Below are 72,089 nucleotides of genomic sequence, written 5' to 3' on the forward strand. Positions count from 1 at the left end.
CGAAATTGACAGCTTCCGTGTTAAGCAAGAGTGAACTTCTTGCATTTGCAGTTTCCATCGACATAGCGCTTTGCCTCGTCGCCTTTTCAAGCGCAAGTTGAGTATTGGTCCGCGTGTGCAGTAAAAAAAATGCAGGGAAACTTCATCACCTGAAACCCAGGAAAGCCATGCGTTAGCATAAAAGGACCTGTGCAGGCACAATTGACGACCACCGTCACGCGTGACGCGTGCGAACCTTGTGACGTCATCACAATCCGCCAATCGGATTGTGAGCAAACTGCCCACTGTGGCAGGTGGCAGTTAACTTAATTATTGGTCGCGAGAAGTACTTGCTCGGAAAGAGCAAACTGGGTCTCTCAAGCCCCACCGGTGGCTGTGTTGGGAACAGCGCCTGCCGGGGAAGTGGCGCATCACTCCTGGCATATCACCGCTGCGCCAGGAGTGGCAATGAAGACTCCCAGTGATCTAAACAATAATAATAATCAATGTAAAGTAGACAATGATCAACTCGGAATAAATGGGCAGTAACCAATTAAAGTTATCGCGTCATACCCTCAAGGCGTGTCTACAAGAGAAAAAACGACAATAGAAAATGCCAACACATTCATATGATATACCAAGGATCGCCTGAGTTTTGTATTCAATGCCATATTTAGCATGCGAAGAATTTTTTTCGTTCACTTTTCTGCAAGTAACTTGCTGCATAATTTTAACTGACAAAAATACCGATTCGTTCTTTTAACAGCCTACGCTTTTGCAAATTTAGAATCGGGCGACCATACAAGCGCCAACATGCAAGTGTATACGCGTATCGCGGTTTTCTGCCCTGGCTTCACATTTGGCTCTGTCGTTTTGGGTCATTATCTTCAAATGAATCATATACGTGTTCAGTATCTTACCCAACTGCAATAGAGTTGCAAGCTGCGCCAGTTGGAAAACATGCACTATAAAAAAAAACGATACTGCGCTAACAGACGCGGGACAGAAAAGAGAAGGTATACAGATAGGACGCGCCACCCTTTCCACTTCCTTCTCTTTGCGCCGCGTCCGTTAGCACAGTACCGTTTAAGAGCAGTAGATCTTCATGGGAGAAATGCCGAGGGCATCAGCGTGGCCCCGTCACACCTGCGACTTGCAAGCTGAATCTGCTCAATTTATCGACGGTAGTATGAATAAATCTAACAGCACGATTTTGATGTGATTCTAATTCGTCGGTGAGATGTGCTTGATGCGGGTTCAAATGGGTGATGCCTGTTCGAGTTTCGGCCTAAAAAGGGAGTTGGCCGAGTCAAGCCGAAACTCGCAGGAAATCGCTGGCGTACAGTGCCAGCTTAACGAGTTTGACGCGGAACACTACAGGGCTGCTCGTATTCGGTCTCGCACAAACTGCGCCTTGCACTCTGAGGAACCGACTCGTCGGGCTTTGCTTGGTAAGTGCCGCCATGCGGTTTCCAAGAGAAATTGGTACTTCATTCTCGTACTGCTTTGGTGACTAGCACGGATTCAATAATATCGGAATTCGACAAATACCACGCGTGTCTGTTTTCCGCTTCGTTCCGCGCCTTTTATGCTCAGGGTGTGGCAGGCTTCGTTTCTGTTTTGAAGCCCTTCTCAATGGATGCGAGTTCGGCAATAAGTGGCCTTTTAAGTTCCTCAGAACTAGAGAATGCCACTGATTACTTGCCACTTTCAAAGACACCTGGGCTTGATGGCCATTCTGGGTGTTTTTATAAGGCCCTTAAAAACCTCTTGTGCCCCGTTTTATTTCAGATTTTCATCATTAGTCTGAATATCGGCGTCTTGCGACAGGCATTTACAAAAACTCACATTATATTGATACGAAAGCGACCTGATAAATAAAAATTGCAATATGCTTAGGGATTTAGACCCATTAAGGTTTCTAATGTAGACTATAAGATTTTTGCAAAAGTCGTTGCGAGTCGCCTACAGTTTTCAGTGACGACTGCCATTGGACCTTATCGGACATGTTTCTTGAGGGGTCGTTTCATTCAAATTGACTTACATATTGCCCGAACAGTTCTACAGTTTTGTAGCAACTCTCAGAGAGAGATGGCAATGCTTCAAATTGACATTGCGAAGGTCGTTGATTGTGTCCGGCACAATTTTCTGTTCTCACTTTTAGAAAACGTTAATTTGGTTCATTTGTGTACGAAGTAATACGTCTTTCCAAGAATAATTGCTCCACCCGCTTTATTTTGAATGGCTGTCTTTCGCAACCCGTGTCCACCTTTCCGTCTGTCATACAGGGATGTCCACTGTCGCCGCTTCTGTTCGCGCTCTACTTAGAGCCGCTATGGATGAGCACTCTGTAGCCTAGACATGTGAGCTCAAAGTGTAACACATGCCGATGATCTGGCGTTATTCTGAGCAGACAAGCCCAGCCTGGATGAAGCTGTTCGCTTAACTGGGGAGATTGGCAGTTTCGGGTGTCCAGATGGACTGTTCCAAGAGTTGTGGTCTCTGTTTGCGATTGTGGGGATCTACACCAGATGAATATGCTGGCGTGGCATGGACGTATCCGCACCGCTCAAATACCTTCGGGTTCCAAGAAGCGCGTACAGGCGCAGTTAAAACTATTTGAAAGAAATTTTACTGCGCGCTTTCTGAAGTCCGGTTTTCAACAGCTGGTGCAAAGACTTTATATCGATGTTTTTGCCTCTTCCTATCACCATGTACTAAGACTGTCTTCTACAAGCTAGATACAGAAACATTCCCCTTGAAGCCGTTGCTTCAGAAAAAGGCTTTTTTGTCGTTTCTGTGATCTGCCGCTACTTGGGCAATTTAGATTTATTTGATTTATGGGTGTTTAACGTCCCAAAGCCACTTTTGGGAATTTAACATTGAACATTGCTTCCTGCATTGTAAGGATGCAAGTCTGCTCTGTGATCTCATGCAACGGACCTTGAAAAAGTGAAAGGACACAGTAAATGAAGACGAGACACCACCCATGACAAACAACTGAAGTTTATTGCTCTGAGACCTCGGTAAATGTACAGAGAGCATCAAAAATAACAAGAAGAACAAAGCCAGATAGCCAGACATCGGAAGCAGGAATCAAGGACAAAAAGTATGGTGGGGCAGCCAAAAAAGAATGTAAACCAATAGGCCCCTGCCTGTGCCACTACGTATAACAGGCTTAAGGAATCAAGGGCAGCTAGAACCACCCAGCTTCCGTTAAAAACGTTACTCCTTATACAGAAGGGCTATGGAAGGTGTACTGACACAGCAGTATTTTACGCTCGTGATTTTTGCGGCGTCAAGGATCTCTTGCGTGGTTTTGTCACCATACCTGCGCAGCACGCTTGCGTTACTGAACCTAGGCGTGAATTTACAATAGCGACAGTGAACGGCTAAGTGGCCTGAAATCCGCTCTATCACATTGTAGTTGCGTTCTCATAGTCTTTGATTAAGGCACCTGCCCGTTTGGTCTACGTATGCGTTGTCACAAGAAAGGACAATCGAACAGACGACGCCTTCAGCACAACTTACAAAGCACTCGCGATGCTTTTTGGTGCAACCATCTTTCCGTGTCCTCTGTGTGGTTCCGCGCTGTTTTTCATCTTAAACAAATTTGGTTGACTTCTCATAGAATGCGATATCTTACCCGAGTGGAATATGTTACGGGGCCCCTTGACGTGTAGCCGCCGCCGTGGTTCAGTGGTTATGGCACTCGGCTGGTGACCCCAAAGACGCAGGTTAGATTCCGGCCGCGGCGATAGAACTTAGATGGAGTCGAAATTCTAGAGTCCCGTGTACGGTGCTATACGTCAGGGCCCGTTGAAGAACCCCAGGTGGTCGAAATTTCCGGAGCCCTTCACTACGGCGTCCCTCATCGCCTGAGTCGCTTTGGGACGTTAAACCCCCATAAACCATAAATCAGTTGTTTTGACGAAACCTCATTTCTGCCGAAGGTTTGTTCATCTGCGGGAAGTGTAGGAACAGACGGATTTTAAACCGGAGTGGCATTCCCACTTTGCAGCGTGCCCAGACTTACCTCCTCTCTAGTGCTCTGTTGCTCTTTTATTTTTGTAGATGTATTTCGTGCCGTTTACTATAAAAGCTTCCTAAAATTTCATGTAAATACAGCATAATTTCAGTATATTAAATACCATGCTTAAAAGAAAAAAAAACCTCTGTGGCACAACGCATTAGTTGTATTTTAAACGCTTAAAACTGTGGTTGGAATTCGACTTTCACTGGCACTTTTTTGGTTTTTGTTTTACGAGCATTAACTGCGCGTAAATGCTTCACCATTCACCACTGAGGGTGTGTTCTCTTTTAGGTGGCATTCTGAGATATTTTTGAGCAAAAATCACCGTTTGAATCATTCACTGCAAAATCAAATTTTCTCTCGCCTTTTTTCCCTCTTTAGCCAACAATTACCTGCACGTAAATCATATACCATTACCCTCGGGATGCACGTTACCCTTTAGGTTCCATTCTCAGATGTCTTCAAACGAAATCTGTAGTACAAAAACCTTTGACGCGAACCGGGAGGCGAAACTGGAAGTCGGTGCACTGCCCTAATGCGCATGCGTAGGACAAAATGATCGCCATCTCTTAAAATGAAATACACGAACGAGTCAGGGGTAGGAAACTCCAGCTAGTTCCAGGTTTGTGCTGCTTCAGCGCACATGGTGGCCGAAGAAGTGGCATTTAAACATTAATCATGAGCGCAAATGCCGTCCACATGCACGGAGCCCGACAGGCTGTGGCGACGGCTGAATTTGTTGAGGCACCTGGAAACGAAGCTGCTTTCTTTTCGCTGGCGGTGCTTAGAATCCCGCTTAGTCCTGAAGTTTTTTCTTCAGGATAATGTTACCATGAAAACCACAACTCTGGCCGCTATGCCAGCAACAGGCGCTGACGTCTGCGCTGGCTGGACAGTCGTATATATGTTTCCTACCACAGAACGACTTTCCACAGGTTCGTGCACAGGCGCTGAAGTACCCTGCGTGAGCTCAGTACTGTCGCTCTGACAGAGTAGTGACGTCACAGCACGAATAGCAGTAGCGGTTTATTATTGCAGCAATGCAAAAAGGAAGGAAAAGGTGCTGCCAGTCGCGGCAATCGTTATCTGATATCTTAAGCACCGAAGATGCGGCCGGCGGGAATAAAAGGACAGGGAGAGGTAATGTAGACAGCAGGGGCCGCTGAGCGCTGTCGCTTTGTGTGCCAAGCTTTTGCTCAGTTTTATGACGTACTCAAAGGTAGCGTAAATATTGCTTAATTTTTTTCTGTAATGCATTTTACCCAACAGTCACGCCTGGCATGAGCAATGAGTGCATCCTGATCAGGTATCAAAGGCTGTGCTAAGGTAGGTGGGCGGAATGGGACCATAAGAAATAATCGCAAGAGGACTAGATTTATGGTTTATGGTTTATGGGGGTTTAACGTCCGAAAGCGACTCAGGCTATGAGAGACGCCGTAGCAAAGGGCTCCGGAAATTTCGACCACCTGGGGTTTTTTAACGCGCACTGACATCACACAGTACGCAGGCCTCTAGAATTTCGCCTCCATCGAAATTCGACCGTCGCGACCAGGATAGAACCCGCGTCTTTCGGGCTAGCAGCCGAGCAGCATAAACACTTAGCCACCGCGGCGGCCCAGAGGAGTAGTTTTAAAATTCGCAATGTGATTTCTTCCGCGCTTAAGCGAATGATGAATTCGTGTGTAAATGATTATAACAAAGGTTGTACGCGCTCTCGACTTTATACGCTGTTTCCGCTTATAAGGGTGGCCTGTCTGGCACGGCGGACGCATATATTTGTCGCGGAAAAACACTGCATGACAATTTATGGCTTTCTCGCTTTTTCTTAATATGCCCAAGAGTGACAAGACAATGAGTGGCCTGTTGGTATATGCGATCCGCCTTCCATCTTCAGCAGGTGTGCCAAAGGAATGGTTGCATTAAAAAACGCATTATATTATCATCACCATCACTTCTGTCAGGGGTTCATCTAATTACTGCATTGTTCGCATATGACAATTTCAAATAAAAGACAAAAAATAATTTGCCGTAGCGTTCAAGTGTCTAAGCCCGGCAGAAAAGTGCGCTAAAGTAAATCTGTAGTCTTCACCGACATTGCAGGCATTTTCCTATACCGCTCCAACCACGCTAGAACTGAGTGATGATTCTAATGGCGGACTGTTCACCAATAAAGAATATTCCATCCGGTCTACCACGACGTGAACGACCTTTGCTGTGTCACCTGTGGGTTGGTGTTGCTTTCACCAACCATTACTCGTTCTTCATCGGTACGGCTGATTGCCCTGCATGTGCCATCTGTGGGTATGACTAGACTATATCCCACATTCTTTGTGACTGCCCTGCCTATAGCACTGAAAGCAGTCGCTCTGCCGTGCTTTGGAGCGTCTAGATCCACGCCCACTGACAGAAATGAAGTTTCTCGGCCACTGGCCGCGACGATCGTCGGCGCTGAAGGCCTCCAAGGAACTGCTCCGCTTTTTGCGAACTTCTGGCATGCATGATAAGCTGTGACTTTAACCAACGCTGACTTTTCATAGTGACTCTCTTTTCTCTTTCATTTTTTATCCCCTCACCCCTTTTCCCCCGTGTAGGGTAGCAAACCGATTATACTTCCGGTTAACCTCCCTGCCTTTCCTCTTCTACATCCTCTTCCTCCTCCTTATGGCTTCGATCTGTAGAAGACGACGCTGACAATTCACACTGAAATTTCAGATGTGTCTAAGAAAACTGTTAGTCAAGCGTACTTATCGTTATTTTCTAGATTTTTCGTGGCTACGATCGTTCCAATGTTCGTCCGAATCAAATCCAAAAGACCTTCCGTTCAGGGCAGTTTTTCTTTTCACGCCGCAAATCACAAACCGACGCTGGAGTCGGTATCGTTCAAGCTTCTGCAACAAAGAAAATAATGCAACACCGGCGCGACAAAATGTATGACAACTGTGAAGCGAACGTGGTAATAGTACGCTCGCGCAGCATCTCTTGAGTCAAACAGAAGACAACTGCAAACCGCGCTAAGCAGCGCATGACCTTGGCTAGACCAAAAATACAGTGAGTGGATGTCGTAGAGCATAGCAGCATGTAAATCCGTGTATTCTTAACACATACAGCTCTTAAAGGAAACACAGAAGCTGCAAGCGGTGAGTGAGCGTCGCCTTGTTCGTTCTTAACTTGTTCGTGAAGAAAATGCGCGGCGGTCGGGAGATTACTCCAAGGCACGCGGGTTCTTTCGCGCTCGTTTAATTAAAGGCTCCCCTGTAACGCGAGCGCCGACGTTGGCTCGTGAGCTTTACGGACCCAAATATTCGCCGTCGACAGAGGCGCGGCACTTGACACCAGTGACCTCCGGAAGCAGCCAAAGGTGGGACAGGGATGAAGGCTGCCTCGCCGATGTGATTAATGGCGCCTCGCCCAGCCAAGGTGTGGGAGAAGAGTGCGACAGTCTTGGCATTCCCAGGAGCTGGCTGTCGCTTCCCCGCCCTCTGTTTTGTCGCTAGTATGCCCGATTCCACAAGAATCGCGCTTGTTTTTTTTTTCAACAAAAAATAAGAAGTTATCCCTATGAGCCGAAAGCATGTTTGACTGCGGCAGTAGATTTTTTTTGTGGGCTATTGCTTCCTAAAGGTTTTGCTACATGCATTCAATGGAGCGACAAAAATGTGCCTGTAGTGCCAGAGGCCATGTGCGGAAGACGAAACAGTATTCGCCCGGATAATATGACAATTCTATACTTATTCCAGTCGCTTTGAATTCCTGTTACCCCTTCAACTTTAGCTCCAGCGAAGCCGCTATCGCCAGGATCGGTAACCCGTTAAGGGGGATGGTGAGAACAGAATAAAATAAAAGGGGAAGAATAGCTATACTGCTCCAGTTTTCATGAATTATTTTGCAGCGATTCCTTCTTCTATTGATTAGTTTGCCGCTTCATTGCAGAGAGCTGTTTAGAGGACGGACGGGAAATTTTGGAAGGCTTCAAAAATGTTCGGCTTCAGGGCCGCCGCGGTTTCGGAAAGATGTTCGCCTTCTGAATATGCCGAGAATGGGAGCTAAAAGCATTCTGGCTTAAAAACGGCGCCAAGTAACGATTGAGCGTTCCTTACACGATAAATGCTTTGCGATTTCAGCCTCCAATTAACTGATACATTCTAGAGATTCCTCAGCGCTGCGCAGTTTTTATGAAACATAGCCTACGTGGAGGGCTCTTTTTGACTTAGGTCGAGATATTGCAGCAATTCTCTCTGAGTTATATTCCATCGTTTAGTCCCTAGTCCCTGATTAAAGTGGCGCCACAACCCAGCAATCACTGGAGCCTCCAGTCAACGTGGTAGGTTATAACAGTTAAGCAGAATCACCGGTAAAAAAACTCTTTTATTATAACGGCCTTTATACGCATTCGCAAGAAGAGCAGCCTACATCCGTTTCGTTATGCAACGGTTCTCTGCCGAGGTGGGTGTGGGCTGTATGACTATAACTGCACTGTGCTTCAAACTAAATGCCCCTTGAACGACGATTTTTTTTTGTCCTGCCTAAGAATTTTTGTAAGGCGCAAATATTACAGTCATAATCCGCTTACAACGTGCTTTAGGGTAGGACATCCTGCCCTAGTCACGAGAAAAAAATAATTTTGGGAGAAATGTAAGCCAAAGAGGCGACAGCACCGAGAGAAGCCAGTAGATGGCAGGGATTGAACAGTATAAATACAGCTCTCACAGCTACAAATGGTAAACTTCTCTGTTGTATAATGTCATCATAGTCAAGAATTTTAAGTGGCACTTTGAGTAAACTGTCTACTTAAGTTTAAAGTTGAGGAAGAGAAACATTTGCAACGTTCTGCTGCCGTGAAATCTTCGTGTCAGAAGCACTATAGATTGGTGAAAACATAATTCAATTTTGTATCGGATATTCCGATAATGAAATGCAGTACCCCTACCTTTCAACTACGCCTTTGCAGGTTCATGCTATTGATTTTCATTGCTGTATCAAGATATGAACTTTGCCGTCCGTAACCAAGTTTTATTTACTTCAAGCGCTGCTTCAAGCGCGCGCGAGAGAGAGAAAGACACTGCGAGAGTCGACAGAACAAGTATGCAATAAATTTTTTTATGAAAGGCATAATGAAATCTCAACTGATAAAACGGTTCTCTCTTGTGGCCAGAAATACTCGTTATTGTAGTTGGTGGTTATGGTGGTGGTGGTGGTGATGTTGGTAACAACTTTAAGAACATTTTAGGGGCATTTATGCTCCGCCTTAAGGATATTACGCGATAGCGTTAATGATTTAATGCACATATATGTGGAATTGGTCATTCTCAACTTTAGAGTCATTTTCTGGTGGGAGTCCTCATACCATGCCTTGCGCAATTTGCAGCGATTAAGGAATGCGCCACTGCCCTAGGCTGGCAGGTGCTGCCACCGGTAGGTCTTGTGCGACCCAAGTTGCCATTCCCGAGTAACCTCTCCCGATCAGCCATTAATTTAATTGCCACCTGCCAGGGTTGTTAGTTTGATCACAATTCGGTGGGTAGCTTGCGAAGACACCGAAAGATCACGTGACCTAGCTTGCCCACCTAGGTTGCTTCTTTGGGGGTGGCTGCCTGAGCCACCCTACTCACACTATTTATCGCATACAACACCGACAACACAGACACCGGATTTTCTGCATAACGGGACCTGTAACGCTATCGCGTTAGAGAGAGAGAAAGACGAACGGAAAGGCAAAGAGGTTAACTAGGCAACGCCCAGTATGCTACCCTACACGTGGGAAGGGGAACGGAGAGAGAAATAGAAAAGATAGAAAGAGGAGAGAGCAAAGGGAGATCACTTTTCTGCGTGTCCGTTGGCCATTACTTGCAGGGTACACAGGGCACACACTTTTAGTTCACAACATTGCACTCTGTCCTGAGTCCTTTAAGAGCTTGAAAAGTGCCTTCAAAGCTGTCCTCAGCGATGAATGTTTACTCCAAGAGCCCAGAATCTCAGCTTCCGTAAGGGGCCGAGGATCTAAGCGGCGGAGTGTTGCAGCCAGGTAGGAACGCTCACGCTGAAACCGAGGGCAGTCACAAAGTAGGTGTTCTATTGTTTCGTCGCACCAGCAGTTCTCACACGCGGCAGAGTCTGCCATTGCAATTAAGGGGGAGTAGGCATTTCTAAACGCCACTCCCAGCCACAGGCGACACAACAGCGTAGCATCGCAGCGGGAGAGGTCGGATGGAGGGCTGAGTTGAAGTAAGGAGTCGAAGCGGTGCAGACGGCGTGCGAAGTTTCCAGAAGAAGACCATGACGCTAAAATCTCATTTCGGCCAAGCATTCGCAGATGTCCTGCTGCGTTGGCTCTTGTCAACAGTATCTGGACAATGTTGGCGCTGTCGTGAGCCGATCGAGCTGCCTCGTCAGCTGCGTCATTTCCGACAATGCCACACTGTCCCGGTATCCACTGGAAGACGATGTCATGACCCTCTTCCTGTGCCTGGTTTTGAAGATGTCTTAATTCAGCTACGAGTTGATCGTGATCGCCATGGCGTAAAGCAGAATTAAGACATTGTAGGGCTGCTGTTGAGTCGCAGAACACAGCCAATTTGGGGGGTGTTTGTGCACCGATGTATTGCACAGCGGCACGAAGAGCGGCCAATTCTGACCCGGTGGAGGTTGTGCGATGCGAAATTTGCTGGTTAATACTGGACTGTCTCGCAGGAATGACCACGGCGTAGGTTGAACTTGTACGTGAGATCGAACCGTCTGTATACACATGAGTGCGCTCACTATATGCGGCGTGGAGTAAGTAGAGTGTCAACTGTTTAATGGCCGGCGTCGATAAGTTCAATTTTCTCGTTATGCCCGGAATTGGAAGGCGCACGCATGGCTCCCGCAGAAACCACAGCGCAGAGGAAGGCCGTGCTGCCGGGTGAACTGCGATGGGATGGACGACTGGTGGGCTGATGTGACCTTTGAAACCACTGCGTGTGGTCTTTGATTGGCCACTGACACAAGGTGGTGCTGTGGAATCCTTGTTAGATGCCGTATGTGGATCCACAGAGTTTCAAGGGTTATATACGTCGAGAGTGGGTAGTCCTGGGCGATTGCAATGGTAGCAACTGTTGATGCGCTGCGAGAGAGACCCAGGCATGTGCGAAGTGCCTGACCTTTTATAGCTTGCAGGGCACGCAAATTCGTCTTGCATGTGCTTGAAAGCACTGGTGCGCTATACCACAAATATCCCAAAAAAGAGTGCTCTGTAGACTTGCAGCATTGATAGAATCAACAATCCCCATGATTTTCCGCCAAGAAATCGAGCAGATGTGCGATAGAGATTAGCTTTTTCTTTACAAAGCTGCAATGCGGGCTCCATGATAAATTTCGGTCATTTATAATTCTTAAAAAACGAGTAGAAACACGATAGGCAATGGCATGGCCGTCAATAGTTAGCGGATAACGAGTCATACTTTTGCGCGTAAATGCCACTATAGCGCACTTCCCGGCTGGCACGCTCAGACCTTGCTCTCTGAAATAGGAGGAAGTTATAGTTGCTGCCCTCTGAAGTCTTGCTCGCACCTGGAGACGCGTCCGAAATAATATCGCCTTAAAAATAATAAAAGGTCCTCAAGAGTGGGCTCCTCCTTGTCCAAGAGTCTGGCCTGACTTCACGGAGAGCACTGTCCAACTGACCATGTTTGGTCAGGTAGTTGAGCAACTCGCAGAGCGGCTCCCAATGAGGAGGGGGATAGGTTGAGCATGGGGGAAATTCTAGGGGGGGGGGGGGGGGGGCATTCCCACAGGTAGTGTACGAGGGTGGCCTTGGCGCCCAACATGTTGAGCAGAGTGGGAGGATTAAGGTATGATGGTAGCGGTAAAGGAAGTAGGGTGAAATGCTGCAGTTTGTCTGCAGTTGCTGCGAGTCCGCACTGTAGTTTGAACCTTTAGTGTACGGATAGGTGGTGGAAGGAGGAAGCGGCTGTTTTTGTAATGAGTGGTAATTTGGTGGTATGTGAGTGTGAGTAGAGCCCTCAAGGTTTCCCGCGTGGGTTTGGGTGTCCGATCTTCCGGGGCCCACCAGAGGGATGGTTATCGGGCCAGCGCATGAACGCGCTCATTACCGAGGATCGAGGCATGGCCAGGAACCCGCTGGAGTAGTATCTCTTGTGTAAGCACGTGTCCTCATGCGAGATTGCATCGAGCGGCTGGTGTGATATTTATTTGCTGATATTGACAGTGCGCAGCTTGGGAGTCGGTTCAGATTTCCGTGATGTCTAGATCTTGTGCAGCGCGTATGATTGCCATGGCGATGTCCACGCCCTCGGCCTCCATAGGGTTGTTGGCGTGGAGTGTGGCTGTGGGCCCAATGCTGCCACCGTTGTAGGCGGCGACAGCGGCATAATAGCCTGGTACGGTGTGTCGAGCCGCGTCCACGTAGACGATGCGTAGCTCTTGGTTCAGATTTCTGGGCAGAGGTTTGATGGGCATTTAGCTCTGGATGCCAGGTAGAATGATTTTTTAGTTAGGGGAATGTGAGCAGATGGTGGGGACCAGGTGAAAATGCCGTAGGAGGTATCTGCCGGTTTCTGTGCGTGTTAGTCGAAGTATCTGGTTACTTCGCTGGGCTTCGAATAGTTCCGAGATAGTGTTGTAGGCGCCAGTCGAGGGAAGTGATTTCTGCTAACCGATTGTGGTAGGCGGAGCGCTGAGATGGTTGCATTCCTAATAAAACATCAACTTTTGCTTGTTGCGTTTTCGTGAGCAAGTGGTAGGGAAGGTGATAAGTCAAGCGGCTGGTGATAAGGGCATGTCATATTAAGGGTCCTCCTCTCCGACAGGCCATGGTTGCCTGCGGCGGCTCTGTGGATAAGGCCCGCTATTTGTTTGGTTTGCTTGTCTAGAAGTTGTAGAGTGAAGGTTCCATCCAAAAGGTTCTGTATATAGAGGCCAAAGACCTTGGGTCTACTGACCAGGGGTATGTGGTCGTCGTACCTTAAGAGGTGTACGCGTGGATTTCGGAGAAGTCTGATCATGAGCAGTTCCGGTTTTTAGCGGGGAGCACTTAAGGTTCATTTTGGTCAGGTTCGAGGAGTTGATATCAACTGCCAGTTGTAAAGTGTATGGGGCCTATGCTATGGAGCCTTCGATAGTCCATATGGTGATGTCGTGGAGGTCAAATATGTTGGTGAAGGAAGAGGAAGACGAAGACGCTGTTTCGATCGCCTGACGCCTCAGCTCTGTTTATTTAGCTAATTTTTCCTAATTTACCTAGTTTTATTTGAATATTCGAGGACGGCAGCATCTTCGAAGCGGTACTGTCCCTACGGGAAGAGTACGGCAGCTCCGGCGCCGGCAAGCCTAAAGGGACCACGCCATTCAAAGGAGGCTGGCTCGGAAGAGGCGGCCATGGCTTCCCAGGCTGTGGAGCGACCAGAACATGGACTCGACCACCCGTCCAGCGAGACCTCATCGCTTAGTGGGGCTGAGTCAACGATCGTGGACGGGGACGAGTCAGTGGCCGATATGGCTGACATGGACAACGAGGGCTTTAAGTTGGTGAGTCATCGCAAGCAACGAACGGTAGGGATCCAGATAGTGGTTGAGCCCACAGAAAAGGGGGTTGATTTAAGAGAGAAGAATCCCATCTCACTTTTCGCGGCCATTCAATCACTGCTGGGATCAGCTAAGATTCGATGTCGGTTCACCATGCACGGGGCTCTTCAGCTGGATGTCTCGACGGAAGAGCAGGTTGACAAGCTCCTGCAGAGCTCTCAGATTTTTGGCATCAAAGTTAACGTGCGGTTGCCCCATTACTACATGAAGAACACCTGTGTTGTTAAGGGTGTACCAAAGCGGTATTCAGAACGCGACCTACTTGATTATCTGAAACCACAAGATGTGCTGCACGTGAAACGACTTGTGCGTCGTGTGGAGTCTCCAGGAAAAGAATGGGCTGCGAAACCTACCAATTCTGTCGTGTTGACATTCGCTCCCAACTCCGAGCGCCCCGAAAAAATTGATCTGGGATTCACAAGACACGCAGTTGCAGATTTCACTGAAGCTCCTCCACGGTGTTTTAGATGCCAACGGTTTGGACACGTGGCCAAAGTTTGCACAAAGGATCGACGCTGTAAGCGGTGCGGAGGCGACCACGACTTTAAAACCTGCAGGGCAGATTTTTCTTGCGCCAATTGCGGTGGCGATCATCCAGCGAGTTTCGGAGGCTGCCCCTTCCGTGTGAGCGCTCTGCACCGTCGGATGTCCTTTATTGCTGGTCCAAAACCCCCACCGACTGAGACGCCTGTCCCAGGATTAGACGAGTTCCCAGTATTAGAGTCTGATGTTGTTGCGTTTCCCAACAATTTCCCTAAGAGACCTGAGTCCATCAAGACGCCAAGTCCCAGTGCGCGCGAGTCGACTGTTCGACCTCCAGCAAAAAGTGTCCATGTTCCTGAGCGGCCGGATCACAGCCAGACTCCACGGCAAGGGGGACCCTCATATGCACAAGTGACAAAAAAACCAGCTACTGCGGCCAAGAGTGTGTCCCCGTCGGCATCTTTTGTCGATGTTGTGAGTGCGTTGCGCAAAATAAAGAGCTCAAAAATCAAGGTATGTCTGACCTTCTTCATGTTTTGTTTGGGGCCCTGCGTTCACATGTTCCAGCGATGGCGCCTGGTAACCTGAAGAACTTCCTACAGCTGGTGCTTTCTTTTGAATCCCTAATTTCGACCTTCGCAGCAAACTTCCTTGCGAACTAAAATGGATGATGCTAAACCTCGTGGATCTCATATGCACCGAAAAGTGCCGTTTTTATTGCAGTGGAACTGCGCTGGGATTTTAAGTCGGTTAGCTGAACTAAAACTATTCTTGAAAGAGACTTGTGTTCCAGTATTGGCCCTGTCAGAAGCTGGCCTGCCAAGCTGGAGATGTTTGACTGGATATGTCGCCCATAAAAACTGCAGCATAAAGTCATTTCCTGCAGGAAGTGCTGCGCTTTACATAAGAAGAGAAATTCCACATGCTTCTCTAAACGTTGCCGATCTTTGCACGGATGACATTGAGGTAGCGGCTGTGAGAAAACAGCTCGGCTCTCGAACCCTTTCTATAGCATCCGCGGAAGAAGGTAGCATTAGATTTGTTTCTACCGCAGCTCTGCGACCGCTGCCCAGCACCTAGAATCATCTGCGGTGATTTCAATGCCCATCATGCCGTTTGGGGTGACAGGAACACGGATTCCCGTGGACGCAAACTTGTAGAGGTTATTGACAGTTTGGACCTTTGTGTTGCAAATGACGGAAGCCCCACTTTTTTCCAGCCTCCAGCCTCAGCGACAGCTATAGACCTGACACTGCATTCATCTGACGTCCGCCTGAGTTGGTGAACAGCGCCTGACCGCATGGGTAGTGATCACTATCCGATTTTTGTGTTTGCTGCCGACTTTCGTATGCATGGTCCTAAAATTAGCAACATGGACAATTGGGACAAGTACAGAAAGCACCTATAACGTGTTTCTGGTGATGTTGTTCACAAAATGTTTTCTAGTAAGCTAGCAGCAACTACGGCGGTCAAGTTACCTGATCATTTTCCGGCCCCGGATTTAAAACTCAGGAACCTTTGCGCAACGAGAAGAAGGGCGGAGCGCCAACTCGTGCGGAAGAAGGACGACAGGCAACTGAAGACAACCTTCAATAGGCTGATTTCTGCTATTAGACGGTACACGAACAAGCTGTACAGGTCGCAATGGGCCTCATTCTGTGCTAGTTTGACTGTGTTCTCACCGATAACGAGAATATGGCGAGTTATTGGCAGCCTTGCTGGAGAATCTCGCCCTTCGAAGCCTTTTTAAGCTCTTGCAATACGCAAGGAAAAACCTATTGCGTGCTTGGCAGAGGAATTTGCAGACGCACTCGTACGTGCTGATTCTGGAATAGATATATATACACCACCTGCTTCCTCCAGATCTATCATGGACGTCCCGTTCACGCTTCGTGAGCTTAAGACTGCGCTCAGTGGCCTGCGGCGCCGTTGTTCACCAGGTCCCGACGGCATCACCAATCAAATGCTGAATAATCTGCCCTTGCAACTCAGAAAGGAGCTCCTCAACTTCATCAATCGAGTTTGGGAGACTGGCGATGTTCCTCCGTCATGGAAGGTGGCACATGTTGTTCCAGTACTGAAGCCTGGCAAAGACAGGACAGACCTTGCCTCGTATCGTCCGGTGTCATTGACCTCCTGTGTAGCTAAGTTGATAGAGAAGCTGGTAAATGAACGCTTATCATGGTGGCTTGAGGACAGCAAGGCACTGCCATCATGTATGACAGGATTCCGCCGAGATCTTAGTGCCCAAGATAGCGTCTTAGACTTGATCAGTCACATTGAACACCAGAGAGCTTTCCGCCGTTCCACCTTAGCCATTTTTCTTAATGTTGCGAAAGCTTACGACAGCGTGCTTCAGAGCTCAATTCTAAACAGTTTGCAAGGCGTGGGCATACAGGGCCATATGTTAAGATTCATTTACAAGTTTATAAGTGATCGCGCGGTTCGTGTACGGTTAGGGAATACGTTAAGCACCGAAAAGGTTCTATCACGAGGTGTGCCTCAAGGAAGTGTTCTTTCCCCCACGCTCTTTAACGCCGTAATGGCTGGCCTACCCGATTCGTTGAAAAAAAGTTGCAGGCAAGTGCGTATGTCACTTTATGCTGACGACATCTGTATTTGGATTACTGGCTACCAACACAAGCGATTAGCCCTGATAGCTTGACAGGCTATACTTTCGGCACAAGCTTACCTTCAAGGTGTGGGGTTGCCTCTGTCAGTGGACAAATCCGGCTTTATTCTGTTTCCAGGTGTAGGAAGACGTCAATCGCGGTTGAAGATAGACCTCGGTCATTTTTGCATCCGTCAATTCAACCACGCGCATTTCCTGGGCGTCATTATTGACTCCCGTCTACAGTGGCGAAAAGCTGTAGACGCGATTGTTTCATCTGTATCTTCTCGTCTCAATGTGATCCGTAGAATTGCACGTGAGCAATGGGGAAACCATCCTTCTTCAATGGTCAAACTTCATGAAGCGCTGGTGGTCAGCCGGATAATGTATCAATTACCTTTAATTTCCCCCTCGGCATCACAACTTAAGCGTCTAGAAGTTGTCCACCGAAAGGGCCTAAGAAGAGCCATTGGAGTTCCCCAGGCGGCTGCGAATAAGGCAGTACTTCATGAGTCCCTATCGAAACCTCTTAGCCTTATCGCTTCTCAGAGACTATTAATGCATCTTGACCGCTTAGGAGAGACGGTAGCTGGGCGATCCCTTCTCCAGCGGCTCCGCAAGAGATATGAGTCGAAGGCTTACTTGGCACTCTATACTCTTAGTTCTTTAGGCATTAATGTCCGAAGGCAATGGAAACGGTTGAAACCCCCCTGGTCTTTTCCGACTCTCGACTGTAAGGTCACAATTCCCCATGTGAGCGCAAAGCGCAGCTCTCCTTTGGCAGCAACGCGTTCGCTTGTACTGGAATACTTGGAAACAGAGTATGCCTGCTATCTTCAAATTTTCACGGATGGTTCTGTGGACAAGGTCAAATAAGCTAGCGCAGCGGCTTTTTACATTCCTTCTTTGGACTGTAAGTGGTCCGTACGCTGTACTGCTGTCGTATCCTCCAGAACGGCTGAAAGTGTTGCTATTGAGGCGGCTTTACGGAAGTTAGGGTTTTGTCCGGCTCAACCTGTTGTCATCCTGATTCAAAATCTGCCCTTCAGAGGTTAGAGTGCCGATTCCCTACTGACGCCTTGTCTCTAAGCTCTCTGCGCTTGGTGCAGAATCTGCACAGCAGAGGCTTTACTCTACATTTACAGTGGGTGCCCTCTCACATAGGAGTCAACGGTAATGAGGTGGCAGACAGTCTCGCCCATAAAGCTCTCTCAAGAATTTTATCAAAAAAATTACCTCAAGATAGGAAAAGTCTCTGCAGGAAAACGGTGCTCGATCACTTCAGTATCCTGTAGAGTGCGTCCCACAAGCCATGTGTGACCAAGCGACTGAGAGATCGCAGGCGACCCTTCTACATCGAATTCGCACGGCCTCTTCCCGCACTCCTGCATGGATGCATAAGACCGGCATAGCATCGTCTCCACTCTGCTTTTTATGTGGTGTGTGCGGGGATATCGAACATTATATTATGTACTTCCCAGAGTACAACGCGGAAAGGCATGTGATGTTCGCCTCCTTCAAGAAGACAGGAACCCGTCACAGCACAGTGCAGGACATTGTCTACCTGAGTGGAAACCAGACATGCAGAAGGTAGGCTGCACGCCTTCTTTTAACATTTCTGCAGAACACGGATCTTGTTTTTAAATGGTGACAGCAGGAACGGACTATGGCCTACTGTGATTGCATGTGTGCGTAGATGGTGTCTTCCGGAGTGGACTACTTTATACTGTGAGTGAATGTGTGTATGGAGTGTGGCACTACAATGGCCTATGTTCTACTGTGACTGAATATGTGCATAGATGGTGACTTCTGGAGTGGACTGTGATGTGAACTGTGTGGATTGATTGTGTGCATAGATGGTGACTGCGGGAGAGAATGTCTGCTATTATAAGAGACTGTGCGCTTAGCGGGGTAGATGCGGCATTGTTAATATCGAAGGGACGCTGCGGTTGAGCAATTGCCGGCAGATAAAGCAAGGCTAACCCCACCTGTAGCATTCAACACCTCAACCTCAACCTATGTTGGTGAGTTGTTTGGCCAGGGGGCTAAGGCTACATTAAATAGGAGGGAGAGATAACGGTGCCTTGTGGAGTGCCCCGGTTGAAGAGGGAGAATGAAGGCGATAATATAGGGCCGAGTTCGATGTAGGCCGTTCGTTGCGTTAAGAAGGCTTAGATGTAGAGCCATATGCGCGACCCACAGTCCGTGGGGGCCATGGTGCGAAGGGTACGGTCGTGGCTAATATTGTCGAAGGCTTTTTGAACGTCCAGAGCGAGAATTACGCGTGTGGTGGTCGTGTTCTTGATGTAGAATAAGTTTCAAGGATAAGAGTATGCCTTGTGCCGAGAGACTGGGACGAAAGCCGAAGTGGTTGTTGGACATAAATTCCGAGATTTCTTGAAAGGTTAGCGGTCTCCTGAGGGCCATATGTTCAAGTAGTTTTACCACGCAACTGGTGATGGAGATAGGGTGAAGGTTTTGGAGGAGGAGTGTATTTCCGGGTTTGGGAATAAAAGTGATGTGTGCATGTTTCCAGGTAACGGGCAGCGTTCTGTTGCGTCACTGTTCTTTAAAGAGGTCCGTCAGTTCCTGAAGTGAGGTGGCGTCAAGGTTGCGTAGGACCTTGTATGTGATGTGGCATGGTCCGGATGCTGTGGAGCGGCGTATAGTAATCAGTGATTGTTTGACCTCCCCACGGGAGATGTCCTTGTCGGGGTCCGGGTTAATTGGAGGGGAAGTGTTTCCGCCCCAGTCAATGGAATGGTTGTCGGGATGTACATGTGTCATAGAGTATGAGTGATGTCGATGCCTATTTGCAGCTCAAGATGAATAAGACGTTGGGTGTCGTGAGTTTGGGTTTTGGTTGTGGTGGGGTCTACGAGGGCTCGGAGAACGGCCTAGGTGCGTTTCGTATCTAATATGCCCTTGAGGCTACTGCAGAAGAAGGCCCATTTCTTTCGAGCGAGGGTGGCTGCATATGTTTCCGCGACCTGTGTGAGAACAGAGGTGAGGAGGCGGAGTTTGCGGTTAAGGCGTCGACGTCAGCGTCTAAGGAGGCCTTAGCGGCCTTCGCAGTGAGATAAGAGGTGTGGGTCTACCTGTGGTGCAGTGGATGTGTTCTTCACTCGTTTGTTTGTGGTGTGTATAGCTTGCTCGATCCTGTTGGTCCGCTCAGCTATTGTGAGGGGGGAGGGAGGGGGAAGGGGCAGGGCCTCTTGGTCTGCCGCAAGATAAGTGCGAAGTTTGTCCACATCTGTGAAGAGTTGAGTGCGAGGAACAAATATTTTGGTTTCGTATCTAAGGGTAGTGTTAATGATAAATTGTTCGCTGCTGATGTTATCTGCTAGGACCCAGTGCGACTTGATCAAGAGGTGTGGACTTCACTATGTAAGGTCCGGAGCTGTGTTCCTGGTAACACTTGTGCCGATTCCTGTGGGTGTGGTTGGATCCGTTGAGAGTCTCAAACCATGGTGTCATGGTGGTTGAAACGAAATTGCCTCTAGGAGTGTTTGAAGGGTAACCCCATAATGTGTGGCGGACGTTAACGTCTCGATTAACGAGGACCTGTGAGCTGCGAAAGAAGCACAGAATGTCTGGGATAGTCTTACCGTTATCTTTGGGGAAGCTGTAAATGTTGGGGAGAGGTGAGTTCGATAGCCGAGAACTCCGTACCCATAGTCGGGGTTTGCGTAGGTGTGCGGTTGATAACTAGTAATGTTTTGAGGCTGCGGATGGCTGCGCGAATTGTGGAAGCTGTCACTTCATAACCTTTAATGTTCATGTTTGTAGTTCCTGCTTCTTGTAGGGCAATGACGTGAAGAGGGAATGGGGAGTACGTAATGTAGAGGTTGAGTTGAGCTTGTTTTCGGCGTATGCTACGTAAGTTCCACGTCTAAACGACGGTGTCTGGTTGCGCCCTGAATTCAGAGGTGGCATGGTAGCGGCGTCCGTGTACTCGTGGCCTAGTGCTCGGATATATATTGTGAGGATGATGGAGCTGAGGGGCCAGGGTGCGAGTGGGTGTTGGTTGTGGAGGGACATGGAGTGGTTTGAGCAATGCGCTGCTTACGGGGAAGGTAGTTGGAGGTCAGTTCAAAGAGGCAATCAATGACGACTTCATCTTTCTCGAGGCGTCAGTTCACCAGGACCTCTAGGCTCTCCATCATGGTTTGCAAAAGTTGCGATTGTTCTCGGAGAAATTGTTGTTTCGTACTGGCGAGTTGTTCGGCGGCGACAATTCCAATCATGCGAGTGAGTTCAGTACGGAACGCCTGTGTTTGAGTGTATTGCTGGATTGTTTGGTGAGTGGTAGACGGGGTATGTGAGAGCGGAGATGAGCCCGTGGATTGGGAGTTAAAGGGGCCTTTGCGTTGAGAGTGAGAGAGATTGGTGAGAGCAGGGGGAGCAGCTCGTGTGTGTTACTCACTTGTGGAAGCAGTGGCCCGTGAGGTGTAGGCCAGCGGCTCGATCGCGTCCGTCCTGGTGCCACTGCGTCCCTGAGTGGAGGGGCAGGCGGGCCGAGGACGTGTCGGAGCCAATGTTTGCCTTTTGGGTGGAAATGAGGTACAGGTCTTGGGAAAAGTTGGCCCAGTTTGTCCTCCAGTTTTCCTGCAGGTAGGCGGCCCTTCTCGAGGGGAGGAAAGAGATGGCCAGTGGTTTGTCTGATCCCTTCCATGCACAGTGAGAGGGGGTGGTGAAGGTTTTTTTAATCGGTAGGTTGGCCCTTGGGACGTGCCCTGATGTCGGTGGGTGGCCCTGGGCAAAACGTCCACTTTTCTGTTCTTCACACAACACGCGTATATGAATGGTAAGCGCGAATAAATCATAACCTGTTTTCTCAGGAAAATGAATAACTTTTTAATCAAATTTAAAAGAACCCCAGCTTCAAAGAGTACAGCGCTCCCGATTTGTGCATAACGATTTTGTCGCACTCTGGCTATAATGTGTCACAACACCACCTTTTGCATATCGGCGATGATTACGCCTGGAATCGCCGACTAACGCCGAGACTCACGCAATTCGATGTGCTATGACTGCCGTAGAAAATTCTTCCAAACTTTAAGTTGTCTTGTCTTACTTTGCAATGGTTCGTCGCATCGCCGCACTCAATACTTCGAGTTCCTGTGTGTCAATCAGTGCCAGAAATACAGATGCGGCTTGTGCAAGGTTACTTTCATCGTATGGCTGGGCGTTATTACATTTACGAAACTTTTCCCCGTCTTTTATCGATTTTATATTAGCGCACGACACAAATTTTGTGAATGCGAACCTCCTCGCATATGCGTACGCAACTCATGCAGAAACTTCCGCAACTTTCTTTCCGAACGCGGCAAGCGCCTTCGGAAGAGATAAGAAAAGTCGCATTAAGCACACAGAAAGCGCAGGGTCGCATTCGGGAGCAAAGCGACGAGCAAAACCGCTAGGAACTCTTTCTCTCGCGCGACGTCCGCTTGCCGGGGCGAAGCGGAGTCTTCATTGATTGCCAAACGCTGAATAGGGAGCGACGGTGAAAGCGAGGACATTTTGGCGATAAATATGCACCGGGCGAAAGACAAAAGGCGAACGCTGCCCCTAAATCAATATTCCCACTCCGCGCGGCGAGCTCGGAAAGCCAATACAAGGCTTAGAATTTACGTCCGCCGAAATCGTTTCTCTGCCATGGAGGCGTGTTTCCCCGCTGTTGGTGAAAGAGACGCGAAAATCTTTCAGCAGGCGCCAAAGGGACTGCGCCGAAAGGTTGGGGATCAACACTTACACAAGGCGCCGGTGAGTCGGGGCCATTGGCCATCTGGCTGATCCGTAGAGATCAATAGAACAGAATGGCCGTCTAGGGCCGGAAAAGGTCTCTTCACTAGAACAGACCAAGGCGGCGTAAAAAATAAAAGTGCATCGTGACAGAAGCTTAGCAGACAGCAGGCCTGGGCTTATTCCTGCGATTCTGTTGCTCGCTGCCGCGCGATGTGGCGTTAGTCATACGTAGCCCCGCACTGAAGAGATCAAAAGGTCGACGACAAACTTTTCCTTGTTTCCTCAACAGTGTCGGTGTCGATGCATGTATTCTTATTGTGTTCTCTTTCAAGCTTCTGGACACATGACATGGAAGCCTCTAGAAGCGCAACAAACTGCTCTTGGCTTTACAGAACCATCTGGACTACTATTTTGTTCTCCGACTCTTTTTGTGCAGGCTGCTCTCTGCTCTGGTAAACTGACTGCGCCCGTGCGTGCTGGGAGTGGGACTGGTGTGGGTGTTTAAGACTGATTTTGCATGCGTGCTCATGACAGAAACACTGTTCCGCTACTTAACCCTTCTAACCTGCCTTCAGGGCATTTTTTTTGCCGCTCTGTTTTCAATAGAGAAGCCGGAGGAGTGTCTTGACATTTCTGCGCTCAAGGCACTGCGGTGCATTTGAGTCTGCGACCGTATACATTGCCTGTAACGTTCTTCTACCCTTGTTCGGTGGGAGCATATGTTTCCAGTTGTGCACATACCCAACAATTCTAGACAAAAGTATTCTTGAACGGGAAAGAGTTTAAGAGCGCAATTTTTATATATCGTAAGATTTTACTATAACAATCAATATATCTGCAGGACCCCCGTCAATAGGCTTGCGTTTTTTTTGTTATTAACATTTTAGTTAACGTCAAAAGCGTTCCCCTTTGCTTTTCTATGGCAGTCCCAAAAGCTCGATGACAGCGATGGAAATAAATGAAAAGAATGATTTTGCTACACATCGGAAGAATGGACCATTACCTTCAATATTCCCATAAGTTTATCTTACAATTTTCCAGTATTCCAAATTTTTTGTCCAACAATGTTGAAAATGTGCCATTAGGAGAAATCTCTATTTTTAGTGTGTATAACCAGGGCAGGCACTTTCACAATATAGACATCATCTTACCACCTTATTTAAGATCATTTTTGAGTTTAAACACATGAGTGCTTGAGTAAATATTGGTGAAGCCCCTGGGGGTGACTGTGCACAGTATTTAATACAGACCACGAATGCACAAAGATTATTACAAAAAAGAAATAGTTTAGCACAATAGGCACAACACAAATTTTACACAATCGATATTAAAACGCAAAAAAATAAGATATAAACACTCCGCTATGCTCCTTGGTTTCGCGGTGACTGTTGCCTTCCATCCTTCCGTTCTATGTATGTCGAGCATGTGTGTGTGTGTGTGTGTGTGTGTGTGTGTGTGTGTGTGTGTGTGTGTGTGCGTGCGTGCGTGCGTGCGTGCGTGCGTGCGTGCGTGCGTGCGTGCGTGCGTGCGTGCGTGCGTGCGTGCGTGCGTGCGTGCGTGCGTGCGTGCGTGCGTGCGTGCGTGCGTGCGTGCGTGCGTGCGTGCGTGCGTGCGTGCGTGCGTGCGTGCGTGCGTGCGTGCGTGCGTGCGTGCGTGCGTGCGTGCGTGCGTGCGTGCGTGCGTGCGTGCGTGCGTGTGTGTGTGTGTGTGTGTGTGTGTGTGTGTGTGTGTGTGTGTGTGTGTGTGTGTGTGTGTGTGTGTGTGTGTGTGTGTGTGTGTGTGTGTGTGTGTGTGTGTGTGTGTGTGTGTGTGTGTGTGTGTGTGTGTGTGTGTGTGTGTGTGTGTGTGTGTGTGTGTGTGTGTGTGTGTGTGTGTGTGTGTGTGTGTGTGTGTGTGTGTGTGTGTGTGTGTGTGTGTGTGTGTGTGTGTGTGTGTGTGTGTGTGTGTGTGTGTGTGTGTGTGTGTGTGTGTGTGTGTGTGTGTGTGTGTGTGTGTGTAAAAGGCATCCATAACCTCATGATGTGTCTGTTCCTTGCTCCTCCCCAGGATGATCACGACGCAGAATCGTGATTCAGAAAAGGAAGCTCTGCAGTGCATCTCAATATGTGCACCACCATACTTCGTAATATTTTGTACCTTCTCCCTTCGTTGCCTGCGTTTTAAATCATTCCATTATTGCCTGCCCTTGAATTTCAATGTGTAATGTGTTATCGTGCTCCTCCTCCCCTCCACTCTATAGTGCTATTTGATGGCACTGTGGGTACTAGAATAAACAAAATCACATAGCCGAAGTGGTAGAAACTGCCTACGTCAGTGAAGTTATGTGTGCTCGGTATCACATGACTAGCAACAATATTCTGCATGTCAAGAAAAAGCGCGGACTACATAGAATCAACTAACTCTCCCCTGTCTTGTTATAGCCAGAACATCTCAAGTATCTCTACCGTTTTTCTTTTCTCCTCTATTTTCGACAAACTGTCCCAAATTTGAGCAGCGCTGTTAGGCTGACTAAATGCTGCCTCTACGTAGCCTATCTTCATGCGTCTCGGGTCTACTTTTAGCCTCACAATAGAAGAAAAGCTCAAATCTGTCTCGAAATATTGCATTAATTTTGGTCGAAGCCACATTTAACGATTCCAAAATTTTCGCAGTTCGCAACATGGTGAAATGAAGCAGGAAGTGCTTGAAACCACTACAGCATAAATCATTTCTCCACAGATACACCGTGTGAGACTGCTGCCACCTGGTTCCAGCAATTAACTGAGTTTTGTCATCTGGACCACTGGGCACACGAGCACGCCCGCAAATGAGGCGGCTGACTGTGAGGCTCGAGCCACACTTTTCCATGACCTGAGTACGCAGCCGTCATACTCCCTTGACAACACGTCAATCCCCCTATTGAGCTACGCGGACCTCACAGGGTACAATAGAATGCCCAGAATTTTTCCATTACCTAGGAGAAATCTCAATAAGGAAGAAGAGCAGATAATTAGGGAGCATGCAAACTAATCATCTGCCCAATCCAGTCACTTTGAACAAAGTGTACCTCGACATACATGATCCGGCCTTCCCATTATGCGAAGAACCGGTGGCATAATGTTTCACGTGACGTGGCTATGCGAAAAGAACCAACTCAGAAGAAACATTTGACACAATCTATGAGCGTTGGGAGGCCACCCTGCTCAGCGTGGACTCCACTGTCCAGACGAACCTGGCGGAAAAGGAACGAGCAGCGCTTCAGGGCATTGGGCTCGCGGACTGAGAACAAACTTTTAAGCTCGCAACAAATGTTTTTCCTCCTCCTCCTTCCTGCATTTGCAAAAGTCGATGGTAGCTACTTCAGTAAGTTCGAGATTCCTTGGTAACTGGTGCCGCGGCTACGTGGTGGTCCGGTTGTCTTGCGCTTCTATGCGATTAAACTGTCCTTTGTTATTCAGCTACCATCGATGTCGTCTTTCTTCCTCTATGTGGCTTGCACGCTGAACGTGCGACGAACATGGTTTTTTTTTTAGTTTACCATGCCACGTGGTTCCAATCTTAGGTAGAAATGAGCCATTTACTTTGTATGTTGTTGTTTTTCGTGATATTTTCATAATCAATGGATTTAGACGCTATAATGAAGACCTCTTGTGTGTGTGTTACAGGTAATGAGGATATGAAAAAAGAGGTTGAAGAGGATTAAGTAATAAAAAATGGTCTTGAGAAACAAAATGTAATTCTTCGAAGGTATTTCCCGAAAAAAATAAAATGAGTCACACTGGTAATATAGGGGATATTGATTAATATCAGAGCAAATATATCTGTCACATATGATTAGAAATTAAGCAGTATTCGTGGAATGAAATTCTGGGCGGGCGTGGGCAGGATGATGTCTCTCGCGCATAGGCCTCGCCCATCGCTATTTCTTAAAATTAAATTTTCTTCACGCTCAGCAGATTAAGTAGTTTAGCAGAATCTAATACATCCAAGCATATGCGCTGCAAAGCCAGGGCTTGTGCGGTTGTGTTTTAGAGAACCTTATTATGGTGGGCAGTAAATGATTCACTACGAGACGGCTCCCGCTGTTGTGCCTTCTGGTGGTGCGGGGCGGGCACTTTGTTTTTATTTATTTTTTTCTGCCCAATCTAATCTCTGTCTTTCTTGTGTTATTACATGTGTCCTCGGTGAATTTGCAATTCAACGCGACCACCTTCACGATCCCGGACCACCTACACGTTCCCCAGGCACTAAAGCCCCTTGTGTACAGTTCGGGGTTATATGATCACCTAACGAGTAATCCGATGATCAAATCAAATCAAATCAAATGCAGTTTATTTTCCGTCAGAAAGAAATCAACGGAGGAGGCTCGAGCAAAAAGTGAAACGTGTTCACTTGATTGCGCTCAAGCCCCCTTTTACATGGCATGCAGTGACGACACATAGGTGGACATTATATAAAGCATACTCGTGGAATATGGAAATATGAAACAAAGCAAGCAAAACGTACAAGGTTAAACAATATAGAGTGGTTTTACAAAGCTCTCTTGTGGAACTTAAACAATTTTTTATATGTACAGCAAGTACGAAGACAAAACAAAATAAACTGTAGTAATTTACAAACAGAATGGAACGTGCATAGGTACATATTCATAAAGGCAAACGGTTTTGCAACAGAATTGCATGTTATTATTTCAGGTGCACTAATTAGTATGGGTTGTCTGATGCTTGCTCCGACAGGAAAGATCTAATTTTTGAAATACTAATGTGATTAATGTCAATTCCGTTATGTTCAAGATTGTTTAAAAGTGTTGGTAATGAATGACGTAGCATTTGTTGCCCATAATTTGTCCGGGAATAAGGAACTTTCCAAGGTTCTGAAAAGCGTGTATCACGTACATGTGTTGTTCGAGTTAACTGTGCCATATATTTTAATTCTTGCTGGCTCTTACGAAGTTGTTGTTTGTATCTTTTTGCCAATGTATATAGGTATAGATTATGTACACTTGTTACATTAAGCTGCATAAAATATTCGCCTGTGTGGGCTTGCGAGTCGACCCCTACGATATGCCGAATAGATTTTTTTTGGAGTACGTGCAAACGATTTAGATTTGTGAAGGTTGTTCTCCCCCAAACAAGAAAGCAGTAACTTATATGTGATAGAATCAAGGCATTGTATATGTGCAGTTTAATTGCTTGTGGTAGGAAAGAGTGGAACCTCGCTAGTATTCCGACAGATTTAGATATTTTTGTTATAGCATAATTAACGTGAGTGTCCCATAGCATATTTTTGTGCAGATATACGCCAAGTGTTTTAACTGAATCAACAAATTCTATTGGTTCGGATCCTAATGTGATATTTAAGAAGTGTGGTGCTTTCGATTGCCTGGGAGTGAACATGACTGCCTTTGTTTTTTTCGTATTAATGTCCAGGGAGTTCGCTTTACTCCATTGGTAGAGATTTTGAAGGATCGCGTTAATACCAGCCTCTAAGGATTGAAAGTTACGCTCGTGGAATAATAAGGTAGTGTCATCTGCATAGGATATATAATGTGGAACAGGGCTAACAGATGTGATATCATTTACGTATATGTTAAATAGGAGAGGGCCAAGTATGCTTCCTTGAGGTATGCCGGTGGTTACAGGTCTGTATGATGACATGTTGTTATCTATTGAAACGCTTTGCCTTCGATGTTGTAGATATGATGTTATAAGTGCTAGTGGTGTTCCCCTTACTCCATATATTTCTAGTTTCTTTAGTAATGTTATGTGATTAAGACGATCAAAAGCTTTAGAAAAATCAATGTAGATGCCAATTACTGCTTCTTTTTCTTCAAATGCTTTTAGTATAATTTCTTTCTGTGTGAGCAATGCTAGTTCTGTGGATTTGCCTTTACGAAAGCCGAATTGTGTCGGTGTTAACAAATTGTGCTTTTCAAAAAAATTGATGATGCGGATATGAATTACTTTTTCAAGTCCTTTTGAAAAGATAGGTAGCAAGGATATTGGGCGATAGTTTGATAAATTGTTGCGATCGCCGCCTTTGAAAATTGTTATTACTTTAGATATTTGCATCTTTGCTGGGAAAACGCCTGTGGAGAGAGCTAAATTGTAGATATGAGTGAGATGTGGTGTAAGCAAGTCAAGTGCACCTTTTATAGGCCTTAGCTGAAGATCGTTTATGTCCCGCGCCGAACTGTTGCGAAGAGAACTAAATGCATCATGGACTTCACTTTCACTTGTGGGAACAAAAAAGATGCTGTCTGAATTTCTAGCAATATTTCCCGTTGCTTCTACACAGTGAGCACTAGTAACCTGGTTAACTAGATGGTTGTTAAATTCTTCAGCTAGCTCTTGTCCACAAATAACTTTGTCATTTATAATTAATTCATGTGTATTCTGACAATGGGGGTTTCGATTAAGTAGCTCATTTAATTTCTTCCACATAACGTCAGATTTTATGGTATGACCCGTCTCAAAGAATAGGTAAAGATACCGCTGTTTTTCTTTCCGCAGTATGGCGTTTGTTTTGTTTCTATATTTTTTGAAGGCTTTCCAATCTTCTGTATCGCGCGTGCTTAGAAATCTATGGAAGAGTTTGTCTTTCTTTTTTATCATTTTTAGGCACTCCTTGGTAATCCAAGGTTTACGTGATTTCTTGAATTTTTTTGCAGTAATGAAGGGGAACGACTGCGAATATGCATCTATTAATTTATTTAAAAAGTTATTATATGCATCATCAGCTGATGTTGTGCTATAAACATCACTCCAGTTTGTCTGTATAAGTTTACTACGAAAAATGGATATTGTAGACTCACTGATGTTTTGAATTTTTCTGCTTGGAAGTGATACAGTATTCGTACGTTTAGGTGCTGTTTTACAGAGTAAAACTATTGCCAAGTGGTCGCTGATATTTGATGAAACTGTACCTGCTGTTGTTTCGTGCTTAGGCAGGTTTGTTATGAATAGATCTATCAGTGTGGATGATTTTGTGGTTATCCTTGTGGGAGTCTGAATCATATTACTGTAGCCTTGCGAGAAGAGTGTTGTCTGTAATAACTGCTCAGAGGTGGACGAGGTAAGCAGGTCTATGTTAAGATCACCTCCCAGGATTGTTGTGTAGTCATTCTTATTTGAAAAATCAAGTAAGGTTTCAAGAAATTGAATGAAACTGCTCATGCACCCATCAGGCGGCCTGTAAATCACAGCGAAAATGTAGGGCTCACTAACTACGGCAAGACATTCGATGTAGTCATTGATAACAGCGAACTGATCAAGTAAGTCACACTGAAAGCACTTCCTAATATTCAATTGAATTCCGCCACCACGCTTTTTCGATCGGTTCAAAAAGAAGGTTTTATAATTTGCATCAATTATAGCATCACATTCTGCTGTAGACCACGTTTCCGTTAACATGACCACATCAAAAGGGAAGGTAAAGTTTTCAAGAAAAATATTAAGTATGTCTTCTTTATTACGACTTGATCTTATGTTCAGATGGAAGCATTTAAGACCTCTCATGTTTCCAGATGTGATAAGATTGTTAACTTCAGCAGGCTGTAATGCCATTCTGAATGACAAGATGGGATACTAGATAAGTTGTTGTGCTCACTGAATCTTTCCAATGTCTTTTTCGCATTGTATGCGAAGAACTTTTGACGTTTCATGTTTGCGAGCAAAGATTTTTCCGCCACGAACCCACACGAACTTCCAGTTTTGTTCTTTTTTCTTTTGTTTGGCCAAGCTGAGAAGCTTCTTCAGGGAGGGGCAAAGGTGTTCATTTATGTATATGGGATCGGAGCTATCAAATCCTAGATCTCTGTTTGTGAGGCGAGTCTTTTTGGCCTTTTCAAGAGCGCTGTCGCGTTTGGCGCGGGACTTGAATTGAATAACTATGTTCTTTGTTTTGCCGTCATTACGGGTGGGAACACGGTGACATATCTCAACATCACTGTCTGTGATTGATTCATGGATAGCAATCCCAACTTTGGTAAGGATTTCTGGTATGTTTTCCTCTTCTTCCTCTTCGACTCCCTGAATTTCCAAGTTCACGTTTCTTGAATACTGTTCTAATTGAACTACTCGCTTTTCAAGCTCCTCATTCTGTTGTTCCAGAGCCGCACATTTCGCTTCAGCGTTATCTTTTTCAGTGCTTAGCTTTGCGTTTTTTTCAACCTCACTAGTAAGTTGCTTTTTCAGTGTTTCAATTTCAGCATGTGCAAATTCAAGACTTTCGGTCAAACTCTTTTGCTCGTTGCGCAGTTCGCGAAGTTCACTTCGTGCATCCCTTTCCAGGGACGCCTGAGCAGTTTTTATTTCCTGCTGAAGCTCTGCCTTTAACTGGGTGAACTCTTGTCTTATCTCTTCCTTTAACTTTGCTAGTTCTTTCGCCATCTGTGCAGGACGCCCCACGGCAGACAAGGGTACACACAACTTTGAACAACTTGGCAATGGCGACGACCGAAGCAACAATAATGGGTTCAAAAACTATATCCAAGCACTAACCTGCAGAAAAAGCAAGCTGTGCTTAGGCGATGTTCGTTCCGTGTCGTCGCCAATGCCAAGTGAAGAACCCGGTGGTCGCAGGCGGCTTTTGTAGATTCTGTTGCTGTGACGTCAGAACCGATGCTGGAGATTGCAGTTTTCAGTGATTTGACACGCCCCCGGATCTTTGATCTTCTTTATCCGTCGCTGGTGCTGACACGTGCGGGACGCTCATACAGCGGAAGGCACTGAATCTGGTATCCAGGGCTCGATCTGCAGAAAAAGCAAGCTGTGCTTAGGCGATGTTCGTTCCGTGTCGTCGCCAATGCCAAGTGAAGAACCCGGTGGTCGCAGGCGGCTTTTGTAGATTCTGTTGCTGTGACGTCAGAACCGATGCTGGAGATTGCAGTTTTCAGTGATTTGACACGCCCCCGGATCTTTGATCTTCTTTATCCGTCGCTGGTGCTGACACGTGCGGGACGCTCATACAGCGGAAGGCACTGAATCTGGTATCCAGGGCTCGATCTGCAGAAAAAGCAAGCTGTGCTTAGGCGATGTTCGTTCCGTGTCGTCGCCAATGCCAAGTGTTCCGTGCGTAAGCGAAGCCCACACGCCATCCCCGAGCAACCATTATAAATACTTCGAGGCTTCGATGATAAGCGGAGCGCCAAACAGATGACGCCATGCGCGGATGGAGGAACTGCGATGAACGCCCACTGGTATGCATGCCTGGGAGTACTGATATTACGCGACAGCGTAAGGGCCGCATGCGGCAAAAAAGCCGATGTCCGCGTCGTCGTCGGCGTTTCTGTTAATTGTGACCGAAAGCGGCTGTTGCAAGAGGCTCCTATATATGGTGCGAGCCACACCAGCGACGCATCGGATCTTCCGCGATCGGAGCAGCCGCGAGCAACGCGCCAAGCGCATGAGGCGTCTTCCTCCTCGCCCTCACATAAACGCGCAACAGACGACGACTCACGTTACTAGCGTTGCCTCTCGCTCTGCTGCTGCGCAGCTGACCCATCGCTCTATCCCCTCACCCTTGGGTCACGAGTCATACACGCTACTGCTAGACCACACAGACACGTTCTTACAGCTTAGTTAAAGCGAGGCTCTATAGGTATGCCGTGTAGTGTAGTTTTTAACAAAATGATCGTTATTGTTAAAGAGGAAATAAACTGTGTGTCCGCATGCGTGGGTAAAAGGAATCGCTGTCGCGTCATACACTTTAAGGCGGAGCTTAAATATCCCTCCCCCCCCCCCAAATTTTTGTGTTCTTATAGGAAGAATGCCCTTTCATGCGATGTACTGACGACAGTTGACGCATTAACATAAGCGGCGTTCTGGGCCGTGAATGTGTTGAATGCGTTGAATGCGCATTACACGTGCACGGAGCTCTGCGACTGCAAGGCATGTTTTTCCCCAGCCTCTGCGCTGACAGGTATGTTATCTCTACCTGTACTATAGGCTTGCTAATGCATCACGCAGTGCCGAAACTGTGCGAAACTCTTAAGTAGGACAAACAAGGGCCTTCACGTCCAGATTAGGTCTGTCGCTTTGCCAAATGAGCTGACTAGAAGGTGGCACTGCGAGGCCGAATTCAAGTCGCCGATCGATTCGACTCTAGCGTGCCGTCTCTTAGTCGCCCTGGTCAGGTCAATTCTTCAAGTGGAGTCCTTGGTATGCGCGGGGGTAGAGTAGCCGTGTGGTAAGCTCAGGAAGGAGTTAGTTGCTTCGGATGGTCGGTGGAAACATTCTGCAGGCTGTCAGAAGTCAACATCGAATGCTGTCTTATTTGTAAGCATGCATTCTGCGGTGCTTTTAAATGCAGTATGCACTTTGCAGGAGCCCATGAATCATCAATAAAGAATCATTCAATCAATGAACTAATAAAAGGCTGTTTTCTTTTACTTTCCATCCGCCCGTCCGTCCCTCCGTGTGCGTAGTCAGTGCGCACGGTGTTTTATTGCACATTTGCATTTTGTGAACACCTGCACTTCGCTTATGGCTTCTATTTCAGGTTGGTGGCAGCGCCTGTTGCATTTTAGTGGTTGTATGCGCGTGCATCCCCCCTTTAATGAACGACGTGTTCAAAGAAATGACAGCAGCAACGACACCGCTTTTGCCAACCACAAAAGCACGCAGGCACTGCCTACGTTAGCTGTGCCAAGCGAAGACGGGTTTCGTTACCGAGGCTGTCCCGAAATGATCTTCGTGCTCTTGGATATGTGGGGCTGCCGGGCGGGCGCTTCTCCTGGCTTGTGTTCACCCTTAAATACGACGCTGGCGCTACCACGCAGTCCTCTCGCGATCACCACACTGGTGATAGGCGTCGCCGGTCGCGCAGCTACTTGCCTGCGATACGGGGAGATAGAAACGACGCGCTGGCAAAATGCAGGAAAGAATGGTCACATTGCGCGATAGCTGAGAAAACAAGCCCTCTTATGTCGCCTACGGACAAGACACTGCAAAGTCTGCGGATTTTTTAGCGACCTTTTGGTAAAGAAGGGGGTGTTCGTGCGCAGCGATCGTTTCATGCGAGAAGACTTATTCTGGAGACATATCGTTATGTTAACTAATTGAGACGCGTGCTGTGACGTTTCTTTTTCACCTTCTTGCGGGGCAAATTATACTTAAGAAATATTCTGCGTCGTCAACGAATAAACTATCACGCACAAGTCTAAAACAGCAAGGAAGCCCAGCATGAGTGGTACGAAGGTACCGCTAAGATTACATCTCTGGTATTTTGTTTTCTCGACGAAAATCTTTGTTTCTTCCATATTCACTGCTGTTCTACTGCACGAGGCGCACCAGTAGACCGGATCGGATCAGTGTGATTTGGTCACGGAAGTCGTTATGCGGCGTCTAAGCGTAGCTCTAAAGAAATATGCCAAGGAGAACCACGCACACAATGGCCCCACATAATTATAGGAGCGAACCGTCCGCGTGGCGCTGTTTGATCGCTCAGTATGTAACAGAAAGGCATAAATGTCGGATAAGAGAGAGAGGGAAAAAACTTATTTCAACGCAATATCAAGCATCGGGGATGCCCTGTACCAGGGTCACCAAAGCCAACTTGTCCGTCAGCAGGTCTGAAGGCAGCCAAGTCTGCCACGTTAGTGAAGAAGGGTATGGAAAATGAGGGAACTGAATGGCGGCGCGGCAGGAGAAAAGGGAATGTTCTAAATTAGCTTAAGGTTGTGGGCAATTGGGACATGCGGGTGATCGTCGGGCACGGTAGAGAAAATAATGGGAAAGAGTAAGGAGTGAATCTAGGTGTATGCGTCGAAGAATGCATAGTTGCGTGATGGTGCGGCATTAGTCAGAAGCATGAAGTGTGCAAATAGTTTCTCTTATGTTGTCATAGTGAAAATTTATTTCTTGCTTGTAGTGGAGAGAAGTGTGCCACGTGGGATGATAAGTCCAGGGAATCCCAAGCACCTGGCGTTGAAGTTCAGGGGTGAAGCGATGCACCAACTCATTCACTGGGTTTGCAGCGTGACCAGGAATGCACCTCAGTGTGACGTGTAATTTTGACAGTAACGGCCGAAAGTGACAGGTAGTGTGAGAGTGTAATGTTTTTATTTTCTTTTAACTTACAACCTAGTATTTGTATTGGGAATATTCGTGAGCCGAATGCTTTGATGCAGCATGAAGACGGAGGCCTTGGCAGTTATTCTTCTTTAGTTTCTGAGCAGTGTGAAATAATGTAGATTTCATTCTCAATATTATTAAAATATATTATGAGGAAAATATGTAAATTTCCGGTTGCCAGCTCAGCGAAGCCTTCTGTCTCGTTAGGAACACTGCGCTCCCTCAACAAGAATTTTCTTTCTGCCTCAAATTCATACTGCATCATGGCTATAGCCAAGCAACGCCTCTTCAAGAATAGCAGCAAAACCCAGTGTGCTGACCTTTGCAAGCTCTGGTCTCTGTGCGGCTTTGAGATAAAGAAATATAAGCCCTGCTTTGCTATGCTGCTCCAACCTACGTTAACAGGCTATTTTATGAACGCAACTCTCTTCACCACGCTCGTCGTGTGCAAGAACTGCTCGCACATAAATGTGGCTTGCTAGCACGTTTACGAGCCAAGTCCCAATACAAGCGCCTAAAATCATGAATATTACAGTGACGTGTCGCTTACATCAGCCGTATATCGACGCGAGGCCGCGCCAACCGCGCTTCGTAAGGCTGCGGGCGCAACAGAAACGAAGGCGCAATCTACGATCTCATCATGGTGTTCTTTTTTTCCTGTTTAAATAATGATGAACTGAATGTAGCAGCAAGGTGGCCCGTTCTAACACTGGAAGAATCATCCTGCATATCGCGTCATTTGCGCCCTGCGGCAAGCCTTTCACAGCAGTTTGAAAGAAGAGCAACGCTGAGCGCGGTGTCTGCGTCGCTGCTTTGGTGCCACAGCGTATTGTGAGACCACCATTACATGCAGTTTGCCCTTCAGCAACAGAAATATGCGTTTCTTTATCGAGAAAAAAAAATGTTCGCGGCGATACCATTGGGATTAGGGCGCTTTGCTCTTCCGGACACGCACGTTTTCGTGACTACATCCCAGCAGCATCCTCCGTGGGAACTGCCGCCAGCTGTTAAGCGCCAGTCGGCACGACCCCTTCGACTGAGTCAAAATCTCGTTTAAAGAGTAATTACAGGTCTAATGCGGTGTCATGGCTGCGAGTACCGGCGCATGGAGTAGCCACTGACAACAATTTGAGAATAGATAACGACAACAACAAGCGGGTTATGCATTCCCGGAGCCATCGTCCGTAGAATCAAGAAAGGCAAGTGGGGAATTCGTTCCATAGGCATGCCCCATGCCTTAGCCAAGTCATTCCATTTGTATGACAAAATGGACGCATCTCAGAGGTCGATCGCATGCGTGTTGCGCCTTAGCAACCCTGTAAACACTGCAAACCTGTCTGAACTAGTATACGTATTATCCGATTACCATCACGGCTCACCCGATCACCAACTGCATGGGAGATTGATCTGCTCGGTTCGCAGGCAAGCCTACAGTCACTGAAAAACGAAACGGGATATTACAAGTGGGCGGCCTTGATAAAATTACGCACTGTGGTGAAACACGTATGCTTTGGGGTCTACTGGAAAGGATATCTCATCGGAAAGCGCAGCATACTTGGTTTCACGGGTACAGGTACTCCACCATCTATCCTCCCTAGATTTCAATCGTTCCGTAAGCCTATTCCCTCACATATAATGCCTTTCTATTTTACCTGGAGGCAATTGTTTATAGAACAAAAAATAAAGAACTGTAGTACTTTCACGACTTTTATTTCCAGGCTTCCTTTCAGTAAAATCTGTGCAGTAGGCATCACACAGCGCCGCCACAGGTTCCCATGGCAATGCACCCCCGGTTACGCCGACTACTGCTACTACTACTACTACTACTGCCGCTGCTACTGCTACTGCGGCTAGTACTACTATACTACTGCTGCTGCCGCTACTACTGCTACTACTACTCCTACTACTGCTGCTGCTGCTGCTACTACTACTGCTACTACTGCTGCTACTACTGCTGCTGCTACTACTACTACTACTACTACTACAACTACTACTACTACTACTACTACTACTACTACTACTACTACTACTACTGCTGCTGCTACTACTACTACTACTACTACTGCTGCTGCTGCTTCTGCTACTACTACTACGACTACTACTACCACTGCTGCTACTGCTGCTGTTGCTGCCGCTACTACTACTACTACTACTATTACTATTACTACTACTACTAATAGTAGTACTACTACTAGTAGTACTACTACTAGTAGTACTACTACTACTAGTAATACTGCTGTTGCTGCTGCTGCCGCTACTACTACTAATACTACGACTACTACTACCACTGCTGCTACTGCTGCTGCTGCCGCTACTACTACTACTACTACTACTACTACTACTACTACTACTACTACTGCTAGTAGTACTACTACTAGCAATACTGCTGTTGCTGCTACTGCCGCCACTACTACTATTACTATGACTACTACTACTAGTACTACTACTAGTACTACTGCTGTTGCTGCTGCTGCCGCTACTACTACTACGACCACTGCTGCCACTGCTGCTGCTGCTGCCGCTACTACTACTACTACTACTACTACTGCTGCTGCTACTGCTACAACTACTACTACTACTACTACTGCTGCTGCTTCCGCTACTACTACTACTACTACTACTACTACTGCTGCTGCTGCCGCTACTACTACTACTACTACTATTACTATCACTACTACTACTAGTAATACTGCTGTTGCGGCTGCTGCCGCTACTACTACTAATACTAACTAGTAGTAGTAGTACTACTACTAGTAATACTGCTGTTTCTGCTACTGCCGCTACTACTACTACTATTACTATTACTACTACTACTACTACTACTACTACAAGGACGACGACGACGACGACTACGCGAAACCCAGGAACGGGCGCGTAACACCTGCCGCTGTAAAAAAAACCGCAATGCGTGTATTCTCCTTTTCATAGATTTCTTTTTTCACAGATGCCAAGCGGACGCCATTTCCGCAAGAATTGCGCGTAATATGTGTTCATGCTGAAGTGGTATGCACATAGCATCCTGCCCATTAAAAATTAGATCGAAGAATCATTGCTGCTGTGGGAGCAGCTTAGGTAGATATTCAGGACAATTCTTGAGCTCTGCCGCTTCCAGAACACAAACCTGTCCAACACCAGAGGTGTCATATGCAACATATTTGCTATGGTGGAACGCCCCGTGCCTTCTGATTGACACGGTGATGCCTCTCTCACCGCTGTTTTAAACGCAGGCACTTCCAAGGTGCGAGATGCCAACATACTATGAACACAAACATTATTTCTTGTATCTCCTTCTTTGTTTTGTGCCTTGTATTTCCAGTACAAGGGCGAATAAATTAAAGCGTTTACGTATTGCATCCGCGATGCCTTTGACTTCGGTTCGCGCCAATTGCCAAATTTTCAAATTCGAAGGTTTCAGTGCGGTATCGCATGCTGAAGCTGAGCCAATAATTCAGTACAGGGGAGGTAAAACAAATGTCAAACTGTTTATCAGAAAAGAACTAGTGTCTCTCGAGCCCGACAAAGAACTAATGCGGATCGATATTAACCGACCTGAATTACTGCACTGTGTTTATTCGGTGCCTATTGATAAATAGTGACGACGGTAAGCAGACTATCAAGTTGAGGCAATAATCCTAAGTTGTTGTGTCAACGCAGAAAGTTGCTATAGGAATTGCTCTTTGATAATACATGACCCCGCTTCAATGCACGGCCAAATATGTCGGAGAACATTTTCTGTACAAGAGGTGAGTGGCACCGACGCGCAAAATTAAACATAATTAAGAAGGCCGGCTTCGGGTGAAATTATTTTAGAAAGTCGTCCGGTTGGTTGTAAGTTTCTTTACTCCTTTGTTATTTTTTTACTAAAACATAAAGTACTCGAGGTTGTTTTTCCTATCCTATACATGAGGTTAACAGCAACAGAAGTCCTCATCGCCGTTGCTTCGAAAGCGCCGAGAAAGGCAGCGTAGCTTCCTCTTTCCTATCCAGCTTTGCCGAGTGGCCGTGAGCTGGAGTGAACGAACTTTCTCTTGAAATTAATCAAAGGAGGCCGCCTAGTCATTAGCCATGAAACACCACCACCAAATCATTAATTCATCAAAGTAATAGCCTCACGTTTCTCTTGGGTGAAGCGAGCATGAGAAATTACTAGCGTTAAGTACGGGCTACACAGAAAGAATCGAGCGCAAAGCGGAAAGGGCATAGACGAAAAGCAGTCACGTGTCTTCAGATCAATATGCTTCTCACTACGCAACGCGCGTCTCATGCTCGGTGGGCTGCGCCCACGTATCGCAACCCACTTGTTGAGAGTTCAATTCCCGACTGGCGAATCGCGTATTCTTTAAAATGTCACGGCCCATAGAGAGCAACATACAAGCCAGCAACACCTTAGTCCACACAAACGTATCCTTGTGCAGTAAGAATGAGAGGGCATATTATACCGGCGCTAAGAAAGCAAAGATAGCGATGCTTGCAGTGTTTTCTCACTGCGTCGGCCAAGAAATGAAATGCAGCTGTAATGCGTCTATCGCCCACGCCTGTGAGGAGACGGTAATAAACTTTTATTTACTGTTAACAAAGTTTCTTTTTTGGGCTTCCAGCATTCCGGGTCAGTTTTCGCCGAGCGGGTGAACACCAAGCTGCGGGGAAAGGGCATAATAATTATCGTGTAACAATAAGGACTCAGTTGGAGAAAAGGACACCACTTTCTTGTTATTGTGTTATTTCATTCGCAAAAACCAACTAGCCCAGCTTTCTGCTTTAGATACTGAGCTCAGGCCTTCAGCCCTTATCATCGCTCTAAACCAAACACCGCGGTCACACATGGTCGCATTCTAAAATAAAGAGCGGCCACACATCGCTCTTTCATTAATGCCGCCATTAGTAAATTGCTCGATAGGCGACCTAAATTTCGAACATTGGTATTACATTCTGGGACGGATAAGATGGTCTATGCATATCGAAATTAGATGAAGCTAACTGAATCATTTGTTTGTTTGTTTTTTTAAATTTTCTGTCCTTAACAGTGAAATCGAGGTATCTGTGAGCCCCCGTCGACGGAGAGACTAGGCTACCAAATAAAAGTTAAAAGCGACAAAACCTTCCTAAATTAGCTTGCTTGAAATACAGCAGGCGCTTTCAAGTTTTTTTGTTTTTTTTGCCACTGAGGTCATCCCGAAGCAACGTCTTCTGATCACCTAGCCTCGACTTCAAGTCCCCTCTTTTTTTTTTTGGAACTATTAAAGTTTTTCCTCTTCCTCTATCCCGAGAACAGTCCGGTCTAATTAAGCCTTTCAGGCCCAGTGATTCCAATTGGAATCACCAAATTTAGAAGCCACCAGTCTTGAACTGAGCTAGAATTTCCTGCTGTTTTTGCAGCAGTTCCGACATTTAGCAATTCATCTACACATTTTAGCAGCCTTTCACCTGACCAACGTATGCTGATAGGTAGGAGAGGGATACAGAAACTGCGTACGCATCACTGTCGCCATCGCCTGGTGCCGCGTCTCTGTGTAGAAGAAAGAGACCCATTTTTGTTTTTCTCTAATCACGTGGGAGGGTACAAATAAGCCTTACATTACTCCTTCAAAATATTTTTTTGGCTAAAACATTTACAAGCGCTAAAAGCATTTCGCAAATAATTATGATTCCAAATGAAATCACTGGGACCTGGAGACCCTATTGTAGAATAACAAGTGTGGTCTGGTTTTAGATGCCTGAGATTGCTTGTGTCGTGTAAATGCTGCATTCGCAGTTTGTATGTAGCAATAAACGTTTCTTTCCGAAAAAGATGCATACATTAAGCGCTGGAACTTTCATACGGAAAGGAAGAAGTTTCAAGGGCGGCCCACCAGATGCGTTGAGGTGACGATTCATCCGATGATGAAGAAATAGCATTCATCGCACGTAGATCAGCAACAACAACAACCCAAAGGCAAAGCATATGACAAAAGAACTGAACCTCTAAGAAAAATTGTCCACGGTAGCTAACTGAAAACTGCAGGACAATGCAGAATCGAGTGGTATCGCAACTACACCGAAGGTTGAAAGCCATACAGCTTTCAACCTCCGAAAAGCCGACCAACTGGCCCCGCAGTTCGTGTTGTGCGACCAAAAAAGTCAGCACGGAAAAATACTTATTGTAGATGCAGCACAATACTGCATAACAAAGCAGAATTCATGAATAGTAACCGCCACTGAATGGAGCGCCTTCATGGTATGAATACTCCAAATGCTTCTGCATCGAATAAGCCTTTGAGATATTCGCATTACAAATCTTAGTTCGTGCAGTAATTAGGTGCTGTAAGCTCGGGGCTGGAAATCTCGGTACTAGAAGTATGGTTGCCCAGCCTGTTGCACGGCATGCCTCAAAAGAACCAGTGTTCGTCTTCAACCAGGTCAAGAATTCCGCTTATGTAAGGCCGCAAACAATCAGCAAATAACAGAGGTACAAGCTGTGTGCGATGTCATTCTCGCGTATACTTGGTAAGAACTATAGCATCCTCTACTCTGGCAGAGAATAGCGTAATTTCAAAACAGTTGATATTTATTGAAAATTTCAAAGAAGTCACCAAACCAAAGCATTTCGCACCCCGTAAATTCTAATGATACGATTTGGAATCATGCAAAAAAAACTTGTAAATAACCGACTAAGCATTGATTTTTTTTATGTTTTAGAATTATCCTCCCCCTACACACGATAATCTTTGGCTATAGAATTTTTCTATGCAACAGAATTAATTGGGACCGGAGTGGGTTAACTGAATAGGATAAAAGGGTAAACAGAATGACACTGACTGGGCTTGCCAATATGAGACCACTAAAGCAATGGCGCTACAGCAATAGGGATAAAGCAACGTCACAAGCAGTTGTGGCGAAATTAACACAGCCGTGAAAACTAGATTATGTCAAATATTCTCTCACAGAACATGATTAGCCATGGTGTACTGTAAGTACACCTAATTGACGTAGCCGCATCTAATGCAGCTTTACACGCGTACAACACCGCCCCACAAGTATTCGGCACCGATATGGAAGCTACATTTGTGTCTCGTGTACATCCAGATTTTTGTGCCTCCTGTCTAGCGAGCACACAGAAATAGCAGACCCTTCAGAGCCGTTTCCTGGTGCTTGTAGCTTCCACCCCAGTGCGAACAAATCTGGGATATTGAATATATTATCATTTGCGTTAAACACACACCGAAAATATGTAGACATTTTTTTCATCTTTACAGCTTTATTAAACAGCGACAGTATTATCAGGTGAATGTTGCCTTCACTAGTGGATATTTGGCCCAGTGGACGCAAGATAAGCAAAAAGCTGTCACGTTTATTTGACTAATTAGCCAAAATTTGCTCCTGGCATTTATTTTTAATTTCATCCTTTCGTTCTATTTACTCCGCCTTGGTATTTAATCTGCGAAAAATGCACACGTATCGGTCTGGACGCGAACGCTGTTCTGCAAAAAAAAAAGAGGACCGAAAGCGCACCAGCGATATTCACAGGACAATGAAATATAAGTGCACACCGCGCACAGTAGTGGTGCCAATGCAGCTCGAGCGCCTGTCTGCGGCACTCACTGCTGGCTGTTGCGAAATGCATATACACAGTCGTGAACGGGCGCTGTCATGAACACGTCAGCCCCTTGACGCATTATTGTGGGTGGGACATCGGGCACTCTGGAATCGACCAGTTTCGAAATCAGATGGGAGAAGGAAGAGAATCGATCAATGAATATCTCAAAGAGCCTGTTGCACTTTCGCAAGTTCTGGAAACTGGTTTATTCTCCAATCAATACCGTCTTCAAGACTGCGATTGCAACATGAAGGATAAGATCAATAAATTTGACTAATTAACAGGGTAAGAGCTGCTTATCATGTGTCCACTGGGCTCAACACACACCCTAAAGGCAGCATCCTCTTGACCGTCGTCGTGAGATTTTTTTTTAATGAAGCCGAAAATATTTAAAAAATCATTTCAGGAATAGTCAATAAAAAATACTCCTAGATTCCTAAGACGTATTTTATTATCAGTCAAACGAGAGCCTTCATCGGTGTTTCAGCAACATATAATCAACAGAAACCTTATCCTGCCTACCCACGTACTATAAAGCGATACGTATTAAAAGGGTTTCTGCTGTCGCAACACAAGCAGAGTACTTGCTGCAATGGAAGCGGCCAAAAGTCCAATAAATTTCATGCAGTTTCGACGCTTTACTAATCTTGTTAAGACTTCTCCTTCTCACATACACAGAGCAGAATACGAGGTCGTTGCAAATTTCACATACTATCGCCAAACCCAAAGGAGTTTCTTTTCTTCATTAATTGACATGGAGGGATAACGAGACTTCTGCTTTAACTTGGAGTCATGCCTTGGAAAAATCGACAACTGGCTACGGTCCATCGATGCGACGTCACGGATTCTTGTGAAAGCACGCAGGAGATATTTTCTACTCTTTTTTTCTTAATCTATGCTCATGTGCTTTTCAGCGTATGTTGATGGTATTGTCCTGACGCTCAGGGCTATCTCCAGCCCGGACTCCATTTAGTAGCGTGTCTGAGACCTCGGGCTGAGAAAGGACTGAAGCTTTGTTGTTGTGAAAACGAAAACAAGCAGGTTTATGATACTTCTACGAAAACTTATTTGCATATTGAAAAGTTTGAAGAGCAAACGGTCAGGAATTAGAACGGTTCTAGCGACGAGCTACTGGCTGAGCCATTTTGCCAGGGGCCAAAGCATTCTTGCTCACTCTACGTCGTCCTTTAATCCCCTCAGGCCCAGCCCATCCCTCAAGCTGAGCCAATCAAACACGAGGCACATCCCTCCCGGTACGGGAGCCAATTAAAACAGCACAGCACTGCAGCAGAAGACGCGAAGAGAGTAGTGTTTTAGCAAGCGACGACGCTCGTTGCCTGAGTCAGACCGTGGGAACGGGCGAGGAGGTAGCAATTCCGCCGCTCACTTTTGTAGTGTAAAGCGGTGGTGAAGAAGGCTTTCTCTCCTTGAAAACACGTGTAGCTCGTGCGACGCCGTGGGCCTTAACTAAAACCAATAGCGAGATGTTCACTGTTGAGGCGGCTCTTAACGCATGCGGGTAGTAACTTAATGGCCCCGTCTTGTTGCCCCACCTAATGTCCACCTAACGCCCAACGAAGCGTGGAATGATCCCGCAGGCTTTTTCTTTGTTCGGATCTTCGGCTCGTCAGACGGTGCGTCGCCAGCTGTTATGACTATAGTCATAACAGTATATAGTGCAGGACTGATGTGTAAATTTTTTTCATATTTCTTAGATCTCCCCATTCCGGCTTTTTTTATATTTTGGCAACTTCGTAATAAACCATATACAAGAATAAATTTTAAAAAAACGTGTTGAGTTGAACACTTTATGACAAAAGAATTCACGCATACTATCCTTTCCCGTTTTCCTGCGTCAGCACAGTGCTTTTCTGCATCTCCACCCTTCGAGAACACTTACTTGTTACCGCATTTATTTTCCAATCCACAAGATAGTTTTATTTGGTATGCATGTGGCATCGGCAGACTTCAAAGCAGTCGTTGGCAATTCACTAGAATCTAGCCGTGGAAAAGCCCGTGATGGACGGAGGAAATGCGGCATTTGATGTGCCGCTTGATTTCCATCGGCTGGTTGACCGTGTGCCGTATTCATTTTGACGCATTGTGGCTGAAAGAACGCTTAGAGAAGCGAACGTTGCTGAGATGGCAAAGCGCCACGAAACGCTACTCTAGTGACGGCGTAGCCGCAGCGGGGCGCTCCATTTCATTCTTCGCTCCTCTTCTTTTTTTTTTTCATCTGTCCCACCAGACGCAAGCCCTCAGAAATAGTGAAATAGAAATTTTAAAATTCACTGCAACGAGACGTTCTCTGCCAAAAAGTTCGACGCGTTGAATTACTTTTTGGCACCTGAACGGACTGCAGCGCCTACAAACAAGCCTGTCTGTGTGGACAACCTTGTTGGCCACGAATACTTTGTTAGGTTGCTGGATCCCATTCTCCGGCGCAGCTACTTATGAGTTGGTTCGCCGATATATTTCACCAAGAGCGCAAGGTTCAGCTACTGGGCGGGCGAGTGCACGGCAACTTCTCATACAACTCTCTTTCTGCACCGTGCGTTTTCTGCCCGACGTGCTCATTATTACATTCTAATGAGCCCCAGGTTTGTGCGCAAAAGGTGTGTTAAATTGTGTACTGGAGACATCAGCGGCACTGGTGTGGGTTTCTGAACATTGTGTGCATTACTTTTTTATTATCTTAGTTCGCATGCGTATGGTCTTGGTGGCATTAGTTGCGTAATTTATCGGAAACCTTCAAGTTATCTTCCGTTCATTTAGAAGGAGCGGTTTATCAAAAACCCTTGGAACTTGAAACTTGGTGTTTATTTCTCTCAAAAAGAAATGGTTAGCCAGGGCGAAAGGCTGTAGGCCTGACTAGGCTTTGGCTCTCTTATACAGACAGCAGCTAGCACACACCTCTTCTGTATATGCAACACAGGCAACCATAAATTAAAGTTATCATTGAATGCACGCTTGGATGCAAGTTTCTTTGAACGTTTGTCTTTTTTGTCTGATGCATATAGCATAAATCATGGGCCATGGCAACCCCTAGAGTTCTGCAGGTGCAAATTTCATGTCCTTTCGTAATCTAGTGAACCTCAAATGACGCCAACAAGCTTAACGGCTGCACAGTAAACACATGATGCTCATGTCTGAAGCAGTAAAATAAAGTCACATTGCTCACTGAATACGGCAGCACTTAGTGGGCAATGTGAGCATTTTAACATTGTAAACAGGTTTCTCATGAGCGTGGTTTAAGGGCAACGAAATATTGGAGATAAGTGGTAATAAAAATACGTCAGTGAACACTTAAGTTAGATTCCAATTACTCTATGCAGATACAGCGCATCAGACTGTGTACTTGGAAAGTGTATCCAAGGCAACCTTGTTTCTGTAACGACTGTAAGGATACTTGAAAAAAAAATCACATTTAAAACTAATTGATTAACCCAAGTGATAGGAGTTTTTTTTTTTCTAGAGCTTTACCGAGCGTGTCGACTCTTCGCATGACATAATACAGTTAACAAATAACGGTAAGACCTTCAAACAAACTGCAACGCCGCTCGCTAATGGATATTTTTAAGTAATCGCAGAACAAAGCGACAATAAAATACTTCACGCAGCGCTTGCGTCATATCTTAAAATATTTGACATGTAAAGGTACTGACACAGAACTCGAGGCTATGAACGCAGAACTTTGTGCAATGTATTCAGCGGAATTCCTCAACGTGGGTCGATTTTAGTCAAGTGATCAGTCACTCATTAACAACCACCCAAGTGCAGCCATACGGTCGCTTACAAAGGAAAGCTAAGGAGCTTTCACATAAACTTTGTCCCAGGCCATGACATATTTTTTTACAACTGCGGTATTTGTACTGTAGCTGTGGCATTTTCTTTCTAGGCGTATATCGGCGATGTCTGCGCCCAGATAAACGCTAATGAGCAACTGCGCCTTCGATTAAACTGAAACCCTAAAGGTACGTTGAACTGTCATATTAGCGAAACAAACCAGGCTCTTCTTGTCGAGCACGTTTCAGAGATATTGTCATTGCGCCTTAACAATGAATCATGGCAGTAATAATTTAAGCATATTCAAGCATATGTTGCCCGTAAAGGTTGGGACTTTTTTTTATTTAACGTGGAGATACGCCTAGCAACCTGCTGCTTCTCCCGTAGAAATTTTTGAAAAGTTAGCTTCGTCACGGCCGCCATTGGCCTCACAGGCGCACGCAATGCAGAAGGCCAGCATAATGATCATAATACTTCAGTCATGTCATCTTGATCATTCGTTCTTACTCCTTCGGCGTAAAATCAACAGGTGGCAACGGTAAGACCGCGGTAACGGCTGCGCAGGCGGCGTGCTCGCCGCGCAACTTCAGAAGGCTCACGTAGCCTTCTTTTCGAGATGATACTTCCGCTATAGCCGTCTCATTCCGCTGCCGTTCAACTGTCAGTCGAGCGCGCTGGTGGGCGGAGTAAATGAGCAGTGTTCATTGGCTATTACCTCACTGCTGCGCATAGGACTGCCAAAAAAGCTTGATAGTAGCGACTTAAGGATGTACGCTTTCAAAATGCGGTAGCGCATCGAAATCGAAAATATCTTCACAATCCCTTCACGGCGCTCCACCTTATACGCAAAAAAATTCCGCTATCTTTAAGCCGAGGAGAACTGGTGTTTTCATACTGCAATAAAATCTGTAAGTTAAAGTAATCGCACAGGGTGCTGATAAAATAATCCTCCTTCAGCGGTTTGTGGCGATCTAAGATAGGACAAAGGTGGATTATATATCCGACCATCTCCATGCTGCGATAAGGTGCCACAGCAGATCATGTAGCAAGGCGAAGCATTTATTCGTTACTCCTTGCGGACTTTACTTTCGAGTGATTTCAAAAGTCATGAAAAACTCTGGACAAACCCTAACATTTTGCCCATTGTGACTGGTAGCTTCAACAAACCTCACATCTCCATTGTATCTACTAGCGTATATTTCAGTGTAGATTCTGCTGCTTCATAACGCAATAGCTCATCAAGAACTTCACGTCCGCTGCGCACCATGTAACTATCGAGACCACACCATCAGATGTGAAATCTTCCTGTAACATAATTCATGCAGCTAAGAATTGTAAAAAATTGCTCATTTGTTTTCAGTATTGCTTCATTTATTTGCGTTGGTTTAAATACCTAGAGCAGCCGGGTAAAGCAGCACTTCGCGTAAGATACTTACCAGGAAACACCGAGATCCAGAGTACACCGCAGAAGAAGATAGGAGGACCGAAAGAATCGAAACGCGACTTACTTCTCACATGCTGTCGTGGCTCCCTTTACGGCCATCTCCGCCACTGCTGCGCAGCGTATAAGGTGTTATGTAAGTCAGTGTTGGGTGACTTGATCGAACGCTGCCGCAGCCGCGGCATCTTAATGAACAAAATGTAAAATCCGCTTGTGCTGCGCAATTTCAGGGCGCATCAAAGAATGCGGTCAAAATTTATCCGAAGTCTTCTATTACGATGCCTTTCATAGCCCAGGTGCAGCTAGAGGCTCCCCTATCTAGTTAGATTTGTGTACCTTCCAGACTTTTGATGTTTTGGAAGGTGGGGACGTGCGGGGCTATGCTGGGCTCGTATTACACAGCCTGGTGTTTTGTGGCATGAGCATACTCATATTTTCCTTTTCGTCTCTATTTCCATGCAAAAAAAAAAGGCGGCGGTGATAGCTTAGTGGTATCACGCAGTGGCCCTTGAAGCTGATATGCTCGCGCCGCCACGGGTTCTACTCCCAGTCGTAGATAGGGATGTGATTTCTTTTTCGTGCCCCTTTTTTCTACGCAGACACACATCGGCAATAGACTATTTCGCTAGGCTCTTAACCTCCGAATTAGTGCTTCCGCACTAAAACATTTGTGAGTTAGGTTTAAATCCTCAGAATAGTCTCACGTCAGTGGGGACGCCTGGCTGCCTTGGATTCTGCCATCCGTGTATGTGCTGACGAATATTCGGCCCGCAGTCGTGAAGTGTATAATTTTCCAATAATCAGTATTGATCCCCGCCAACTTGAGATATATCTGCTTCACCTAGAACGCTGATCTCGCTGCACTGCCCCAATAAGACACAGCTCTCCGCACTCATTAGCGGCGCGCACATCAATCCTGAAAGCGATACATGTGCCCCCTTCTTTAATTTTGAAAAATTCTTGATGAAGCGAGACTCGAACCGCTAATTATCAAGCTCAGTTTAGTATGCCGGAGCTATGGTCGTTTTCATGTCGTCGTAAAATTAATGACTTTCACTGCGACAGAAAACGGTTTCCGAAGTAAATGATGCATAAGTCCCTATCGTCCGCCAGCTCTCATGTCGTTGCGCACGTTGCCGTCCTCTTGTTAATATTTATTGACGACCTATCGGCCCGTGCTGCTAACAGCAGCCAGCTTCTCTTACCCAGCTCTATGCTTTCGACCAAAGTAATTACCCGCAACGACAAACTCCACAAATTACGATTGCGCTGGAAAGAGCGTTCGTTAGAAGATCTAAACATTTTTTTAGATAGGGAGGTGAGAAAGGGAGGTGAGCCTTTGCGGCTCAGCTACCTACTACTTTTCCGTGGCTTAATTCTGTTCAAAATGCTAATAACGGGAAAATATCTGGTTGAGCAGACATGTATGACGGAAGCCAACCGAAACCAAGGAGCATAGGGGATGTTTTTTTTTATAATTTGTGGTGTCCATCAGTGCGAGATCAATAAAATAAATACTTTTAAAGATAATTGAATGGAAAGCAGAAGAAAAAACAACCATATGCCGCCTGTGGTATTCGAACCCACGACCTCCGAATTTCGCGTACGGTGCTCTACTAACCACTGTATGTCATAATGAGCCCCTCATTTCCTTTACCTAGTATGCTAATAGCTTATCTAGGGCCTCGATTCTGGCAGTCTTGATGCCGTAGGTGGCATAAGAGGGTTCTCGCACAGATTCCGCCCTCACCGTTCGATCACGTTCCTACGTGGCACTCGCGGTAATACAGGATGTGCTACGTCCGCTGCTATGGGCGACGGTTGCGCTGGTGAACACTCTCAATGCTCGTTTACACTACACATAAAAACCCCCGAAAGCAGAATATTGGACAGCCATCGCAGCAGCTCAGTTGGTAGAGCGCCGGAAACAAAATTTGGAGGTCTTGGGTTCGGATCGCACCACTGGCGTGAGATTGCTTTTTCTTCTGCTTTCTAATCAGTTATCTTTAAAAATATTTACCCTATTATTCTCCCGCTTATGAACACCCCAAATTATATATAAAAACATCCCCTATGTTTCTTGGTTTCGGTGACTGTTGGCTTCCGTCATGAAAAATCTGGTTAATCACTTTACTAAGTACGTTTGATAACGAGTATTGTTAGCCACGAGGTTTTAGTTTAAATGCATCGGAAGAAATATGTAGCGTACTTTCCGATCCCGCTTTGTCGTGCGCAAAGCTCGCTGTTTAAAATTATGCACATGAGGTCAGTAAATTATGCTATATGCAAAAACTTCCCATCCATACAAAGTGTCACCATATGAAGAAATGCAAGACCTTCTTTCTTTTTAGTCATCGCAGCAGAACCGAATCAGTTACTGCAAGATGTAGAATAAAATGGTAAATAAAACCATAAAGCCATGAAGCTTCAGTGTGTTTTCATCGCAGCAATCAAAATTAGTGACGCAGCTTTTCCCAGTAATCAGCTCAGCAGAAGCGAACAATTCAGCTTAACAATGCGCAAAGTGCTGAAAGTAATACAATATAACCACCTACGCTTATATTATGCTGCCCAAGTCCCGATACTCAGCGACAGCAAGCGTAAGCGTCTTTCTTTTTTTTTTTCCTTTTCTGTCCTTTTCATCGCTTTCTTTATCCCTTCTTTCACGGCATAGAACAAGTGTCCACATACTGTACGACTGCCACCGCGGCTTTTTCCTTATAACTGCTTACATCTCCTACACAGAAGCGCACATAGCATCGGAGGGGCGTTTCGAAACGTTTGGCGCGCCTTACGGCTGCGTGTTTCACCCGATGACAGCGACGGTTGCACGAGGAGCAAGGCATGCGCTGCAGGCGCGTGGTGGTCACCTGATCGCGGAGAAGAATGCGTGATTGGTGGCGGAAGGTGTCCCATGAAGAGCTCTCGCTGTAAAACAAAATTGGAGGAGACGCTTAAGCTCCTCCTCAAGGGTATGACGCGATAGCGTAATGGGTTAAGTGGTGCAGCGGTTAGGCGATGCGCCACTAGCCTGCGATGGCAGGTGCTCCCTGTGGTGTGCCTTGTGCGGCCCAGGTTGCTTTTCCCGAGCGACCAGTCGTTAATTTAACTGCCACCTGCAACGGTGAGCAGGTTGTGATGACGCCGCAAGGTCACGTGACCTAGGTGCCCCACCTGCCTCCTAGGTTGCTCTCCGGAGACCACCTGCCAGAGTCATGCCCGTGATTTTTCGCTCACAAGGCCGACGCTGGATTTTCAGGGTAACGGGGTCTTCAACGCTATCGTATTAGTACCGGGGCTTCCGGGTGCGCAAAATAACTTGGGAGACAAAATATAACCACAATCGAAGTCGCTACAGGGAAAAAAAAAAGTGCGCGAGAGAAGCGAGGCAGGCAGTGTGAGCTGCAGTGTAATAATAGCTGAGTAGCACGTCCGCGAATGAATGAATGAATGAATGAATGAATGAATGAATGAATGAATGAATGAATGAATGAATGAATGAATGAATGAATGAATGAATGAATGAATGAATGAATGAATGAATGAATGTTTACTTTTATTCCTGTTATCGCAGAGAGGGAAAGAAGCCGCGCATGAGAAGCTACCAAATTGCAACTAAAGCGTGTCTGAGGCGACGTTGATGAGCTTTGCAATAAAGCATGCCATCAGGCACGAGAGCGCTCAGTCACAGCCGTGAGTGAGACGTACGCCAGATCAGATCACAGGCTGCCGAAATTTTCAGAACATGACCACTGAAAGAGCACATTGGCGATACAGTAAGAAAGCAAATAGCAAGTATGGTGCTCAATCGAGGACAAACTAACTGGTAAAACACGGGCAAAAGGACACGAAAATCGCTCCTGTAGAAGAAATAAATAAAAAATTGTCAATGTTTTCGAAGAGCGGCCATCGCTCTCTCTAAGCGATAATTACTCAAGCAAGTTTTTAATCTCCCTTAACTGAAATAGGCTCCCTCTACCATTCATGTTTGAATATTCCCGCTCAAAGTTCAAAGCGCATAAAAAAAGATAGTTTGTACATTGTGCGGAAAACGACGCCATTCTACTGTAGGTACTAATGGAAACGAATATGCTTCGACTGAGAGCGTTATCGAATGCAGAGCGCCTCCAACGCTGGTTCTACTTTTCCTGGAATACTTCGAGAGTAAAATTTTCATAACCTTCGATCTTTAGGTAATCTCTACAATCTCTAATTAATGATGCTCGAAATGATCTATTTCAAATCACGTAGCGGCTCGTCGGCACCATGCGTTCAAAGGGCACTAACGTATGGACCTCCTTCACCCCGCGATGTCACGAAGATGCGGTGGCGCTGATGTTAGCAGCGACTTTCGCATGGTAGGCAAAACAGGTTCCGCTTGCCCGTGCCTACCGCAGCTGCCGCAGCTACCGGCGGCTGCTTCAAGCCTGTGCACTGCAGAAACAGCATGTATTGACCAGCTGCGTCACTGCTGGATCTGTGGAGTGGCATAAAAAATATTAAATTAGCCTCGATAGGTTTCTCGCGCATAAATGCCGCATTCGGAAACTGGCTAACAGGCATTGGGCCACAGTAGTAAAGCGCGAAGTCTGAGAGTCGATAGGCACTGCCACTCAATGCACTTAATAGCATGCAAGTTACTGCGTTCATTCACCTGAACTTCAGGATAGTAGGCTGATAATTGCTCAAGGAAAAAAAAGGCATATGCAGCTGCACATGTACTTATCACCTTGAGCCGGAGTGCACGGGGCGCCGACAGGTTCACTCGCCCCCAAGGAATGCGTTCTTTTGTTAATAGCACACCATGTTTTAATGGCGCGTTTTATGACATTTAATATTTACTTGAAACTGTTTCTTGATATGACGACGTAATTATTTCATTCGAGTAGAAAGAAGTCTGGTAAGTTGTGTCAATCTAGCGCGGTCGCGTTGGTGTGCTTAGAATAGCGTACCTTAAGTGTGCTAAACGCCATATGCTTTTTCACTGCATCATGCATGTGTCATGTTTCATGAGGTAGTACATGATCGCGAAGCTTGTTTGGAAAGAAGCAGCCGCAGGCGTGCTACTAACAGACACGTGGCGAGATTGAGAGGGGACGCGGCAATGAAAAGTGTTTTCGTTATTCATGCATGCGATATGTAACTAAACTTGGTGCAAATATGAACTTCCTACGCTAGTTTCAGTAATTCCTTTTATTTATAGCTATACCTGGTGCAGTTCTGGGTAATTATAACACCGTCGTCAAGTCCCCCCAAGGTCTAAATAATTGAGTAGATAGTGCGCAGTTTTTTTATGCCAGCATGTACATAAAGCCCTGTTCTGTACGATGACGCGATTAGTTCTTTTTCTATATGATCAGTATTTATGCACGCATAGTTACATGAAAACGTTTCTTACAAGAAATAACTAACACAGTACTGCACGTGTAGGGTATAAAATCGAGAGATTTATTACGCTCCTCAACGTCTCAGGAATAGTTTGCGACAAATGGAATCGTTTTATTTTCATGCGAATTACGAAGGTGAGTGATCCAGTCGCAGAAAATGTGAGAGGTCGCAAAACGAACCTTAAAGTTTATTTTCTCGTTTATGGCATCTTCGCTTTCGCTTTGGTCAAAGAAATGCGGCACTGAAATCAAAGAAATTACCTCACAATTTTTGACGACCACACTTCTAAAAAGCGTAATTTATAAATTTGTACGCAATATTTTGCTATAATTTTTCGTCACGAAACTAGACTTCAGGGATATAGGAAAGAAAATAATTCTAGAAATCAACAATTTTCACCAAATCGACCAGCTTAACAAGAGGACAAGTTGGCCTGGCTGGTGCGTGGTCATGCGGCTAAAAACAGCGCTAAGCGAGACAGGAGATCAGGGACACGACGCTGTCCCCACTTTTCGCACAGCGCGACACGTACGTATGTCAGCAGACGATGAGCTCATGTCTGCTCCGACGAAACAAGGCCAGCACTTCCCCTCACTATTGTCCCGAAGTAAAATCATTCCGGCTAGTGCAGAGTGTCAAAACTTGTTTTATTCAATGCCTGGCGCATAAATAAACGGCAGGAACGCTTTCTACACGTTTACTACTAACCATATATACAATACAGTGGCAAACTATTTCTCTTTATAGGCCGCACGTGGCCAACGCGAGCTCGTGTACTTCAACAAATTACTAAGTTGGAAGCATCGACCATTGCTATGATTCGCAGAAGCTGAAAACGCGCCTACAAGGCTTGAAAACCCGCGCTCAACACCTATCCGCGACGCCACTCCCCGACCTTTTGCCTACCACGAGCTCGCTAGCGACTGAAGCGCCACCTCGTTTGTTTACAAACATACAGGAGGTCTATACCTACGGTGCTGTTTACTTGCAAGACCAGCATGCCGACGGCATCAACAAAACAACATGAGAGTTGTAAGCTCGTACGTCAAGCGGAGAAGTTCATGCGACCGTAGATGTCGTCGAAAGCTATTTCTGCGGTTTTCTTTTTTTTTTCAACAAACTCAAGAGCTCAAGATGACTCAAGAGCAAAACCCGAACTTATAACGTAATTTAAAGCTTACTCGGCAACACACACCTGTTATTCAAATTCATTTTCTCGATATTTAAAGTAGTAATGAAAACATTTTATTTTTGCACTAGAAGAGTAGAGCCCATTTCTATACCTCTCTGATGTTTGGTTGTCAGCTATAGGTCAATAAGCAGGCGAGGCTTTTTCTTTCAATCACGACCCTGAGTAAGACACGTTGTCACAACGCAGGCATTCCTGCTTTCAGCTCCATAGTCAACTAGAAGTTGAAAGTTTAGACTCCAGATTCTTCAACCGTGAATGAGCTCTTATTTGCAGAAAAATAAATCAACTTTGCTTCAACTCGATCATGATGAATGCGTGTCTGTCCCTATACAGCTTCGGAGCAGACGGGTATTCACTGCCAAAAAGGACTGAAGATCCTTCAAACTATGATGGCTGCTTGCTCCACCACGTAAGAGTGTACACGTTAGACACGTCACTTGTGCAAGCGCCAAGTGTGCGGGGTTCGGCGTTGCGAGGCCGTATGTGGCTTATGAGGGACGTCGTAGTGGAGTGCTCCGGAATAATTTACACCACCGTGGAATACTTCAACGTGCACTGACATCGCGTAGCACACGGGTGGTTCTGCCTTTCGCCTCTATCGAAATATGGCCACCGTGTTTCTTTTCTTTGCGTTCCTTCTAGTGCAGTTATTGCAAGTACAGTAACAAGAATATAGCGTGCCTATGCCTTGGAGCTAATTTTCATCTTGTATAACGCAATCCGGTAAAGTAGGTCGTGGAGCGAACCATAAATTTATAGAAGAAAAGACGAGAGAGAAAGAAGGAATTAAAGCCAGAAGGCGTGAGCCTTTGGACGGTCTCAAGACTACAGGCAGGTGCTGCCTGGAGTCAAGCACCGAGCGAGGGAATATTGGCTAGCTGCTTCGAGCTGCTTCGAGCTGGGCTAAGAGAAGCCACGTAGCGGTAGAACAGTTTTGGTGATGACGCCAGAAATGGCAGCGTGCTAATGCGATGCGACGCTTTGTCACGTTGTTATTCGATGCAGCCGGTGTGGAGTCGAAAACTTAGACTGCACTGTTATGACGTCACTGTGAGTATATAAAGCTTTTGAAGTCAGTGCGAGGGATATATCTACGTGGATTCAAAAGTAACCATTCTTCATTCGGACTTAGATGTATTTTTGACAACGAAAAAAGCGTGAAGGAATTTTTAACTTTTAAAAGGGTTTTCAAACAGTTAAATTACAGAGAGCACAAGAGTAAGCCCCTCAAGGGTTCAAAGAAACGATGTTTTCAACGTCAATGTGTTCTTTTTGTTTTGCCTTTAAATAGCGCGACCAGAGCTTTAATAAAATGGCCTTTGTATGCGCCTGATTAAATTTTCCAGAAATATCACAGCTGCTTTAAGTGAAAAACGGTAATAAAATCTGCTAAATATTAGCAATGCAGAAGGAAATGTGACAAAAATACATCACGTGAAGTAGCGAATCTCATGCTCATAGAGCGTGATGCTCGAAAAAGAAAGTCTGTCACACCCTGTTGTCGCATCCCGAAGGCCACTACCACATTGCAAGTTATCGGGATGGGCTGGAAATAATACACGTTAAAAAATTATCCCAGCAGAGCCTTAGTCCTCTCATACCTGCCTTGCCATCAGGTTGACAACTTTGCGGGTGGAAAGTGGCGGCTTGGTTCAAGCACCACGTGTTCCTGATTGAGAAACTGTCAGCGGCGAGACGATTGCCTGCGCTCCAGAAGGTGAGGCGCGTTCTTAACTTAACGAACTGGACAACAACCTGTCGAGGCAGACACTGCATGACTTGCTTACGAAAAGGCTTCGTGTCAGCGCTGTCGAGTAGCAAGTGGCGCAGTGAGGTCTCCGTATTCCTTTTGAGGACAAGACAAAACGGAGATTCAAATAATAATTGCAGTCTCTAACGCCTGTATTCTTTTGTGGTTCCTGCAAGAAAGCATGTAGCTCGGACGCTCGCGAGGGGAATGAAGACTGCGACGTGGAAGCTGATACGGAAATGCCCAGTAACAGTCCGAATTCCCCTGAGGTGTTTCAGCGGGCGCACCGGGTGATTCATTTCCTGCGTTGCAAGAGCCTCATCGGACTGATTTAGGCGCTGCATTTGTAATCTTGAACTCCTGTTTTTGGTAGCCAGGGAAAGGGAAATAAACAAAGGCGGTTAACGAGAGAGAGCTATTTCTTGTATTCCTTGTCTCTGCCATGCTGTACCGAAAAATGGGTTCAGGGAGGTTAAGGAATGATGAAATAATAAAACAAATTAACTAACGCGCCGTGACTGCCTTTTATGCCGCCTGATTGTAATGTTCTTCACGAGTCCAGCAGCGTCTCAACCTCTTCGAGCCTAAATTCACGCACCACATGAAAAGCAAAACATCAAATTGCAATAGTTCCCTTTCTTTTTTTTTATGGCGGTGTCGATTAGAGCACCAAAATTCGTTCCGCGCATAGCGGTAGGGAAGAATTTAGTAGAGGCTGTTACGTCGCATTTTTTTGAAGCCGGATGTCAAGTTATTATTATTATTATTATGTTACGTCGCATTTTTTTGAAGCCGGATGTCAAGGCTGCTCCTCGCTACTTGGACGCCGTGTCTCAGCTCACTGCGCATGCCCAGTAGACAATCTCGAGTCGCGCCAAGACGCCGACAATGGACAGACGCGCCGATGATGTGGACGATGCCGCTGCGCACAACGTTGTTATTGTCTGCGCCATCGGGCAGACTCCCAGTAGTCCTTGCAAAATACGTCACTTCCGGTACACTTTTTGTCAGGCAGCACAGATAGTGAGGGGCCTCTACTAACCTTTCCTTCCTACATGGCTCCGCGATTATTTTAGTAGACTGTAGTTTCATAAAAGTATAAGAAAGGCAACCACACGCCCCCGCTGGGATATTCAAAACCTCGGCGGAAGCTGTGTGTTCATATACTTTCATGTGTACTCGTGTTGCGTGTCGCCTAACCTTGGGAGCGTTCACCAGCGCAACCCTTAAGATTGCGGCGGACGTGGAATGTCTTGATACACCGCACGTGCCACGTAGACCGTGATGGATCAGATAGGACGGCATCTGTTATAGGCTCCTCTTATGCTAATTTCAAGGCTGTCAGAACCGAGGCCCTCGTCGTGCTAGTGAGCTGACATGTGTAGGAAGATGAGGGACTTGTGATACGTCTATGAAGAAGTCAACACTTGTAGTTTCGCGACCGAATTACACAGCAAGACGCCAATCTGCCGCATGGCTAGTTATGTACGTTGACGCAAGCATCCGGGCCTGCGAAACAACAACGGCAGTTTACTGTCCTTGCAAGTCTGCCCTGAACAAAGCGTCAAGGTTTCGCCTCTCAGAACCTCCTTCATCCTTCTGTGCGGAGATGCTTGCGGTTCAAGAGTCGCTTTGCTCTGTGGCCGCCGTTCCCATGCTACCTACGGCCCGCATCGCACCGACGCCCTTCACGTCACACGCCTACTACGACGCGTCAGTCGCACCCCAGAAATCTGCCAAAACATCCATCGTCTAGCGGCACGCATCCCGCAGCAAATCCGTATTGAGTGTGTCCCGCGTGACCTCCTGAGCGCACAAAGCCACGCAGATTTTTCGACCCGCCTATCGACCCCAACCTCGTCTTTGCCTCGAGTCCTCACTCTGGATGACACCACCCTGCTTTTAACAAGAAAGGAACACCTCCGGCGCCGCACACGTGCTCTAATCCCTCCGTGTGTGGTAACCCTCCCCCGTGGTCTTACCCGTGCAGAGGAGGTTTCGCTTCGGAGGATACGGGTCGGGGTTGCCCTAACTCCAGCTGTGACACGCAAGTGGCCGCATTTCAAAGATTTACATCCCCGCCCCGGGTGTCCACTCTGCAAGATCAGAGACTGTGAGGCGGATATTCACCACCTGTTGTGGGACTGCCCGGCGCTGAAGCCGACGAGAATTCGGCACATGGCGGCGGTGGATCTCCCAACGGACAATCCGGATTCCTATATTGCCTGGACGCAGGGTCCATATCATCGTTCACTATTTGATTTTATTAGATAAGCTCAACGTTTTTCATTTACTTAAGCATATTACTCATCTCTCAATTCATAACCTTTATGCCCTGAGGCAATAAACATCGCTTAAAAAAAAAAAAGTCAACACTCACTGAAGCCGACAAAAGCATTGAACAATGGCTTTAACGCGAGGGCGTTAGTACCACCGTCTCGAAAAAATTGCCCGCCATCGGCGTTGGCTACCGTTTGAAGCCTCGGAACGGCCGGAGCAACTGGCAGTTCCGGCAACTTAGGCGGGCCACGTAGGTCACGTGATCTTGTGGCGTCATCAAAACCTGCCTACCGGATTGTGCGCAAATTGCTACCGTGGCAGGTGGCAGTTAAATTAATTAATTATTTATTGGTCGCGAGAGGTAGCTCGGGAAGAGCAGCCTAGGGTCTCACAAGACCGACCGGTGGCAACACCTGCCATCGAAGGGCAGTGGCGAATCGCTTAACCGCTTAACCACTGAGCCAGGTGCAGTATGGGGACTCCCGGTGGTCTGGGAATGTAAAGACGTGAATTACCAATTCCGCAGATACGGGCATTAACCCAGTAACTCTATCGAGCCATACCCTTAAGGCTGAGCTTAAATGTTCCGTCCAGTCTGTTTGTTTGTTTATTGGTTAATGGTGAATTTTGCAGACAGTAGAAGAAAAGACAACCACATGGTGGCGGTGGTATCTGAACCCATGACCTCTGTTCAATCCCACAGAGTACACGGCACGTGCAGCACAGCAGGACGTTCCACGTCCGCCGCTGTGGTTGGGGGTGACGCTGGTGAACACTCTGAAGGTTAGGCTATACGCAACGTGAACGCATTCAAAATTATAAGGAGAGATAGCTTCGCCCGTTAGATGGTGCAGCACGGCCCCCAGTATACGTAGGGCGTGGGTTGAAATATCCCACCGGTGGCATGTGGTTGCCTTTTCTTCTACTTTCGGCGAAATTATCTTCTATCTAAAATTATGGCGTAACAAATTTATCCCGTCTAACCAAAGCCGTTTTTAAAAAATGGCCTGGCTTAGCTAAGGTTAAGCCTAGGATGCGAAGCATCCCTGTCTGTAGGCGGCATCGCTGTATGACTGCCTCGGCGTGAGGAGCGGGGCTCTTTAATACAATGCCGCGACGACAATCGCCCCCTAGCGGGAGGAGCGGGAGTTAGCCTTGGTGGTCGCGGCCGCGCGGCGACCGCGCGAGTTGAGCCCCGTTTCTCCACAGCTGGCGTGACGTCAGACCACGTGCTCGGCTGCAGCGCCCCTAGCGGGAGGAGCGGGAGTTAGCCTTGGTGGTCGCGGCCGCGCGAGTTGAGCCCCGTCTCTCCTCAGCTGGCGCGACGTCAGACCACGTGCTCGGCTGCAGCGCCCCTAGCGGGAGGAGAAGGAGTTAGGCTATGACGTCACACCAAGCGTGTCATTAAAGGTCAATGGTGGTCGCGGCCGCGCCAGGCTGGGCTATGGTTGAGCTAAGTAGTGTCCCTATTATGCTTCGCATAAAAAAAGAACGTCCCTCGTACTTTTTTTTTTCTTTGGAGGACTGTTGGCTTCTTTCATACATGTAATTGGACCAGCCCCTAATCTCTCTATCCTTCTCAGCAGGCCTGATTCTACTAGTTACCGTGTCAGACGAATGTGAAAACATGTTTTAGCGAACTTGCCGCAATCAAAATTAATTTGTAACCCACCAAAAAAAAGTGAAAAAGAGGTAACAAGCCGTCAATACAGAGATGCTCGCAAGCTGCTTGTTTTATTTTTAGTTGTTTTTTTTTACTTTTTTTCAATCATTACCTGTGCTTTTTCGGCTGTGTCATTGAGTATTTTAAAGCCGTGTACAGTAATTGTTTTGGAGACGACTTAAACTGTAGTAGAGCTGCCCTTCGTAGTAAAACAATTTGTTCCAAAAGCCGCAGCTGCTGCCCCTACCGCACGTATGCATCGTGGGACATTCGCTCGATCCACGTCCAATGCAATGTGGCATTCGACTATGCTGGCGACTTGTTACAACTACCAAGTTATCTATGCATTCGAAGTCCGTGCTTCAAGCCACGCGATGCTTTTTACCGCGCATGCAGGAGCGTCAAGAACCGTTTAATTGCCCACAAGTATCGGCAGCACTTGCAAGGTCGCAAACTGAGATGCGATGAGTTGAAAAACCATTGGCTCTCTTGCATCTTGCGTGAGCGCCGACAGCAGAGGCAAATCTTCTGTGAAACAACCCACCACGAACAACGCCGCAATCTTCCGTGAAATAACGGGCCACGAACGACGCCGCAATCTCATTGATATAACCTTTACTTAGCTTTCTGTGAAGGCATCTTTCTTTCAACGGAAGAAGAAGAAAGGGAATTTTAATGAAAGAAAGGCGGAGAGGTCGGCCGGTGGTAACAGGGCCCTGGCCTGCTACTCCACACAGGGGAAAGGGAAGAGGAGGAAAAGGAAAGTGTGAATGAAGGCTGATGATGGCATAATACAATGAGTTTCACGGGTGATGTCTATGCACACGCACACACACACACACACACAACACTGGCTGGCGCTCGCATCGCGGTTACTGGACACGCATAAAACTCAAAACTGGTGTCTGCAACACAACACCGACACATGTCATTAACCATGTAGGTTGTGCACAGGCGGTCACAAACGAGTATCCAGGCCTGTTTCACACAAAAAGTTGAGCAGGGCTTTTGTCACACGCCACCAATCAGAACGTCTCGTCCTTGCGCCCAGAAGAGTTTCCTCAGAGAGAGGGCGAGAGTCCAGGTTTTTCACGGTCGCCTCCAATGTTCTTTCAGAAGTATACTTCGGGCACGCGCAAAGAAGGTGTCCAATAGTCTCTGGTGTGTTGCACTGTGCGCAATTTGGGTTACTTTCGATGCCGATCTTGTGAAGATAGTGTTTGGTGTAGGCAACGCCAAGCCGTAGCCGGTGGAGTAAAGTCCCATGACGTCGCACCACCACAGATGGGAAATGTAATCGTGAGCCAGCGTCAAGCTTACACACGCGGTCCTGTTGATGACTCGGATCATGCCAGTGCGACTGCATTGCCGCCTGCATTAAATGCGCCAACAAGGCTCCAATGTCTGATCTTGAAAAGGCTTTCTCAATGAAAGCACCATCACTATGTGCCATCCGAGCCTCGGCGTCAGCACGCTCGTTTCCCGCTATGCCGCAATGGCTCGGTATCCATTGAAACTTTATGATATGGCCGCGGTGGAAAGCCTCGGCTAACAAAAGCACAATCTGTTGAACCAGCTGCTCGCATGCTCTTGGTTTTAGATAAGTTTGTACGACCTGTAATGCCGATCTCGAGTCGCAGAATATAGTCCATTGCTGCGCTGGCTGGTGACCAATATAAAGGACGGCTTCTCGTATGGCTGCCAATTCGGTTGCCGTAGAGGACGTTTTGTGCATGAGCCTGAAACGGTGACATGAGGCATTTCCTGGCACTATCACCGCTGCAGCTGAAGAAGTGGTCGTAACGGATCCGTCCACGAAAACATGCTGGGTGTTAGTATACATAGATGTAATGTATGACAGCGCCAGCTGTTTCAGTCCGACTGTTGGAATGTGCTTTTTCTTTGTTATCCCTGGGATTGTTGTCCGTATAGATGGTTTTGGTACTGCCCAAAGTGGCACCTCCGCAATCTGGTGTGGCGCGTAGTTCGAAGGCAGCGCATTGCGCTGCATCCAAAGGGCTCTGGAAAAGGCTGCATCTGGACGCACCGCACTAATGTTAGTCAGGGGGTGATGACGATGCCTGGTCAGATGCCGCAAATGCACACGAAGTGGCTCCTGTTGAAAATAAATTCGTGCTGGGCAGGCGCGGGCCTCATAAAATGTGCCCCATGTAGAAGTTTTACATGGCAAACCCAAGCATACTCTTAAAGCACGAGCCTGCGCGCTTTCAAGCACACGCAGGCCTGATAGTCTGACCCCCGAGAGAACGGGTGCACTGTATCTGAGAAGGCCGACTACCAGCGCCTGGTACACGTGTAGTAAAGATCGCTCAGAGGGACCCCAACATTTTCCTGCCATACACCGCACAATGCTTGCAAAGCTGTCGAGCTTGTTCTTGAGCACAGAAATGTGCTTCGTCCAGGACAGGTCACGGTCTATCGTAACACCTAAGAATTTGTGATGTGTTACGTATGGAACAATTTGCCCGTCGATTGTGACCGGATACCACGCCATTATCTTGCGTGTGAAAGCCAATGTTACGCTTTTAGTTGGCGAAAGTTCAAGCCCCTGACGGCGCAAGTACGCAGACGTAATGGACACCGAACGCTGCAATCTTGCTTGCACTTGGGGACGCGTGACACTTGATGTCCAGATGCAAATATCGTCTGCGTAGGCGGATATTGAAACAGTCTTCGGTAGTTGTTTGAAAAGGCCAATGAGCACGAGATTGAACAACGTTGGACTGAGCACTCCTCCCTGAGGAACACCACAAGCAACATGATGATCTGCTGTGTCACCTTCAAGAGTCTCCATGTAGACTGTCCGGTTTGTCAAATAGCTTGCAATCCAATTGTGTAGACGTCCGCCTATACCACATTCTTCGAGTGCATTTAGTACTGCATCATGCTGAACATTATCGAATGCGCCCTTTATGTCGAGGAAAAGAGCAGCAGTCAACCTGTGACGGCGTTTTTCATGTTCTACCGTTGACACGAGATCAATTACACTGTCGATGGCAGACCGGCCTTTGCGGAAACCCGTCATTGTGGAAGGGTATAGCCCATGTTTTTCAAGGAACCATTCTAGACGGGTTAGCACCATACGCTCCATCGTCTTGCCAATACAACTTGCCAGAGCTACTGGTCTGTAGGATGTTAATGTGAGTGGCGATTTCCCTGGTTTGAGCAAGGCCACAATGCGGCTTCTTTTCCACTGCTGTGGTACAGTGGCAGAGGCCCAAGAGTGGTTGAACAATGTTAAGAGGGCTTCCATTACCTGTGGGCCTAGATGACGAAGCGCATTGTATGTTATTCCATCAGGTCCTGGGGATGAAGGATGCGTGCAAGCAGAAAGAGCTGCTTTCAGTTCTTGAATTGTGAAGGGGATGTCCAGTCGATCGTCCATCGTGGGGGGAGCACATCGATGCTGCCGAGGTAAAGAAGCGCTTCCGGCAATTCTCGAGCAGAAATCCTCCGCCACCTCTAGTTCTTGCCGTCTATCATGAAGTGCCAATGCACGGAAAGGGTGTTTCTGCTGGGGAAATGTCGGCAGTGCTCGAACAACGTGCCAGATTGTGGAGAGTGGTTTGCGGGGATCCAATCTGCTGCAAAATGACCGCCACCGTTGTTTGCCTAGGTTCTCCAAATAGCGCTGTATTTGCTTCTGGGCACGTCGAGAGGCCCGGAGATCCGAGACATCCTTTGTCCTCCGGTATTCTCTTTATGCGCGCCGACGAATCGCCCGAAGCTGCGCGTAGATCACATCCACTGGTGCTGTGGAATTTGGCGCTGAGATATTGCGTGTTGCATCGTGCATGGCCGAAATAATACGCTGTTCCACATCTGTTGGATCAGCGAGTTTCCCACAGGTTTTTTCTAGAACAATGCGGAAAGCACTCCAGTCGGTGCAACGTATTTTGGCATTTGGAAGACGGTGAAACCACCGTAGCTGCACATACGTCGGTATGTGGTCACTTCCATAACTTTCAATATCAGCACACCACGTTGCGAACGATGACAGGCGCCTGGATACAAATGCAAGGTCCAGGCAGCTGCTGTAGGTAGTCCCGCGTAGAAATGTCGGCGTGCCATCATTGAGCAAAACGAGACCTGCATTGTTCATGAACGTGGCGATATCCCGTCCTCGAACGTTCGTAACGGCGCTTCCCCAACCGTGGTGATGCGCATTGAAATCTCCTACTATTATATGGGGTTCCGAAACGCTGTCAAGTAGCGATTGTAGTCGTAGGGCATCAAATCGACCCCTTGGTGGTATGTAGCCACATATAATAGAGATTGTGCGCCCATTCAAAGTCACAGTGATTGCTGCATACTCGTTGCTACTGCCCCCAGGAATTTGATGCCGAACGTAAGTGAGGTCACGACGGACGCATAGTAGTACCTTGCTCAAATGCCCAGCCGCTTCAGAGAGGAAACTTTCATAACCGGACAGTCGAAAAGGAGATGTGATGTTAGGCTCACATATTACAAGCACCGGAAATCGGTATTTGAAGATTCTCTGCCTGAGATCTGCTAGGCGGCCTCGCAGACCTCGAGCATTCCATTGTAATACTGCCGATCGAGAGATTCTCTCCTGCAGTGAGGGTGCTGACGACGGTAGAGCCATAATTTTGACTGCTATTAAAGGGTGGCAAGCACCGGTTCAATAGCGTCTAAAATTTGGACAGCAGCCTTAGCAATTGGCGTGTCCACTCCAGCAATTATCAGCCGTAAGGTGCCTATCAGCTGTTTCAGCATCGCCCTGATTTGATCATCTGTTGTCGACACAGCCGGCGGACGCACAGGCGGACGTGTCACAGAGCTTACAGTACGCGATGGTAGAAGTGGCCACTCTGCGGGGTCCTCCTGGGGGGTTGTCAGTCTTGGCTCTTGCGGAGCTGGAGGCAGTGGCTTTTGCGCAGCAGAGCGGTCTCGGTCCTCCTGATGTGTTGACACGTCATTTACTGAGCTCAATTTCTTCTGCCGACTTCGTGTCCTCCTCCTGGAGCGACGTACTGCGATTGCTGCTTCTCGGTGAGTAGAATGGTCTCTCACCATTTTCTTCAAGATCTTCATCTCTGTTTTCACCTGCGGATATTCCCTAGATGTTGCCTCATGAGGACCTTTGCAGTTGGCACAAACTGGAGACTCAATCGTACATGTTGGGCCATCGTGCACGCCACCACAACGCGGACATGTTTTCGTGCTCGTACACGCAGCACTTACATGTCCAATCTTCTGGCATTTTCGGCACTGCACCGGTCGGGGCACATAAGGACGCACTGGGTGCCTCACAAAACCCACTTTCACATGCGATGGTAAAGTAGTACCCTCAAACACTAGTTTGACACACCGTGATTTGCCGAAACGATGGATGTCAGTTATGCGAACAGAACTTGATAGCAGTTGCACCAAGTCCATATCCTTGATTTCTATGTCCACGTCAGAAATCACACCAGCAGTAGTGTTAAGTCCATGAGCGAAGAACGAGCGGACTCGTATGTTGCCAAGGACAGACACGGTCTTCAACTTATCCAGGGTTGCCCGGCTAGAGACATCAACAGAGAGGATATTCCTTCTTGCGTTAATACGCACTTCTTTGACTTGGCCCGGAACCAGTCGTTCAAGAAGAAGAGTCAAAGTCTGCCTGTTGATGGAGTTGAGATTCTCTTCCTCAACAGGCATGTATGAAATTGTGTAAGTGAGAGATTGCTCACTTACATTGGCCTCGTTGGTTGTTTTCTTGCTCACACTGGATTGGTGAGGCATCTTCGCCGGCACAATGGACTTGTTAGCCCGCTTCGTACACACACTGGGCCCACACTCAGTCGGGGTTTTGGAAAGCTTCCTCTTCAGGCGCCGACTCACAATCTCGGTGTAGCCTCCGTCGAACTCCATGTCATCCGAGTCAGAGAAACTGGACGATCCCGGGAGCTCTGAGGGGAGATCCATACTGCATCCAGGCTGATCTGTGCAGTTCACACTGCTAGCCACAGAAGGCAGCAGAGGCGGCGGGTCATCCGCCATCGCCTGGGACGGCGAGGTTGCCTTGAAGGCTACAGAAGCACAAAGTATGTCAAAAAAACAGGAGCTCGATCAAGAGATGCTGCCGTTCGCAGCGCTCTTCTTCTTCCTTCCTCTTTCAACGGAAACTTCCTTTGAAGTGTGGACGGTGCTCTTGGGCAACGAGGAGTAGAAAGCTGCGCGCGAAGCGTCTTTCGGACATTGTTTCCCAAGCTTTCGGGGTAAGCGACGACATTAGCAGCTAGCGTCAAAGCAGCGCTCACTACACTGCTCATGCCGGTGATCCGCCTACGCCGAGACAGCCGCGGCTAAACGAGAACCGCATCTGTGGCTCGGCGCTGCTTCAAGCGCGCTGGTTTTAAAGAATTCGTGAGTGGTTGTGAGCTCAAAAGCTTCATCGCCGCACGGTCTAGTGCCCTGCTCTGCCAGCGGTGGCGCGGGGAGAGGGAGAATAATAAAACGCGAAAGCAAACGATGCTGTACTCCATCACGACTAACACGCTCAGAGCGCATTAACAGCTTTCACTTCGCCCGAGAGGTTCGTCGGCGCACGTGCTCGGCGTATACGGGCCGGCTAACCACAAGCGAGCGCTTTATCTATTCAGCCCCGCTTGCCGCGAGCGGACCATAATTACGCTGGCCGACGAGCACCGTCAAAATAACCCCAGGCGCCGGCTCGCGCACTACGAACGCGCCTCCTTGGAAGCAGACGCGGCTCGATGCAGCACACACGGGTGCAAGAGCTCGCGGGTTTTTTTTGGATTTGCGAAGAGGAGCGGCGTGCGGTGTATGACTCCGCGCCAGCGGCAGCCGAAGCGTTCTCCCGTGAATGGGACGCATTTACGACGCCTGCAGTGCAAGCGACGACCTCGAGACTTGCTTTGATTTACGTCGGCCTCGCTACCGAACCAGCCGAGGCTGTAAGAGTCGACATTATTCGTTGTCATTGGAAACATCTCAGAATAAATACCTCGTAGTAGGAAGTGCTAGCCAATACGCAATTTTATTTATTCATTTATGTTTTTCCAGAAGAGATGAGGACGACTTTGTGTGGTTTCTTCAAAACCGCGCGAAACATTAAGCAAGCCGCCTTGTTTGCGCCATCTTTCGCGGTAATCTGCTATTTTTTTTTGCTAAGATCGGAGTGCGAAATGAGACCAAGAAGCAGCATTCACGACGCAGTGAGTGGATATGGGTTTAGACTGGGAGTCACGATTTATAAGGCCTATCTCCCCGTATGAACTGAACGCTTAACGGGAAAGCGCAGATGATAGCAACTAACATCGCGCGAGGAAGAGCACGACACGCAGTCGATATCAGTAATCAGTTAATATAGAACTGGTAGCTGAATTTTTACTTCTTCTTCTTTAATTGCGCTAGTTAAACGCAACTTCTGAAACTTGTACAAAAAAAAGGTTTGTTAAGGCATGTTAGCTGCGTGTCATTGAAATAGTTGCATGCTGTGATGTTTTCAATTACTATGAGATAGAACGAGAAAGTATTTCATGGGGGTTTTTTGTTGTATTATTTAACCGGGAATGCCGGCATATCTCTAAAGAATAAAGAAATCTGATTGTAAACTCCTTTCCTTGGTCAAATCATATAGTTTACAAGGACATTATTGTATGTGTAAATTTTGTTTTCCTCTATTAATGTGTGTAATATCTGCGTTCTCATATGAGCCTCATTTCCATTCCCTAAAGAAGTAAAATATGCTTTATTTTTCAGTAATGTAAAATGTCCAGCGCACCGTATTAAATGTACGGAGCAGTTTTTGTTGTTCTTATTAACTGGAGTGCTTATATGTGTGGTTAACTCTAAGACACGGGCAAAAAGGCTGAAACATTGTGCACGTCATCTAATGTTCAATCATCGTCAAACGAAAAAAAAAAAAAACTTAAAGGACCGAATGTCGAGCGATAGCTCCGGTGATATGACACAAAGCACTGCTTTCAGTGTTTTATTATTACCTTGCCCGGCCGGGAGCTTTGGCTGTGGGCGACCGGGCGTTGCACCGAACACAACCAGCGTTCCGTTGAACGCATCAAAGTGCATCGGCGTTCTGTGCAGAACCTACTTTAAGGCCCTGCGCATGGGACCCCGGTAGACACTTTCCGCTCCAATCGGTCAAGGTGTGTGACGTCACGGAGGGAGTAGGCAGCACACATGGGATGCCTCCTTTCCCCCTCTCCGCAACGCGGTGACGGCGACAAAGCGCACATCTGCCGGAGCTCTCAGAGGCGGCGCGCGCATGCGCATTGCGGCAACTACCCTCCTACATGACTACCCTCTAAACTCTTCTCCACAGCAGCTGGCACGCGTGGCGTACGTGACTACAAACGCTTGTGGCTCTTCGGAGGTCAAATTTTGGAGCCAGAGAACATAAACTGACTTTTGCCGGAGGGGGTCATGATAGTAGAGCTATCGCTTTAATAAAGCCAGTATTCGTCTGCGGTTTTCATGTGAAAGTGCATTTTACAGACACCTTTAGAGACATGTAAAAGTGTTTAAACTCAAAGCGAATATAGCGTGCAGTCTCGCATGAAAGCGACGTTGCTGTTGTGGACTCAAATTTGAGTGCAGTGGGCGCTCCAAAGAGCCCTGCCATTTCATGCAAAGAAGTAAGCATGTGCATTCCATATCTACAAGTCCTTTACGACGCTTCAAGAAAGTATAGGCTGCCCATACTGACACAAAAAACAGTGCATACATTCAGCGAAAATGTGACATTGAATGCAGTATGTGGAAGAACTAAAGACATATGATAATAAATTCAATAAAACCTCAACGAATGGCCGCAAAGTCAAGAAAAAATACATAAACTTTATTGCGCCTAGAGTTTATCTTATAACGGCCCAAGGCTATAGCATCTGCGCTATCTTTTATAGGTAATTTGAGCACAAGAAGAGAAAATATTAATTTTGTCTGGTACGTTTACGCGGCCCAAATAAAGAACAAAAGGAAACATTGGAAAAAACAATGTGCTAGAAATATGCTAATCTTACAAGCAATAGTAATAGTTATTTAATTAAAAACAAGATGGTTGCAACACAGAAATTCGTAATAGGCTAAATGAAAAAACCTGTGCTATCACAGTTCTGAAAGCAATGAAGCCCTGAAATGGGCGCCACTGCCAGCATGTAAGCCCTGTCATGGGCAAATTAAAAGGAGGATATGTAATTTGCTGCAAATAGTTCAGACAGCACCTTCTAATTAATAGAGGACCGCGAGCCGTGGTTTTGTACAGAGAGTAACAAACCACACGAAGGGGGCAAAAGCACCAGTTTGTTCCGGACAGAACAGTAAACGCTCTAAGATGCGACACAATCAGTATAGCGAAGGTACTGAGGATGTAATATTGAGCTCCTAGAAGTCACAACGCTGGGCCAACCGCTGAGCTCTATAGGCAAAAAACACAACGATACAAAGCAATGAATGTCGCGGCGACACGAAAACAGCATAACGCCAGTCTCAGCCTGACACGCCACAAGTGACGGGGTTCCGGGCATCGCCTCCACTCTTGTACAGGCGCTACAACACTGGGAATCTCGCGGCGGCTTTAGCAAAACAACGCGCCGCTAATCCGAGCTCAGCGCGAAGCAAGTGACCGGGCTGCAGGCGTCACTCACGCCAAGATGCCGCTTTCGTCTTGGTCTCGATGCTTGCCGCAGGTGGACCACCGCTCAAGAGCCGGGAAGGACGCCCCTCCGCTAGAGAATTCCAGGAAAGTTTAGGCAGCTGGCCCGGGCCGCCGGAACCACGCAGTTCGCGGGCAGCGTAAGCCCACCCCAACAGCACTCACGCCGAACTTTCCCCGCGGCCCGTTTGCCCAGCCCACACGCCGCACTTTGCGGGGCAGACGATCACAACAGGCCTGGGGGGATTCGCTCATTTTGTACGTCTTCCTCGCGTTCTCCAAAAATTTAGAGCCACGAAGACCGTTCACTGGGTCTTCAGCATGATTTCATTCGACAGCGAAAGGGCTAAATTCATTTTAACAGATCTGTGCTCTTTTGTCTAAGATATCTTCCGGATTTATTCCATTGAATAAGAATTCTTCCTTCTGGCATATAGCTGTTACGCGGGCTACATGCAACAGTCCGATGTTTTCGCGTCTTACCACGCGCAGCAGATAGCTCCTCTGCCGGAAGCTTCCGACCCTATGGCTACTCTGACGACCACCGGTACCAAAAGGAGACCACAGATAGATCTTAAAGAGAGCAGCCGTGCAGAAATACCAGCATCGTTGCGTTGGAAGCAGTTTCTGAACGAATGGCGTTCACCACTAAACTTTCGGTTGTCTGTAAAAGCCAACCCATTACGGCACTCCTCCCCCAATTGTGAAGAGCAGCAGTCGAAGCTTCTTTCCAAAGACGAGGATTCTCAAAGTTATCAAAAAAGCTTTGCGAGTCAATAAAACCAACTTCGGAACGGATGTGCGCTGCATGTCGTTTCGAGGGCATGGGCGAGATCTGCCTTTGTCGGTCAAGGTTCGTGGCGAAACAACGTGAAAAATGCAAGAGTTCGAAATGAGCCTACCTCTTTATCTTCAACAAAAACGCAGAAGCTTACAGCGCCAAAGGTGCGGTCCGCAGAAAAAATAGAATGGGGGCGTGTCATGCCGGGGACCTCACGCTTCGAACAGAACCTACTCAGAGTGCAGACATTAGCAAAATTCGGTAGAGGCGTTGACTACCAGCGCAAAGAAAAATCCGCTGAAATATGCTTTGCTTTGTATAAGAAGCCACACGTGCTAGCTTTCAACACGGGTTGATTGGATCAACAAATGGAGCCGTCGGATACTTGAACTGCACAGGTGCAACTTGATGAAAAACAGTCCGCGAAGCGGTTGTGCTCTCGGTTTGCATCCGATATTATGGTGACCACGCTGTACTTAAGCCACCGCAATCTGTCCAGTATGTCAACGGCACACAAAACTGAACTGAGGTTTCAGCGAATAGCGCACTGTGATCGAATAGTGCACGGGGATGATAAAAGTTGACCGTGGAGTTGTTCCACGTCATTGTACGCAGTTTCTCGTAATCTTGGCTAATTCATTTGAACTCCACAAATTTAAAATGCGGACCTGTGACAAGGACTTGCGCGACTACAATAAATGGCACCCCCAGAAATTCGCATGTGATGCTCTGAGCAGAACTATCAGTCTCCAAAACCTTTTTCTGACGAACGCCAATGACGGTTTCAATTTTCACTCATAGAAAAACAAATGCCGATCTGGTCGCTGCTCACCAATTTTGGAGGGCTGCGTAATCGCAGCCTCAAGAGCGTATTCATAAGCTGCGAGCCACTGAGTGTCACTGCAAGCAGTCCGAAGATTACTTTTGCGAGCTATGAACGCTCGGTGAATGTGAACGCACCGAGCCGATGTTGAGCAAAACCATTTCAATCGCCACACTCTACGAAATGGCAATCTGTCTGATAGAGTATACCGGCTACTGTACTCTCTCTAGCAGCAGTTCACTCCGCCCAAATTGCCTAAGGAATGAAACTCCTCTTTTGTTCGGGAAAGAGTAAAACTGCCATTGCACTCTTTATACGCCCAGAAGTAGCTGGGAGATGCTTATTTTTTTTCGCTTTTGCAATACAGCGGAACCTATATAGTCACCTGCTATCCGTATCTCACGCAAACTAGGTCCGCCCCTGATTCCGCTTAGCGTAATAAAAAAAAAAGATCTCTCCTTTTGAGCTCCAGAAAAGAATCGATATTCCTGAGCTAAGGTTCTGAACAAGTACCATTCAGCGAAAGCATGCAATTACGTACATGCATATGAGAAGTGACTGTCTTGTAACTGCCGCAGTTTATCCGAAGCATAGCGCTATCGCTAAGTGTTTTACGCCCTCCGGAGCTGGCATTCACATTTTGGTACGTCTGTTTCAAAACAGCAACCTTCCAAGGAAAAACGCTTCTCAGAAGCGAGCAATGCTTCAGTTTAAAGAAAACACTTCTGTCTGATCACGTAAACCTTCTCGATTAGACGCGAAACATCACTCTAAATACTTGGCTGCTTCGGTGCGAATTCTCGATGGAGGCATCTTCAACATACCGTGCACCAGGAATTTGCTTGAGCGAAGATGATTCGTGGCGCCCAGCTGCTGTCTGGATTGTTTCATCGTTTACTGAGCTGTGCCAACTAACACGGCAGCAATCTGTGAAGTTCAACGACAGAAGTGCGCGAAACGTACGCAGAAAGTCGCCGCGGAACTCATAATGAAAGCATTTGTATGTGTTCAAAACCATTGACTTTCGTCCCAGCGAGAGTCCAGTGGTAGCACACCCAGCTCGCAACGCAAAGTTCCGCGGTTTCGATTCCTCGCTCTGGCGCAATTTTTTTTCCCGCTAGTTTTGTAATAAAGGAGTATGTTCACTCCTGCAGAGGAAACGCCATCCAGCACTCCTTCAGCTCTTATGGTGCAGATTAGAGTTTGTCTGCCTGAACATGGACTGATGTTTCTGTGGCTGTGTGCGGATACAGCAAGGCCATTAG

Source organism: Amblyomma americanum, chromosome 1, assembly GCF_052857255.1.
Source record: "Amblyomma americanum isolate KBUSLIRL-KWMA chromosome 1, ASM5285725v1, whole genome shotgun sequence".
Lineage (NCBI taxonomy): Eukaryota > Metazoa > Arthropoda > Arachnida > Ixodida > Ixodidae > Amblyomma > Amblyomma americanum.